Genomic DNA, 72,089 nt, shown 5'->3' with positions numbered 1-72,089 from the left:
TCTAGTGCATGTGCAACCAGCCCCAGGAACTACCAGCATCACAACCTGTGCAACCCGTAGCTAATGTGACGGTGAGTTCCCAGCCTCATGGACTGGATGCAATCTCTGTAGATGGCTGACCCCTGCTTGAAGAGCTTCCTACTTGGCTATTTTGTGAACGGGTGATCTGAGAATCTTATAAAGTATATACAAAAACTAGAACTCTTGGTTCCAAAATAATATCATTTATTAGACCAACTGGGAAATCACAAGAAAATTGTCCTTTTCTGTAAGCTTTCAGGATCAAAGTCCCTTTGTCAGGCTCTGGGAAACGTATAGATGGTACAAGATAGTAAAGCATAAGTTTTTACAAACCACAAATTGCTGTGCACTTCTGATCTGCTCTTATTTCCACTCGGTATGAGAGCAGTAATAATGCCCTCCCCTCCCCTGAAGGGAAGTGAAGCTTTTTCTTTACAGAAAGTGGGGCTGCCAACCCCCTTTGACCATCAAGCAAGGTGCCCTCGTGACTGTCAGCTCACACAGGACCTGCTGTTCCTGATGTTGACAGCACACAATGTGCCCTGAAATCAGCATTTCAGGGATACAGGTTGTAGCCATATTGGTCTATAAGCAAAAGGAATCAGAACTTGTGGCAGAAGTGATATCTTTTATTAGAGCAACTAGATATTTGCAAAAAAAAGCCTATATTTGCAAGCTTTTGGGAATGCTCACACTTCTTCAGGTATACAAAGTTTGTAAAATTTCTCCTAGATGGAAATGAAAAATCATATTTTCAGCATTGCACTCCGTGGTGTCACTACAGCACATGTTGTCATATCCCAGCTAGTTTGAATGTAGCTTGAGTCACCTGCAACAGTACTGGCTTCAACCTTCTGCGTGTGCACTCTGGGTCCCCTTTGGGTTTATATACCCATCCTTGAAGCCTGTGTCCCCACAACTTCGCTGCCATTGATATTCAGGCTAGCTCACGCCTCCCAATCCCTGTGCATGCACACCTGAGCATGTATGTGAGCGTCCTCATTATGGCTGCTCTGCCCTAGGAATTCAAAGAGAGGCCCGCCCTCATGCTATTCATCCGTTCCAGCCTGTTACAGTTTGCCATAGCTCACCTGGGGGCATGCAAGATCTCACAGGGAAGCTGGAAAATGTGCCAGCCTGGTAAGTGATGACATTATCTGCTGCCTAAATCTAGTCATCAGCAGTTTTAAAATCCCAGAGTGCTCCCTGTTTATGTTGCAACTCTTTGGTGGCTCTTGCATGATCCATGTCTCTCCTGTCCCTTTTTCTCAGCCTTGCAGCTTCTCATCTGTTCTGCATGATCACATGAGCTCTGATTTCAAAATGATGTGCAATTTTCAAGGCCCTAGCTGCAGCCTGGAATAAGGTCCAGGGTGCAAACACAAAGCTCCTGGTCTTGTGTGCAAAAGCATAGGAACCAGGTTTTGTGGAAGCTAGCAAAGGCCAGCTGAGGTTTCCTGCACCAGTGAAACATTCTTCCTCCTGCCTAAGACCCAAACTGCTGAGATTTCTCCAGGAATTGGGACTGTGTTCACATTTCAGGTCATACTGGGCCTAGTCATACAATGGAAACCTATGAACACAGGATTGGAAGGGGCTTCCTTGGCCATCAAGTCCAGTTCCCTTTATTCGCAAACCATCGTAAACAAAAGGAAATCCCAAAGTTACTCCTGTAAAGCCTCCATCGCCACCACAAAGAACAATACCCCAGATACCAAGAACCAGAGGTGTAAGAGCCAGAGTCTGTCCCCAGGGCGGCAGGTTCAATAGCAACGGCTGAGCTGGCTGTGGTGGCAGCTACTGTTTTAGGGTACTCAGGGTTTGTGTCCCAGTCATCCACCCCTAGTTATGCCAAGAACACCCTTCCACATGCCACAGATAAAAGCAGGGGAGACAAGGGCATGGCAAATGCCCTGCCATTGCAGCAACTGGGAAATAGGAAAAGTCTCATGACCCACACTGCAGAGGAAGGTACTCCCCCCACCCCATTCATGTCAGTGTGACCTGAAGGAACACCCCTGCCCGACCCCAATTTTGGGGTTTGGTTATGACACTGAATGGAAGACAACTTGTGACTCACAGGTCACAGTTTATCAGGACCTGATAGGCTGCAGTCACCTTTCTGAGATAGCTCATGTCACCTTTTGTTTAAAAAAAACAATTCCAGTTCCTCTCTTGGAAGAAATGGAGGTCTTTGCTTTATGACAAACCAGAGTGCAAAAGAGAGGTCCATCCCAGGGTAGCCAATAGTCCAGCATTTGGGACAGTTGTCTGGAATGCGGGGGGGACCAAATCTCCACTCCCTGCTCTACCAACTGGCTTTTCTAGAGTTTCTTGCTCTCTTTCTTCTACTGTTGACCCAAGAAAATTTTCCTGAAACAAGTTTCATGGAAACCAGAGACAGATGTTGGCTATGGTGAATCAACATTTTCTACAAAAAAATGCTTTTCGTTAAGCATTCTTTAAGTTCCTGGTCAAATCCCTGCAGAGAAACTGAACCTTGCATGAGACAGGAAGGTATCATTGTAGTGTAGGCACAGGGTTGAGAAAGGTAAGAGCATGGAGACTGCCTCTGTACTCAGTGCCAGCTCCTGGCTCTGTTGTGGGAGCGGGAAGCAGACTGACTGAATGTGAAGCAGGGAGGAACCTGGCTGGGGGAGCCTAAGATAAGGAGCTGGGATCTGGAAGGAGGGGAAGGAGAGTAGGGTGGAGATTGGGGGGGTGGAATATATGGCAAGGGCTGTCGAGAGGTCTGAGCTTTGCTGACCATACCTTGACTGGGGCAGAAGCTGGGAATGCGAGTTGAAAAAAACAGCCTTAGGGTCAAACTGAGCTGAACACTGCCATGAGTTTTTGGTACTATGCTGAGTAAGTAGTTTAGGGACAGAGGTGCTGAAGTGGAAGGAAACATGAGTTGCAGTCCCTGCCCCAAGGCCTGTTTTATGTCAAATGTATACTTGATTCTTGGAGTAGGGACTCATACCCAAGACCCCCACCTTCCAAGAGGAAAGCTCTAACCAATAGACTCACATTAGTTTTTTCTCTTGTAGTTCAGTGGGTGCATCTACACGTGCATTTACTGTGCATTAAATTTACTGTGCAGTAGGCAATTTTTAGGCCAGCATCTACATGTGTAGGCATTAAAGAGCACTAATGTTGTGCATGGACTGACTTGGGACTAACTAAAGTTAGTCCACACACAGCATTATTGCACTTTAATGCCTGCATTTGTAGATGCTGCCCTAAAAATTGCTTACTGCACAGTAGATTTAATCCCTAAAGTTAGTCCCAAGTCAGTCCACACACACAGTGTTACTGTGCAGTAAGGCGTCTACACATGCATTACTGCACAGTAACTAATGAGACATAAATTTGATCCCTGCATGATGTGGGGATCAAATTTATGCCCAAATCAGCATACGTCACCATATTTAGTGCACAGTATGGTATGCATGTGTAGATGCACACCCAAACTGCACAGTAATTTTCAGTTACTGCACAGTAATTTTGTTTACTGTGCATTAAATGTGCACGTGTAGACTCACCCAGTGACTCTTTCAGTATTTCATGCAAAGCAGAAAAGACTCAGCAGAAAGGAATGAGCATGGTGGCCTGGTTTCCCTTCCCTGAGACTAACCCAAAGTCTGGTGTTTGGGGCACCCATGTGAAAAATGGAGATTAAGCCTCATAATGTAGAGCAGAGAGCCTTTAGTATGGAGCCACTTCCTGACATGCACAGAAGCCAAAGCTTTAGTAGAAGTTAGACTTGGCATTTGAGGAGTCTTAATTATAAAACCAGAGACACCTATGAAGTGCCACCAGCAGTTGGGGTGTGAGGACTTAGATGAATAAGTTCTTCCAAGTACTACTTTAGGTAGCTAAGTACTACTTTAGGGAGCCTGAGGTGAGCTCCTATTCTGCAGAAAGGCTGAGCACTCATAGCTGCAAGTGAAGTCACCTGAAGTCCATTGCTTAGACTTCTGAAACAATCACAAGAGGAAACTAATAGTTACCACACACCATCAAAATCCTAATCTGAATACAGACTAAGACATGGGGCCACACACTGAGTGACAAGCATAAAGTACTGAATCCATCTGGCTTTTGTAGTGAATAAGGCTGGGGACCTGTTGAAAAAAAGATGATCAGATGAAGCAGTTAAAGACGTAATGTCAGATTGCAGAAGCCAAATTCAGAGTCCGTTCACCTTAGTTCTGGCATTTCCGAAAGCTTGGGTGCCTAAATTCACCCTTAGCATTCTTCTAATACAATTTCTTCTATGTATATGTATAGGAGAAAGTCTTCTAAATGCATTATAAATACTGGAATTATACAAATTCCAGCAATAATCTTTTTACTTCAAAAAGGGGTACATTTATGGAACTGGCACTACCTCTCAACCTGGAATAAACACCAGTGGAATATTTTCTGCCATGCTGGGGGCAGGGCCAGAATACAGAGCAACATTTCTTCTAGGTCTCTCAGCTTTACTTCTTCAGGCAACTTTGCTTATTCTTGACCCTATGTATCTTCCCTCCTGGCTGCCCGGGCCAGCTTCAAGAGGACGGCTGGAGAAGGGTGGGGTCATGCATGGTCTGGGGCCTTATGGTTAGACCACTTTGCTGAGAAGCATGAGCTGTAGGCTCAAACCCTCTCTGCATGACAGAAGCCCAGCATCCAGGTATCCTACCCTTTGCATAAATTTACTAGCTAATAGGCTATTGGGCTAAAAGCTGGGAAAGCCCTACTGCTTTTCCTCTGGGGTCAAACATGGGTTTCTGTGATCACAGTTGGGAACTTACGCAGCATTGTGCAAGAGTCTGAGTGATTCTATTCCACCCCGCCCCCCCATGCCTATAAAGCCAGAGACCAGCCTACTGAGCATGCTTAGAGGAAAAGTGCAAGGTGAGCTGTATAGAATTCAAACTCGAGGTACTAGAAATTGCCTTTTTCACAGCCACACAAGTACCACTAAGACACATAAAGGTGAAACAGGACTTAGCCCACTGAGTCTCACTTCCCAGAAAGTACATTAGATGTGTATCACACTGGTAATTATATAAACATAACTTAAAGAGTACTTTCGCTGTAGCTGGCACATTAGGATGTGTTGCAATAAATTTTTATGATGAGTATTACTATAGTAGATGGTTTTACCTGTGCTGAGATTCGCTGAGCCTCAGGAAGCTTGCGAAGAGTGAGCTTTGTATTACTTAAACTATTGAAATATGTTTTATTTGACACTTCCCATCTCCTGTAATGAGGCAGATGAGCAAATAGCATCCTGCAATAGCTAATGACATAGCTAGAAGCAGCTTATAGCCAGACCATCCTAGTGATGGTAACCCCGGTGGAGGCCCACATGGTTCAGTTTGCCAGTTTTACCCTCTCCTTGCTGTACCACATTACTAGGTGCTTAGCTTTCTCTAAAGTGTTGGATTAATGTATATCCTAACATTATCCTCTCAAGCACGGAGAGATGGTTAGCCATATTAGTCTGAAGTCAGGAAGAAGTCACATGTCTGAGATTAACTAATTCAGAGACCTAAGCTTTCATGAGCAGCAGCTTGCTTTGTCAGATGCAGCTTAAGCAAGCTGTTGTTTATGGAAGTGTATTATTCTCTTGGTGAAAGAGTAGCTCATTTACTGCTCTCTTCACGTACAATGGAGCCCACTCTATGCCATCCCCTTCGGTCCAGTCAGTTTTCATGAGCCTTTGATATGACTGGAGTAGGGACTTCCAAATCTGAGAAAGAGTGGACTTGCCCTAGTCTACAGCTGGGTTGTCCAACCAGCAGCTTATGGGCTGTATGTGTCCCGCAAGGGGTTAATCTGGGGCCCCAAGGCTTCTACCAGGCCACCACTCCCCCAACCCTGAAGCTGCTCAGCAGCTTTGGGCTCCCCTTCCCCTCTTTGGCTCTGGCTTTCTGTCCCCACCCCATGGGAGCAGTGCAGCACACTGTAGAACAGCCCACAGTGCCAGGGGAGCCCATGGCCAGGGAACCGGGTGGTGGGAGAAGGCTGCATCCATGTGAAGTGCAGCTGCTGGTGGGGGGCAGCGGGCAAGGCTGCCCAAGGTACAGTGGGGGGGGGCACAGAAGGGCACCCATATGGCATTGTAGGCCATATGTGCATAGTACCATAGTACTTAGGGTCAGAATGGACCTAAACAGATCATCAGGTCCAGCCCCCTGCCCCAGGCAGGAATGGGTGCCGGGGTCAAATCACCCCAGCCAAATATCTGTCCAGCCTCCTCCTGAAGGTAGGAGAGAGCACCATCTCCCTTGGGAGCCCGTTCCACAGCCTGGCAGCCCTAACCGGAAAGTAAACCTGCATCATAGACTGTATACTGTATGCAGCATGGTGCATGGGTAACAGGCCATGTCATGACCTGACCTGAGCTTGACCTATACAGTAATGATCTAAATGAGCATACATTGTAGACTGCAATAAAGTGCACTAACATTATACAAGGAAATGGAAAAGGAATGGTGTAGCGCCAAAGGATAACCAGATATGGAAAGCTCTGTATTAAGTACATAATTGTGGTTAAAGTGTGCAACTTCAGGCATCTCTGAAGCTCAGCGAAAAAGAGAAACCAAATCAGTTAAAGTCCCCAAGGAAACAGAAAAGCCTGACCAGTAGACCTGTTTTTTCCCTTGAATCCAAGGCTACATAAATACTGTCTTTATTAATACAAATGAGTCTATTGCTATTGTGCATCCTAATAAAGTTTTTGAGTTGTGACCAGAACCATCTCACTGGTCATGAGTCTCATGCTCAGTCCCAGTTAACATTTAAAGTAACAGCTCATGGCCTGGGGAGGTGCCATGGACTATGGTAGTGCATGCAACCACTGCTGGTGTGGCCCCCTGGCTGCTTAGAAGTTAGAAGTTGGATGACCCTGGTCTACAGGCTGGTACTAACTAACAATGCAAGGCACGGCACAGTGTAATGGCCTTTCCCAGTGGTAAATGTTTCATGTTCACCTGGAGTCTGAAGTGTTCTGACAATATTAATTAGAAGAGTTAAGATCTGATGTCTGCATTTCAGTTGTACAAAGAAGCAAACTGGGAAAGGAGATCACAGTGAGCGAGGGAGGTGTGTTCTCTGTGCTGCATGCAAGCACGTACAGGCCTGCGGCTGTGTCATCGTTGCATTGTGTTGCAGAAGACATGTAGCTGCAGGTTCCCAAGATGTGGTGGCGTCAGCTCAATTACCCTTCTGCTCTCCGAAGAGAAGCCAGATGCAATCAGCTCTGCCAGCTGAAATGGAGGCCTTTTCAGCTCTTACCTCATGCTTTTGCTCATGTACATGCATTTCAGATGGTCATGTCTCCACAAGCAAGTGGGTATCAGAAAGCCAGGGTAGCTAGGAAAAGCTGTTTCCAAAATGTGTCAATGCTTACAGTTTCTTATCACAGTAAATTGGTCCCTTTACCCACTCCCTGCTTGACTCGCTGACAGACTAGTCAGCAGGCTTTATTTCCAAAAGGGATTGTTGCTTTCTCTAGCAGCTGCAGCCGAGATATTCAAAATCCATCTGTCATTGGACATGACAGAGAAGGCAGAGATTTAGAGACTCTTCACTTTACTAATCCCCAATATAATCTGTGTTCAGAAGCATCAATAAGGAAATAGTATTCTTTAGATTCATTGCTACTGAATCAATCTTTATATTACTGGTAGGCATCCATCATTTCCTCTGGCTACTTTGGCATCTGAATTAGTAGGAGATTTCTCATTCGTTGTCTCCTTGCAGCCAGTCATAGGTTTTTCATATATAACATAATATGTACGATAGGTGTAATATGATGTATATAATGCATGTGACAAGTAATATAAAAGAGGCACTTATTATCTGTTCACACAGGAAATACAGAAATGAAAAATGTTTCCAAGTTATTGCATTCGTGTCACATGCTGCATATGGATGTTTCCATCACTTATGACACCCCCAGGCCTTTCTTGTATCCAAACCCCACAGCTTAATTATGTCTGTGGTTTCAAATAAAAACTACCCCCCAATGTCCTGTACAAGTGGACTTGTACCTACATAGACTGAGGCATAGCATGGGGCCTGATGCTGCATCCACTAATCCTGTTCCAGTCAAAAGGTTAGGGTGCACTGTACAGACGTAAGGTATTTAAGACTGTTGAAGAGTGTTTGACTTGGTGCCCCTCTGTACAGTATCAGTAGAGAACACATTAAATAGACTTAGATGTGACTAATTGCCAGACTCTAAGTAGCAGCTTGCAGTAAGTCACCACTGAATGAAAATGCCTTATGGGATTCTGCACTGATTGTGCCCAAGCCAGACACTACTCAGCATCTTTGTCTGTATTTGGAAAGTCTGTGTAGTCATTGCTTGAACATTTGTGGATCACACAAAGATTGAGGGAGTGGTATGATGTGGGTAGGGCAGGGTGATTGGAATTGCTTGGCAATCTGGGCCCGCTCAAACCAGCTACATTACATACAGACTAATACAACTGTTTATATACATAGGAGGAAAGCATGCAGGCCACACCTACAGAAGTGGGAAGCAGTGAGCAAAAAGAACATAATGGTAACAATGGACAAGCAGCCCAACAAGAGCTCCCAGCGCAATGCTGAAATAAAGAAGGCCTCTTACAACCTTTGGTATTACATGCAAAAAAAGTCTGGAGATGATGCAGAAAAGAGGCATAAAAGTGACATGAGGACTGGAGAAAAATGCTTTAGTGAGAGATTTAAAGAGCTGAAGCTGTTTAATTTATCAGAAAGAAAATAGGGAAGCGACTTGATTACAGCAAGCAAGTAGATTGAATTATTAGCATTGCCGATTTATGGATAAATTGTGTATTTGAAAGATTGCCTGGACATGGACTGTACACAAAGAGTTTAGGAGCTGACTGCTTGTATTTGTGCCCAATCTCCTAACATCTCCCTATCATTTGGACCTACCCAAACCAACCAAAAACAAGGAGAATAAAGGGTATCACTGAAAATGACCCACGACTAGAGTCAAATCCCAGGGAAGGGATCCCATCCCTGAACAATTCCATAAGCAAACTTTGTCTATGATATCCAAAAATGCCTTCCAAATCTAATCAGAGATGTCCATCTGTTTGTGTAAACTATAAAGTGTCTGTTTGCAAGATACCACGCAAGTAGCAAAGAACATTGGTAAGCTCTGCTGTGTAGGGCAAATTTATCTTGGCCATGACCCAATGCCAAGGAAGAACTAGGTTTGTAATCATTTGACTCTCAGAAATGGGGAACTGGCTAAGCCAGCCAGTAAGAAACACTGAGAACAAAGGTGCATCTAAACCCCCTTGGGACTTAGTTGCCTAATTCTTGGGTGTAGGGAGGAGCTTATCATTTCTCAGGCTTCACAACCCTGTACTCTCTCTCCTTGATTTAGACGTTTCTTTAAAAACCAAGGTGGAGTCAGGCCTTTCAACAAGGCAGGAGGAAGCAGAGCTACCAGCCGCTCCATGCATCAAGTTAGAACGTACTCCCAAATGTGGGGGACCAAGCTGCGTCTGTCTGAGAGGGTTTGAACTGACCGCTCATATAGCCAGGTAGCATTTCAATTCTTGTTACCTGGGCACAGGGAGAGGGGAGCCACAGGGCCTCCAAAATCCCATAGTGCTCACCCCTACCTCTTCCACAAGGAAGGGAAGAAGAATGGCATGGGTAGTCTGTTGGGCTGACTCCCACTGGGTCCCAGTCCTGACAACTGTTGAGTCCCATTCCCTGGTCCCAGCCATTCTGGCATTTGAGGGCCTGGCACTAGCATTGGTGCCAGACTCCCCAGTCCCAATCTCCCGGGTGATGCAGAGAGGAGAGGGAGAGGGGATGGCAAGTCTGAATCCCAGGGTCAGAGAGGTACGCACTGGCAGTCCTCACTGCCCTGCCGACAGACACCTTCTGGCTGGAGAGATTAGACGTGTTTCAGCTGGGCAGGTGGTTCGGGGCTCTACATATGTCCTCCAGCTGAAATGCTGATTTAAAAAAAATTTTTGAAGCCTGTTGCATTGGGAATCTTTCAAATGTTGCTTTTGTCTGCACCTGTAGGCAACTAAGTCCCTATTGTGAATGAAGTCCTTAGCAGCAGAGCCCGCTAAAAGAAGAAACCACTAACTATTTATGTTAGCTAAGGACCTCTTAGCTGAAGGGTGGAAATGTGTGTTAAGAAATGTGACTTAATCTGGGCTTCCCAAGTGTGTGCAAGTTATTAGTGTGGAGTTGGCAGAACGTGATTTCATCACAAGCATCTGTTGCAATTATTTCAGGTTGAGATGTGCTTCCTTTGGGCCTCATCTGCTCCCCGTGAAACCAATGATTTGTAGACAGAGTACGACCGACCATTTAACAATATGGGTATAAAGATGAAGAAGCTGCATGACTAACTCCAGACAGGAACAGTTTGGAAGCTGGGCCACACTGGGTTTATTCTGACAACAGTGATTAGACCAGACAGTTTTTCAAAAGCATTTTCAAAGCATTTCTCCAAACTAAGATTAAACTTTCTTACAAGAAATTCCACCGGACAAAGGAATTATTTGCTGGAGCTGAACATACTGCACATTCCAGCTGTAGCACTAACCTAAAACAGGTATAAAACTAGATCAAACAGGATTTCTGACTGCAGGATGAATGAGATAGATCACTCCACTGACTCTGGCCCAGGTCCTAGAGTAGACATCGCTGGAGAGCAATTGGCTTTGTATTATTTCTCAATACTGCTACTTTTCAAAAGTTTCCATGGCAGGAGAAACCAAGCAACAACAATCCAAAGGACAAAGATCAAGAAATACCATGACTTTTATTGATTTCAAAATTTCCAGTGAAGCAAATACATACAGTATAGAAAAACAACTCTGGCATATTATTCTCACTCATCTATACCTTACAGAATATATTCTATAGCTATGGGCTGTTTGGTTACAGAGATGGTGATAAAACGGTGGTAAGGTAACAGAGAAATAAAGCAGCCTAGATGGCTTTTAAATTGTCCACAAAGCATTTGAAATTCTAGGGCTGGAAGTTAATGGCTGACTCTTCCCTGTGTTAGGATTTTACAGTACACAAAAGAAAGCACTTGTCAGAAAACAGAAGCAAATCTTGAGCTAAGCGTAGGACACAATCAGGTGTGGTACATCTATATATGACTCATATTCTATGCTAGCAGGGCAAGGGGTGGAGGGGGGGGCAACCTTTTTGGCATCTGTACCACAAATTAGCCCCACACCCTGCCTGAGTGCCACTCTGATCCCCTTCCCTTGCCTGATCAGCTCCTCTGGTTTTTGCTCCTTGCCTTACATTCCCTACCTGATCTATTGTTCTGCTTTCTGCTCCCTGCCTGATCTCCTGCTCTGCCTTCTGCTCCTTGTCCAGTCTGCCACTTTGCTGTCCCCTCCATGATCTGCCGCATGCCACACAGAAACTTCTTATGCCACTTGTGGGAAGCATGCTGCAGGTTGGCCATCCCCGTTCTAGGCAGACACTAAATTCTTACTTCCCCATGTGATAGAGTTCAAGGTGGTGATGAGCAACAGCCCAGTAACTCTCCGTTCCTTTACCACCAATACAACACAAACAGGAGCACAGGCTGTGTACGGCAGGACTGCTCTCATCGGTATTATTTGAGGATATGATAAAAACCCTTTTTAGCATTCAAACAAACAAACAAAATCCTAGGCTCAAAATACACTTATACTGTTGTTGAAGACGTTGTCACACTTAAATATTTTTAGGCAGACACAGTCCTTTGGGTGAATCTGATATCTTTTATTAGACCAACTTAAATAGTTGGAAATACTTGAAAAAATATCAGTTGAAAAATAGTTGAAAAAATTTTTTCCAACTATTTAAGTTGGTCTAATAAAAGATATCAGATTCACCCAAAGAACCTTGCCTGCCTGTGTCCTTAGACCAACACGGCTACAACCTACACCCCCTTAAGTATTTTAAAATATTCTTTTAAGAAACAGTGTCACTTTAAGCAGTGCAGGGTTTTGATCTGAGAGTAGACATGTCTTTTCACACGGCAAAGTAAATCACTGAACTCCTCTTTCACTAAACAACTTCTTCCAACAGGTCTGATTCTCTTTTCACCTACACATTTAACACCAGGGCTACTCCACTGATTTCTAGAGTGAATCCAGGGTTACCCTAAGGTGGGTGAGAGGAGAATGCCATCTATTATCACTGAATTTTACAGGCAAATTGTAGTTGTGCAACAGCTTTGAGGTAATTGTGTGGTTCCTGATTGTACAACATGATATGCTTGTTGCTATAAAGCACACTAATCTCCTGATTTGGCTATCTTCTAAATTGTGTGATGTAATAATGAACCACACCTTATACGGTTATCTCTTCTGAAGTTATTTGTTGACCTTGGCTTAAAACTCTCCAGTAAAATTAACAGAATTTATGCCAGTGATGTAAATGTTCCTTTGACTTTAACAATGAACCATAAAGCACTTGAAAAGAATATAATTAGCAGGCCATTTTCATTTAGTTACCACTATTTATGCCTTACCCTCTAAAGAAATACACAACATGTAGTTGTTCTATAAAGTAATGATGTTTTCAGATAAAGGCACTGCATGTGATTAACTGCAAAATTATAATGAACTCCCCTTGGCATTACATCATTAGGCTTTCTCCATTAATTTTAAAGCAAAGGTGTTATTCTCAAGTGCATAAATTGTAAGTGCACAGTTGCTCAGATTGCCCGTGCAAGTGAAACAATTGTACAAACAAACTAGGAAAGGGACAGGATGAAAAATTACTCAACACACCCTTATTCCAAAAGTACAGTATCTTGTAAATAAGCATTGGAACAGACATTTGGCTAGTTAGAGAGACCAGGATGGTTTAGTCAGGGATGAGCCTGCCTTGAGCAGGGGTTGGACTAGATGACCTCATTAGGTACCTTCCAGCCCTACTTTCCTATATTCCTAAAACAAAATTCAGCAGGCAAACTCTTGTGTTCTGTTAAGATCATCTCGAACCACATATATCAGTAGTTCAATATCTGAGAGGTATAGCAAGGTCAAGACCCCAGGCCAAAATTCCCCAGCTGCAGCTAGGCTTAAATGCTCCTGAGTGAGGGACCATATGCATTTGTTAAGTTTCAGCAGTCCAATTCAGGAAGGCTTATTTCTTCCTCTACCTCTCTTACCAAATATCCTTGCCTAGAAATTAGTGAGGAAGCAGACAAACCGACTTTGCCCCTCAACATGCAAATTGTTAAAAGACCTTCTGCTTCTCCAGTGAAAATTAACTGAATAACCCTCTCCATTATACCACATGGGGCCACCCTTTTTGGCAGGCATCCTACTCCCTGCTTCCTGCCCTGTGCTTTCTGCCTGATCTGCTGCTCTCCCTTCTGCTCCCTGGCCTATCTGCCACCAGGCTGCCAGCTCCCTCTTTGATCTGCTGCGTGCCACTAACAGAGGCTGCCATTAGGGCTGTGTTAAGCTTCAGTTGGTGATTTGATTCGGAAGAGATTCAGCCCAATTCAGCAGCCGAATCTCCGAATCGAATCAGGGGACTGATTTAAAGGTCCGAATCGATTCACAGCTCTCCGAATCTTCGGAAAAGATTCAGAGGGCTTTGATGATTCGGGCAGTCCCCAGTGGCTGTAGCAGGGAGCTTCAGCCACTCTGAGCTGGTAAGTACTAGGGGGGTTAGAAGAGGGGACCATGGGGGGACCCCTGCCAGCCCGCCTGACCCCACCCACTCCCCCAGCCCCACTGACCCCTGCCCACTCCACCAGCCCCCCCACGGCTGCCCTGCCCACCCCAGCTCCCCGTACTTTAAAGAAAAGCCCTGGTGCTCACTGGGTGCTGCCAGGTGGGGGGTGATTTGCCAGCAGCTGACTCTCCAAATCAGATTCCACCGAATTGAATCGGGACAGTGATTCGAATCACCGAATCGAATCACTGTTCCCCAAATCAGCCGAATCTGAATCCAAAGAGAATACTAGCCGCTTTGCACAGGCCTAGCTGCCATGCCACTTGTGGCACCCGTGCTGCAGGTTGGCCACCCCTGCCTTATACCATTCCTTTCTTGCATTTGTGCCTTGGCTGAATAGTCATACTCCATACCAATACAAGAAGGTGCAATTTCTAAATTTTCTCTCTCTCTGCTCAGACCTAGAGAACAGCCAGACCAGGGCAAATTTAAACTCTTTGAGGAAGATCATCAGTTCATGCAAATTTACTACGCTAATTTAAGCTGATGGAGTCAGTCTGATTTCCACCAACTGAAGAGCTGGCTCTGTCCTTTTACCTCCAAACTGCAACCGCCCCCCCCACCCTACCCCAAAAAATCCAAAAAACAACAAAACACCACCCAACAAACCCTTGCATTGTTTCCCTTTCTGGGCTCATTTCCACAGTACTTGTTTTCAGCAAGTCCCACTCAACCCCAGAATTTATAAAATGCCTGTGCCTGTGCTCCATCAGAGTTGCACCATACAATGGTATTGCATGTAAGACAATTAGCACATTGCTTCTGAATATGTACTCAATAAGTTCATCAATCTTTTCCCTTTCCCCAAGGGAGACATGCTTCCAAAAAAGCCTGGGGAGAGATCTTTTTGAAAAAGAGCAAGACAGAACAATCTGTTTCATCTGTTCAATGACTTAAGTATAAATCAAATGATTGATATGGAATTTCGGTTTCCTCTGCCACTTCAGCCAGCCTTTGTAGAATAGGATGAGTTGAAGATGCTCTTGGGAATAAAAAATACTTCATAATATATTTCCTAATGTAGCTTTTTCCAATTTTTAAAACCATTTTAATAACAATATGCTATGTTGGTTTCTAATCAGTCACAGTCATAAAAATGCTACCTTTCTCTCCTTTCAAGCCACACTCAGACTTCACAGCAGCTGTGGGAAATAATTGCATTTATCTGTGTGCATCTGAGCTTATCAAATGCCATGCTTGGCCTGCTACAGGGATGAGATGGCAGCTGACTATAATAACATTTTTAGAGCTGGGTATAATCAATGTGAAGTTCAACACGGTTTGTGTCCCCAATGTCTTCCATGAATTATTTATATTGTTCTGTAGCACACAGTTGATGAGACTATTTAATGACTGTGCTTTAAGGGATACTTTTCAGATATGAATCTGCTTCTTGAGATTTAGAAATCACATGACCTATGACAGCCAATACCTAATAAATCTGACTAATGAAAGCTGATTTGAGAAAGAGTCAAAAGCAGAGAGAGAAGCCCATGTCCACAAAGGTTAGAAATAACCAGCCATCTAAAATAGGAGCATTGTGTTGTGAATCTGTCTACAGTGGCCATCTACAATGGAATAAATGCATAGCATGGTAGTTTTGCATATTTGGGTAAAAATGGGTTGTGACAAGGGTTTGATAAAGCAGTGGTTAGTACATATATAGCATGGGGTTTTCAGAAACTCCTGAGAGGGTTAAGTACACACCTTCCAATGATTTACAATAGAATTTGTGGGGACTAACCCCCTAGGAAACCCACTGGAAAAGTCTGCTTGTGTGTGTCTGGGTGTGGGCGGATGGGTATGGAGATATGTAAATGTGTGCTCATACATGAACACAAACACACACACAAGCTTTGACATCAAGACATTTTAAACTGAAAACTCCCCTCCCCACCCTACCCCCTCTAAGAAATGAAGAAAATGCTTTAAAATATCAGTATCGTCCACATAAAATTGTTGTACTTAGTTATCTTTACAGGTGAGCTTAACTCTAGAAACACTGTATGTCTTCAATGTCCCGCCTAATCCCTCGTGGATTGGATCTTCCCAGACATGAACCAATGATAAACCCTGAAAATGAAAGAAAACATTAATCCTTTCAAACTGACTCCTTCACATTCAGAAATCTTAACATCATTTGTCTGTGTTAAAACCGTAAGTTCATTTAATTGCTGCTACACTCCCCTGCCTACCTGTACATTATGACTGTGAGCAGAGGTGATGATGTTAGTCAATATGGGTGCAATTCCCCAATGTGCAACCGCAGCTCGTTGACTCTTGCATCTTTTTGGCCCTATAGTAGGGCTGGGCTGGCAGCCAACAAGATGTTTATCCACAAAGGGCATCCACGGACTGGGACTGATTACTAATTTACTTATTTTTTTAGCTACACACACCCCAGATAGCCCAGTATTTACGAGGTGGTGCTGATCACCCCACAGTTCCCTTCACTTCAGTTACAGATACAGACAATTAGCACATCTGAAATACAGTTTAGTGAACATCTAAAAACATTAACTTTAACCTCTCTATCTGTGTTATGCAGATGACATGATTTCTTAGTTTTTACCTATCAAACCAGGTTTTTCAGAGATTTGCTTAAAGATTCATAAGGCTTTTCAAAGATTTGCTTAGAGGTTCAGAAAGTCATTAGACCTGCTAAGAGCCATAGCAAGTATTGGAAATATTGTAATATTCACAAGGTCTAACTGATATGACTCATGGTCCAAGAATGAACATGTTTCTGGATGGATATCTTTGCATCTGGAACAGAAGATGTCTTTGTCTAGTAACTTCATTTTGTAAACTGAGATTTAAGAATTCATTTTCTAGTTGGCAAAAAAGATTGAAACCACAGATGTGCTGTCCTGTTTGAAGAGATGAGGCTTCATTGGTCTATCACATTTGGCACTGTACAAACACAGGAGGCAAAATGTGTTTGGCACTGTACAAACACAGGAGGCAAAATTCCTGCCCCATAGAGTTTATCTCTGAATATATTGCTAGACCCCTGGGAACAGCCTCTAGTGCTCATCATCTGCAGAGCAGCAGATGTATAGATATGACATTGCTGATGAGGTCAAGGCACCATCTTGCCGGTCCTTGAATACTGCAGATACTCCAACATTGACAATCCCATTCTCTCACCTGCAGCTTCATCTTCTGCTGGAGGTCTCTAAAATCTGGAGGACAGGGTCCTGAAAGTGGTCGAAGCTAAGGATCCCATCATGTTCTTATCAAATCCTTGCTGTAGGTATGAAAAATATGCCAAATGCAGTTAGTGCAGGTAGAGTCCAAATCAGTATCTACTGTCATCAGTCATAAGTCATTTTTCTGTTCTGCCTCAAAACCCTGCCTGCACTCCACAAGACAGCTCCATATGTCCGTCACAGAAACATTTGGTCATGCTGCATGGCCCCTGTACAACCTTGGGCCTGCACAGAGTTGTGTGATACTAATGTCATGTAAATAAATCGTATGTATTGGTAGAATGAGTCTTTCCTACATTGCCTTCCCACTTCTCATAGCAGGACCTTACCATTCCTTGAGGAGAAAGCATTCCTCCCTATGCTAGAAAAAGGGAAATGAGCATGCATGTTTGTTGCATATACATACAATGACCACGTATGGAATATGCAAAAGGAGCTCAGTCTTGCCCAAATGGAGGTGGATTAACTTGCCATCCTAAAATGGCTGAAGTAAGGTCATGTGCAGCGATATAAAAGAAAATTACTTTTATTCTAAAAATTATGTTCATTTACAATCCACAGGCATCTGCTGTCTGGAAGTTGCTTTTCTACTTAGTCACTCCATTTATTCTCGTGTTGCTGCCAGCTTTCCTTAGTATGGGCAAGGAGAAGCTTGGTTTGGTCAAAGAGGACTGCTTAGAGGCTAGTCTATTCTACATGGGCTTCCAGAAACTGCAGGTTTGGGGATTCTGCTAAGGAAGCTGGGAACAAGACAATTCCTGGGTATATTTCTTGCTGCTCTGAAGATTAGTCTAAGTCTGACATGGAAAGGTGGTTGCAGAGCAAGTCTCTGGACAAGCAGAAGAAAGGGAGAAGGGAGAAAAAAAAGCCTTGATGTTGTATCTATCAGTCAGCTTCCATGAACTCATGTGAGATAGAGTCCCCATGACCAGCTTCTGCCACTTACACTTGCTTTGGGCAAGACGTTGGAGTTGCTCCTAACGTGTGCCAGCGTACACAGAAGGAGGGCCAGGTCTGGATGTCTAAGGACAATAAGGGTGACATTCTACGCTTTCCTAGTTGTCTGAGTGGCCATTTTTTGGCACTTGTGCACCCAGAGTTATTCTATTCCCTAACTCATAGGGAACTGCACATGGACAACTACAGGCTGCTACTAAGTTGCACAGACAGAGCATACGCCATAGTGGCTATAGCATGTACACATGTGGCCCTTGTGGAAGGACAGCAGCCTTAAACACTTAAAAATGGAGTTAACCCAAACCTGTGATAGCCAGATTTAGACTGAAGAACGGTAAAGGAGTTTCCATCTGTCCCCTTCCTCCCAGCTCACTGGCACTCATTTGGAAAACTGGAGGTCTCGAGTTCTTGCTATCAGGATCCTGAGGGGGTTTGCGCTAGGGAATCTCAGACTTTCCAGTAAAGTACTCTAACCATCACACCACAGCTCAGCCTTTATCTAGCCCCTTCTTTGGTACTCTTTTTGAAGCTGAGCCACTAATATAGTCATTAGAAAAAATGGATGGAGGGCTGTGCAGGGGGGGAAGCTTCTACCATATTGCAGGCAAGGGAGCCAAGCCCCTTCCTCCTCCCCTTCCTTTCCAGTCCAGTAGCTACCTCACCTCTGCCTTCCCAAGTGTGTGTCCTAGTCATGTAGCTATTTGGGGTAAAAGATGAGCAGCATCTCTGTCTCCGTCAGTTTTGGTGGTGTGAGCCTGAATAATTACTTAGTTATCCATAGATGCCCAAGAATGGAATTTCCCTGGACATGTAAATGCCAAAATACCCTGGGCAAGTCCAGCTCTATGAGTCTATTAGCTGTAAAATAGAAAAAAAACCCACATTTTTCTTACCTGTTTGAGCACACTCTGAAGCTCCCTATTTGACCAAAGGTCACTCAGTAGGAGACGAGCAGCCTCAGCGGCTTTTGGGCAGGAGCTGGAAGGATGAAAGGAACCCACTGAATTTTGGCTGGCCAGAGACCAGCGACTCTCACAACCCAAGTGCCATCCACAAAGAAGGACACGTGTGATGTCTGCACGGGGATGAGCTAGCCATGCTGAAAGTTATTCAACCACGACCTTGTGCACTGCCTTGAAGAGATCATTTGGCACCCAGCTGTTGGTATGCAAAGGGGGTAAGCACAAAGGAAGGAGGGGAGTTGGGTTGTGGCCCAAATGATTGGGACTGCACTAAGCTAAAGAGACATTCCTGAGGTGTGGAATTGAAGGGATGGAAAAACACGAAGGAAATTGGACAGTCTCATTGCTGGATTTATGCAGACGTGGGCTGACTGGATTACTCAGTAGTGCACTTACAGGAATAACCCTGTAAACCACAGCATCAGCCCTTCTTTCTGCCAGGAGAGCCATTTCTCTGATTCAAAGAAAACTGCTGCTGCTATCTAACAGAAGATGTGTGGGGTCATCTAGGCCTCCAGCTGGCTGCTGCAGTCCCCTGAACTGTCCAGTGGAAATGCAGGAGCTATGACTTGAATAAAAATAGCAACAAAAATACGTGGTAATCATGGAATCATTACTCAGCAAATGGTAATGGGGGTTTGCCCAGCTAAAAACTGAATTGCATCTTCCTATGACTTTGGGTCATAACTGGATCAGAGCTTCACTGCCTGTTCTTATCACTATGACTGGCCAAATATAAATGCTGGCATTGGTGACAGGTAGGGGGTGCATGCAGGTGCACAAGCACCCCCTGAGATCGGCCGTGCACCCCTGGGAAGCACCAGCTGCAAACCGGCGATTGGCCACTGAGGGACTCGCTCCTCCCCTCCATCGGCAATCTGTGTCCCCCCAGACTCAGGATGCACCAGACGCTCATGAATGCTGGACACCCTATACACTGGGTAAGCTCTAACTTGGTTCAGACTCTGTAGCTTGGACACTTTCCTATCCCAACCCTGGATCATGAGGTTCTGCAAAACAAAACCAGACAGGGAGCTGCCCAGCTCTAAAAATAATGCAGCTGGACAAAGCTACACTTAAGCTGCTGGTTGGACTACAGCCTGTTTTACGTTACAGTGTGTCTACACTCCCAGCTGCCCTACCACAACAGCAGCCTTTGTTTCTGCCAAGAGAGCAATATCATTTCTCTGACTGAAAGAAAGCTGCTGCTGCTACCTAACAGGAGATGCATGGGGTCAACTAGGCCTCCAGCTGGCTGCTATAGTCCCCTGAACTGCCAGTGCCTCCAATGGTATACCACGTGCCTTGCTGGCATAACTGCTGTGCTGAAGCCATGCAGCACTGCCAGCAGCCGTGAGGATGTGCAGGCTCCCTGTTGGCTTCCATAGAGTGGCTGCTGTCTGGCAGCAAAGCCTCTACTGGCAGAATCCTTGTAATACAGACAAGGCCCATGTGAAATGAACTCAACTGACGACTAATTCCACCAAACAGCTTAAAAAATGTGCAGTGCCAGGCAATACACGCTCATGCAGCTTATACTAGAGCTATACAAAGCCCATGGATATTTGATCCTGAAAATCTTGTGGTCTGTGAGGAGCTCAGGCCTCCACTCAGTCGATCATGGCAGAGGTTCTATAAAAAGGAGCAGATTAAGGTCCTGATCCAATTCCCACCGTTGTCTTTAATGGGAAGCTCAACAATGTGCTGTGTGGGGACTGCATCAGGTATAACACAATAAATCCTCCTGTAGGCCTAGGCAAACTTCTTGGAGTCTGACTGTTCAGTAACTTCTAAAGCTCCATTTTGGTTTTGGAAAATTAGATTTAGTTTGCAGACCTCTTCTACTCTCATTTAAACCGAAATTTTCCCCATGGTCGATTTAGTTTTTGGCCAAGATGCAGCCTGTCATCTTTTTTCATAACAGAGGGTCAATCCGAAAGACAGACCAGTACAAGAGCCTGCCCTATATTTCTTCATTTGAATATTCCTTTCCTCCTTTCCACTGTTTTGTTTGTAGCTTCTCAATATTGGTCTTTTTCTTGCTGCCCCAATCTCTGCATTTTTCCCACGGTGTCTCCAGAACACAGCACAAACTTGGAACCATTTCTTGTCTGGGGTAAATTTTCCAACTTATGATGGTTGAGTTGGTTCATGCTCAAGGGAAAGGAGACTGTCCAACCTAACTGTTTAGACACCCATCATTAATTACACTAATTGATAACAACAAGGTACCAGTAGAATCTAGTGGGCAAAGCATCATACTGGGACTTGAGAGGCCTGGGGTCTGTTTCCATTGTTGCCTCTGGCTTGCTGGGTGAACTTGGGCAAATCACTTCCACTGTCTGGGCCTTAGTTCTAGTCTGCTCCTCACCAAGACTCACCCATTTCGGCAGAGGCTTAATACATTATTTATCACGTTGCTTGTCAAGCAGGATTTGCCCAGGTGTGGGTTGGACATGATGAGGTTCCTCAGAGTGTAGCAAGCTGATGACATGATCTCTCCATAGGTGTTGGTGTTTGCACTCTGGGAGGACAGGAGATGCGACACATCTGGAAGCACCTGGTGAGCTAAAGATGGAATGCTCCAATCAGCACTTAAATCAATCAGATCAATGGGACCCCTTGGTTGAATACTACTTGTTATAAAGCCTGGAAGTCCTAATGGTGGTATTCTTAATGCCAGGTGGTAGTAGCACAATAAATGCTACTTTCTTTAAACATCTGAGATTGAAATGGCTCATTGCCATAAGCAGCGACCCTCAAAAAAGCCAGGAGACCATATATACTGTTACCTCCAAAACCCAGACCAATTCAACCAAGGAAATACTCCAATATATAAACTAAAAGTCCAGAAAGACCAGCTGATCTGTTTTATCTATAAAGCACACCACAGACATGTCTTAGAAGTAGTCTATTTAACCAGACTACACACTAGTCCAAAGGATGGCATCTTAAGAGTTCCTTCTAAGGCCTATGGCCAAATAGCATCACTTGGCCACTATCCCAGCTCTGCTGAACATCCGTCTTGGAGAGGAGAAGTGGTATACGAATATATTTGCTTGGGGAAGTAATGCCAAGAGGGATGCTTGTCAGAATTCAACTAGAAGGTCCTCAAACGAAGGCGAGTTTGTGATGGAAGGGGAGAAACTAAAAAAACCTTAGAAACCTCTTTGGCTGAAGCTTCTTACCCATGGTTTTATGGAGAACAGGATGTCGGGACATGTTGCTCAGCAAAGAAGTCCCAGATCGAACAACTTCAGAGCTGTTGGACCGGAGAAGCCGTGCTATACGAGGCAATCCCTTTTCCTTCAAACCAATCACCTGGCTCATTGCATTAGACATCTGAGAAACAAAATAGAGTTTATTAGTTACCTCTAAGCCTTGCATGATACAGCTGTAATACGCACAGTATTCTGGGGCACGCTCACAGTGGACTGCAAGGTAAATATAGCTACATCATAAGCAAAACTGCAGAAAATGCTTTGTTCTTCTGCAGCCACTTTCCTCACAAGCCATTTTTTATTCATTTCTGTCGATGAACAGTTTGTTAGGGGATGGGTGTTCTGTCCCCTTGTGAGCCCGGGGGGGGCAGTTGTGCCTGAGCTTGTTAACAGTTGAAGATCTTTACATTTCATGCACAAAATACACCTATGCTACCTCTCTTCTGACCTGAGAGAAATGCATCATTTATTGGACACAGACACTCGCACAGGGATCTGACCTCATTTACGTTAGTGTAACAGTGTGGCTCAGCAACTCTGAAAATCAGGCTGTCATTTAGGTGCTTACATACAGGAATAGAAGCCTAATTTTATATCTTCATTTTTTTTCAAATTCTTGGCTTATCACCAAACAAGCTGTTGAACAATACTGCACTGCCAGACAGCTGCATGCTTTCTTCCAAGAGAGGCACGTGTTACTGATAGACATTGTTCCCCCTTGCAAGCAATGAATATGTGGAATGTGCTGCCAACAGCACGTTCCATTGGGTTGAAGTGAGTGACAACAAAATAATTTGATTACTTCACCTGACTATAAGAGATACGTTTGGTGTTATCTATTACCAGGGAGCTGAGCAAAGTACAGAACCTCTAGTCCAGCAGCGGGCAAAATGCGGCCCGCGGGCTGGGTGCAGCCTGCCAAGCCATTCCATCAGACCCATAGGGCCCCTAAAAATTTAGAAAATTAATATCGATCTGCCCCTGGCTGCCTGTCATGTGGCCCTCGATGGCTTGCCAAACTCAGTAAGCAGCCCTCCGCCCAAAATAATTGTTCGCCCCTGCTCTAGTCTGTAACCTAAAGGGTTAATGATCCCATTCAGCCAATTCCCTGCACACAGATTTCCTCAATAAAAGCTGGTACCAAGAAGGCTTGTGAAATCAGGCTGTATATTTGCAGTGTGGACTTAATTTAGCCCCTGCACATTTCAACATACCAAAATCCACATCTACACCTGAAAAAGTACTGCCTTAAAAATCATGATATTGTTCCACATCGTTGATGTGCTGCTTTGCATCTGTGACATGCAGGTCACCTCACCTCAGTACCATGAGCAATGTCATAGGGAAAAATGATCATTATCCAGAAAACAGCCAGAAATCCCATATGAAAGGAATCTGGATTTAACGTCCAACAAGGCATAATTTATCTTTGTACTTTTTGCTAAGAACCAGCACAGACACCAAGGTAGGCACAATAATGGATTTTTAGGGATTTGAACCAGATGTAACAGAATTACATGTAGGTGCCTAAGTCTAATAGCTGGAATAGAATCTGGCCCCCAGTGAATCATTAGGGGCAGCATATTATTTCACTTTATGTGCTCAAGTGGTAGATTTTCAGTTGCATAAGTAGCATTTTTGGCAGGGCTATTGTGCATGTACAGGATGTTACGCTATGGCAGAGAAGGTAGGATGTACTTCCCCAAAAAGCGTGGATGAGGAAGAGGGTCATCCCGCATTTTAGTCCAATAGCTAAGTGACTAGGGAACTCACTCTGGCACAGGGAAACCCCGGTTCTAAACCACTTTCACTCTGAGGGGGTCTGAACTTGTTTTCTCCGACTTCCTAGCAATGTTCTTAGCACCAGGCCAGAGACTGGTTATTGCCCAGTCTTCTCTTCAGCCCAACCCTCTTCTTCAGCCTAAATCACTGAACCTTGCATTTGATATTTATTGGGTAAAATGGATGGCAAGCCATTTCATGAGAAAGTTTCTGCTTCATAGGGAGCAAGGGTCTGAGCTACTTCTCCTTTCCAGAGCAACACCCTTCTCACTGAGCTACATACCCCCCAGCTTGCTCTCTGCCTCCTGGCCCACATATCTTCCTCTCTTGGCTGCCAGAGGACCTTCCTCAAAAGAAAGGGTGGAGACACCCCCAGGAAGAGGCCTAACCTGGAGCCTGGTGGTTCGAGCACTGTGCAACGATGTCAGAAAGATGCAAGTTCAACCCCTGCACCTGGTGAAGGGAGCCAGAACCTGGGTCCAAGACAGGGCAGGGTCTAAAACCCACTGGTTCTGAAGTTTGGCAAGCAAAACCTTGTTACTTATTCATGTGGTCCCAGCACACGCACAGCGTTGTGTGCCTGACTGGCCAATGTGTTGCCTACTGCTCATGCTCAATGTGAACATTTATGCACCACTTTACATGAGAGAGAGAGAGTTCTCACCAGTCCTCTGCTTGCAGTGAGGTTCTGCAGAGCTCCTGCACAAGCTTCCAGGGTGGAGTCTTTCTTGCTCTTGTCCATCAGGGACAGGTATGTGCGGATGGCATCAGAATGGTAAAGCCAGCTGGCTCCTCTGGGTTTGTAATCCTCCTCAGGCAGAGGGACATTATACCCATCTTCCTAAGGGTAAATAAGGGGTTGATATTTAAGAGACTGGCACTTGTCACAGGACTCACGCTTCATTATCCCTTGTTTCTTTAGAGGTAGCATGCAACTATCTGCATGCATCTTGCCCTTGGCATGCACAACTGACCCCCCTACCTGTTGTTAACTGGTCTGGAACAGACTGACCCTCTCACCTCCCCCCATGATGCTAAGCACAGGACATGTGATGCCTCTATAATCCCTGCCCCAATTATTCTGAACCCTCTTCCTGACACTGGGCATGTGGGAGTGCAGTTGCTCTTTGCCTGAACCTAGTGAGGCCCTCATATCCAGGCACTGAGCAACGTGTCTTACCTCCAGTTTTCCTCCTCTGCTGTTGAAGCAGCCTGTGAGAGTTCGGTCCATGGAGGCATTCCGGGCCATGTGGTTGAGTTGGGTGTATTTATTGGGCACCTCAGCATCCAGGCGGTAGGAGAGATTGTGCAGGATGCAGAGGCAGTTCTCCACAGACTAAAATCACCCCCAGAATAAACACAACAGTTTAATATTTGGATGGGCACACGAGACAGTGCATGTATTTACAGACAGATTTACTGACAGCGCTGCTGTATATGGCATGTAGGATGCCACTGCCAGGACATAAATACGATATGCCAAATCTTGAGTGTGACTGTCTTTGCTGTCTTGAGTCAGGCACAAAGCCTGCTGAGATTATCTGAGGAATGACTGAATAAGAACTAAACAGAAAAGTGAATGATCTTCACTAGGTTGGGCCTTTAAAATATTTTCCATCCAGTACACACTAACTTAGTGAGTCAGTGACAAAGTGGGGACCAGAACAAAAGTGTTGGATGGGTTCAGCAGTTTCCAGGATGACACTAATAAGCAGAATTTTCAAAAGAGCCCAGCACCCACTTGGGCAACAAAATCATTCACTGGATTTTCAAACGAGCTCTCCAGTTTGGGAGCACATAAGAAGCTGAGCTCTTCTGAAAACCTTGCTACAGATGACACAATGGGAGCATCCGTGTTCCAGACACTTTTGACAATCTTTGGTACTTTAATGGAGATGACAACTGTGAATACGGGTGCCAAATTTTTAAAAGCCGGGCCTAAAAGCTCCTTCTTCCCATGTGTTATAAATATATATAGACAGCAAAGAAAATGGATACAGCCCATGCCCCTTTCTACCCTATAGAAACTCAGAAAGTCAGTTCTGCTATTATGTACAGTCTCTGTTATCCTTGCAAGATGAAGAGAAGTTCATTGGCAGTCCCAAACTTTGTTCTCCTATAATACCAGACACAACTTTGCAGGACAAGAGAAGCTGCAGCGTTCTCATCTGGGCCTGGAATGGAGCTCCTGAGAGATTTACAAAGCCTCATTTGTGTTTTTACTACAAGCTTTGAAAATATTTCTTTAAAAAAGAAACAATAGTTCATGTCGCTAGTCCAGGGCTTAGTTTGGACACTAGCTGATGATCTGTGAGTAAATGAGAGGGATGTATGGTACCTTATCATCAGGTCGGTTAGCAGCCACACAGTTCTGGGCATAAGTCATGACTGAATCAACCAGGCCAGGGTAGTTTCTCATGGTCTGGCGTCCCATGTCTGCAGAACTCAGGTTCCTGAAAGAAGTCAGTTTATAAAATGTAGGGACATAAGTCAAAGTGTATAAGTAGGGACATATGTATAAGTGTATAAGCTCACTTCACTTGCTGTTTCCTATCTGTCACAGACTCCCACACATAGCTATTTGAATTCGACCCTCTTGTAAGGATGGCCTCTGACAAGGTGAAATCACCCATTCAGAGAGGTCCACAACAAAACCAATGCATCCTTTAAGTCTCATTTACACCTTCAATGCTGCAAAGGTCTCGTGGTGTTCTTGTGTGCAGGGCAAAACTCCTCTTATATCACTACCATGGGTAAAACATCCTCTTGGAAAGAACATCTAATTACTGGTAGGAATTTTCCTTAGAGGCTTGGGATGTACAGTTAGAGCACAAAAGAAGTCAAGATACCTGTTCAGAGTTATTTCCAGAGAGAATATTAAGTAAATATCAGGGGAGATCATGAGAGAGACATCCTCAAGGTCTGTAAATCTGTGTAGCCACACTGACTTCAACTGAACTATGCCAGTTTACACAAGTAGACGATTTGACTCTGCATGATCAAGGTAGCATAAGCTGGATCACCAATGTCAGGACCTAACCCCAGGTGCTATAGCAATGTTAGTGCAGAACATGGATCATCAGGTATTAAGAAAAGGGGCAATAAGGGGTGATGGTTACTCTGTGCTATACTCTTGGCCCGCTTTGCCAGGTCTCTGCTAACGCAACGGAGTTGTTACAGTCCCTGGGGTTTTAATGCACTTTAACTTAAAAGAAGTTTGCAAAAGCCCAAAGAGGCTTAGGACAAAATTCTGTTTCACTGCTAAGATGCAGAAGTGATACGATTTTTTATGAAGACAAATCATCTAACAACATCTGCTTTGCCTTGTGTAATTGCCAGAATTTAATGCAAGTGCTCAGAAGTGACTGAATACTGTCCCAGAGTCATCTAGTCCATTTATGCTTTGTTAAGGTTAAGTTCTGCCATGCATACCCAGGGATGCAGTGAACACCCCCAAAAGTGGGCTCAACACAAAGTGCAACCAGTAGCTGTTTGACACTGTTTGGTGCATGTCTGTCTCACCTTTTCCCATCACCCAGTTGGCAAGGGCACCTACCCAGTTTCTAGGCTCATCTCTTCCTGAAGGGATCTGAATTCTTAGTTTCACAGCAACAGATACAACCTAGTCATCAGGCCTCAGGCCACGCAGGGCTGAGAGTACCTTCCTGTTGAGGTTAGGCTACGTAGCCAAGAGGGAAGATGTCTTGGCAACAGAAAGAGAACAAATTTGATGGAGCTAGACTCAGGCTCTGTAAAGTACCTGAGCATCTCAGTGGCAGGGAATGAACTCCTACTTTCACTGTTGTCTGTATAGGATGATTTGGATAGGAATCACTCTGCCTCAGGGAGAGGGTTAGACTAGATGACCTATAGAAGTTAGACTAGATGACCCATGGTGGTCCCTCCCAGCCCCGCTTCTATATGATTCAATGAACAGCACAGAAATCATAGAGGAATAAGGCAAAAAGAGACAGGACATCTAATCCAAACTCCTGTCTGAGGCAGGAAGGGTCTTCGGGTCATTCCAGGGATAAAATATTCAACCGTGGCATTATTAGCACTATGCTCTAACCAACTGAGCTAATTGGCCACTAAATACTAGTCACTTCAATAGTGGGAAGGGGGAAAAGAGAGAACAAGAAGATCAATCTATAACCAACTGGGCGCATCTACATGAGATATTTACTGCAGAGCTGACTAATTAGCTCTATAGTAAATGTCTCAGCATCTACACATGTGCCCCTATTAGGGCACAGGAAACTAATTAACTCTGCAGCAGGATAGTACTTGGAAATACAAGTAATACCCTGCTGCCAAGTCTTTTTCTGCACAGCAGCACGCATGTGGACACCAACCCAGCTGGCTAGGGCACAAGGGTGCTTCAGCATGGGTTACTCTTTCCTTGTGATTATTGAGGTAATTACGAATCCACCTTGTGATTATTTTATTTAGCCTGTATTTCTCCAGTTTTCTCATGGAGCAAGTTGCTCCATTTTGTTCTTGGAGCAATGCATTGGCTGTTCCAACAAAATCAAATGTTGCTCCCTTTAGCAGAAGATGTCTGGTAAGGGTGTAGCCTGTTGCTACATCCCCTAAGGCAGAGCTTCAGTTCGTTAAAGTACCTATTTATAAATCATTTTTGGTTGTTTCCAATGTAAAGGTGCTGGCACCCAGGTTGCTAGAAGAAATTGCAAGTCAGAACTAAGATCTCCAAGCAAAAGCGTTCTTTAGCTTTTCCAAGAAGAAATAAATCACTCCATGCCCATATATGAGCTTCTCACTTGGAAACTGATGAGCAAGAGGCCTGTGCGAGTCGGCAGCGATACGATCCGGCTTCGGATCCAGCCGCTTCGGATGGCCACGATCCGACCCGGAGATCCAGACCGGGTTTCCGCCTCGATCCGGCCAAAGTGGCTCCAAAGCTTGGGAGCCGCCTTGGAGATCCGGCCACAGGGTATAATGGTGAATCAATGAAATATTTATAACTTAGTTGTTTTTTGCCCAATCTGGATGAAATCTTCAGGGATGGTAGCCTCTGCAGAGAGCATGAAACCTGCCAAGTTTCAAGAATATCAGTGCAGGGGTTTGGGGGGAACTGTACCCCAAATTCTTGAAAGCCAAACTCAAGTCATGGCTGTGTGTTACAACACGGGGGGATCAAAACCACAGGGCTGGTAGCTCTTACTGAGGCCACAAAGCCTGCCAAGTTTCAAGGAGATCGGTGAAGGGACTTGGGGGAACTGCACCCCAAGCTGCAGACAAGCAAAAAGTGTGCGGGGGTGACACTGTGTGTTAAGGCGCAGAGGAGTGACAGCTGCAGGGGTGGTGGCCCCTGCTGTGACGCCTGCCAGCTGTGGAGGAGATCGGTGCAGGGGGGTCCTGGGGCCCTGCACCCCTAGCTGCTGACAGACAAAACTCGTGCCAAGGCTGTGTCTGTCTTGGGGCAGCTGAATGTCTGCATTGATTCTTTCCTCTCCTTAGCCGGGTGTTGTAGGTGCTAACTGATGTTCATTAAGTCGTTATGTAGCAGGTAGGTCCTGTGTATTGAGCTGGTCCCTCAGTCCCTGGGTGAATCACGATTGATTGGTAACTGGGAACACAGCAGCTCAGCAGCCAGGCCTGCAGCCGTGTCTCCCCTCCCTGCCCCAAGACAGACAACGTCAGTCCCACAGCACCCTTGGCACCAGTTTTGCTTGTCTGCAGCTTGCGAGGCAGTTCCCCCCAAACTCCTGCACCGATCTTCTTGAATCTTGGCAGGCTTTGTGGCCTCAGTAACAGCTACCAGCCCTGCAGTTTTGACCCTCCAGTGTTGTAGCACATAGACGTGACAGGAGTTTTGCTCTCAAGAATTTGGGGTACAGTTGCCCAAAATCCCTGCACCGATCTTCTTGAAACTTGGCAGGCTTCATCCTCTAATTTCACCCAAATCAGACAAAAAAAACCAAAGTTATAGATATTTTATTGTTTCCCCATTATACCCTATGGCTGGATCTCGGAGGTAGCTCCAAGGCAGCCAGCGCCTCCACCCAGACGTGCTGCTTCAGACCCCAAAATGTCCGAAGCTTCTCCAGATGCAAAGTTCTATCCGAAGCTTCTTACAGCCCTAATGAGCAACACCCAGCAATTGTAACTAGTTAGAAGACCCAATGGATGGATCCAGAACATAGCAAGAATAAAAATCAAGTCAAATGTATGAATTAGAAACAGGCACTAGAGATGACTGGAACATGCTTATTTATGGTAAAGTTTGACGTTTCATCAAATAACAGAAACCAAATTATTTTTCATTTCTGATGGCCAAAAATTGCAAGTTTACAACTGAAGACTGAAAATCTAGGGGTAAAATCTTCCATCAGCAAACTCTACTTTCCCACCCAAATGTTTTATTTCAGTTTTTCAGTTGCCCAATGAAAAGTAATTTTTAAGGAAAGCAAATTACTTGCCAAAAAAAAAAAAATGCTTTGCCAAATTTCAAATTTTCAGATTGAATAGAAACATTTCCACTTGCTCAAACTGCCCTGAAAACTTTATGAAGGAACATCAGGCAGTCTGCAATATGTTGAATTGCCAGATGCACCAATTCAGCACCTACTTCCCTTATTAACTTAAAAATACCAGCCAATGGTCAAACTTCCCAAGCAGACATGAGGGGAGTTAGACAATTTTGGTCGACAGACTTGCTTGTTGACACTGACAACATATAGAGGGGCATGTGCCCCCCGTCCCCAGATTTCTGTGCCAACAGCAGGGCACAGGGCATGGGGCTGCAGCCTGGCCAGAGCCAGGGCCTGGCAGGCATGGGGGTGGTGTTGGCAGCGTGATTTTTGCACCAATGGCAGGCTGTAGGGCTGCAGCCCAGCCAGATCCAGTGCCCAGCAGCAGCAGGGGCAGTAGCGCAGAGTTGTGCCCCTCCCCACTGTCAGCACTTACACATCTCCTATGCTTGCTGATGTAGCTACTTGTCTGCTGGCCTACCTCAAACAGCCTGTGGCATTGAAGAATACCTCTGGGTCAACAATTTCTCTTGTCCTATTACTGGTGCCATCAGACCAGCCAGAGAAAGGAACAATAACACAATCTGTCAAGACAGGGAGGGCTTCCTGTATCAACTCTTCTTTCAGTTCATCCGTGGAGGACAAGTTCCATAGCAGCCCTAAAATGAAAATGCAAGACTCACTTTAGCTCACTGTCTCCATGCATAAGAGGCCTCGATTACACTGGTGTACAAAAAGGGGCACAACTAGGCCAATGCTACCCTAGCATAAAATTGGAGTAAGTGACAAATGAATCAAGTCCTTGGCCCAGGCCTGAAAAATTCAAGACACTCTCCAGATTTCTGTCATTTTGTGAGAGAGGATTTACTCTGATCTCAGTTCATGAACAGAAGAGCTGAAGCGCAGTCATTTAATCTGAAACCCCCGACTCCACCTCTACTGTCACACCATGTGGTACTGTTTATATAGTTCAAACATCAGCTTTTCTGTACAAGTCCAGCAAATCACCTCTCTTATTTTGAAAAATTCTTGACGCTAGTTCTCCCATAACGTGCACTAATAAGGTAGTCTTCTTGCCTATCTTTTCCAAACAACAAAAGCATCATGCTTTCCAGTATCCCCTACCTCCCATTTAACCATACACCCTTTTACCAAAGGAATAAAGTACTCTTAACAGTAGATTCAGGCAAGGCAGAGCATGTTCAGTTAAATGGGAGATGGGCAGAAACAGCCTACTGAGACCTTGGACAGGGGACCTTTATTATGACACAGAAGGAAATCTGAAGCACCCTGCCCCAACAAGCATACATATTTATGGATTTCAATTTAGCATGGACAGGTGTAGGGAGAATCCTTCTAATACAGGTTCACATACAGTACAATCAAATTCAATTCAGGATGACCTACTGCCAACAAACTCATTTGACCCTACTGAAATCCAGCCCTATAGGACACCACCCAGTCTGTGCAGCATAGCCCATACTACTGTTATAAGACCCAACCAGGGAAACTAAATTCCAAAGTGGGGGACTTTGCTTTGATAATGCCCCACATGCAGCTGTCAGATGAATGCAGGTGAGCAGTGAAAGCTCAAAAACCTTAAATGAGTACAGCTGTGGAGGTAAAATGTGTGGAAAGAGGCAAGCTCTGAGTCTGGTCCTGGTTTGTGAGCCAGTAGCTGAAAAGCCCTACAGCAGCGTAAAAACAGTCACAACAGCTGAAAATTGGGCCTGGTTCCAGCAACCTACACTTTACATCCTCATTTACATCTGGGCAGAGCAGTGATATTGTGTTAATCCTTATCACTGCGATCTGACTAGGATGGCCATCATAGAGGACAGTCCGGTTGTCCTCTGTCCTCTACTGATATGAAAGTGGATGCCTTTATGTCCTCTATTTTTCTCTTCAAGAGAAAAATAGAGGACTTAAAGGCATCAGGTTTCGCATCAATTGAGGACAGAGTAGCAGAAAACAGGAATGTCCTCTGTGATGGCCATTCGAGATCTGAGAGTGCTGCATGCTCAGTGTGCACAGGTGTCAAGGGCAATGCCTTGAAAGGGCAGGACCAGGCTCCTGTGCTAGAGAAGGAGAGCCTTAGGTGTAGGAAAAGATGTCAATGGAGGCAACCTAATTTACAAAGACCAAGGGTCTCTCATTTGCAGTGTACCTGTCAGCTGCTTCTGTGTTTCAGTGTTCCCAGTTCTCCTCAGAAGGCTCACACTCTCCCTGATTCCACTCTGCCGTCGGGTTTCTATCTTGTTGATGGGATTTCTGAAGACTATGTTTCTAAGAGCCCCGGCTGCGGCCTGCTGGACATTCTGGTTTGTGCTGCGGAGGAGTTCGACCAGCTTGGCAATGCCACCCAGCCGGTAGACCTGGGGAGAAGATAATCTGTGATGAAAATCATATGCAAACCATCACTGATTTTTTTTTTTTTTGATCATTAAAGGACCAAAGTGACTGAAATTAACACAAGAAGCTGGTCTGGTATATTCTCCCAGGCATGTAAAAGATATCCCGCATCCTTCCACTTCCAATACACTATGTTCCAGCCATCGTCAACTGAGACCATGCTGATTGCCTTGCTGAGTCAGAGTCTAACAATTAAAGCTTGCAAATAACAACCCTGAGCCAAATCCTTGACTGATGTATATAAGAGTTTCTCCCAACATCTTCAGCAGGACTACAGCAGTTTACCTCAGCTGAGGTTATGACCTAAAACAGTACCCAGATACTACCATATAGTATTACAATAACATCCCATCTACCATATAGTATTACAATAACATCCCAACTTCATTTACTGTTATCCAAAAGCCACAGATTAAATTCAGAGGGGGGTTGTAGATGACATAGTTTCAACTCTCTTATACATGGTTAAGAACAGGTTAGGGACTGTTTAGAAAAGCTGGTTGTGTACAAGTCCACGGGACTAGATGCAATGCATCCAAGGGTGCTGAGGGAGTTGGCTGACGTGATTGCAGAGCCACTGGCCATTATCTTTGAAAACTTGTGGTGATTGTGGGAGGTTCCAGACAATTGGAAAAGGGCAAATATAGTGCCCATCTTTAAGAAAGGGAAGGAGGATCCAGGGAACTACAGACCAGCCAGTCTCACCTCAGTTCAGAAACATCATGGAGCAGGTCCTCAAATAATCCATTTCTAAGCACTTGGAGGAGAAGAAGATGATTAGGAACAGTCATCGTGGACTCATCAAGGGCAAGTCATGCCTGACCAACCTGATTGCCTTCTATGATGACATAACTGGCTCTGTGGATGCAGGGAAAGCAGTGGACATGCTATACCTTGACTTTAGCTAGGCTTTTGATACTGTTTCCCACAGCATTCTTGCAAACAAGCTGAGGAAGTATGGGTTGGATGAATGGACGTTAAGCTGAATAGAAAGCTGGCTGGATTGTTGGGCTCAGTGGGTAGTAATCAATGGCTCGATGTCTAGCTGGCATCTGGTACCAACTGGAGTGCCTGGGGCCGGTTTTGTTCAATATCTTCATTAATGATCTGGAAGATGGGATGGTGTGCACCCTCAGCAAGTTTGCGGATGACACCAAGATGGGGGTGTAGTAGATACACTGGAGGGTAGGGCTCAGATTCAGAGTGACCTAGACATATTGTCAAATTGGGCCAAAAGAAATCTCATGAGGTTCAACAAGGACAAGTGCAAAGTCCTGCATTTAGGAAAGAAGAATCCCATGGGGGCTGACTGGCTGGGCAGCAGCTCTGCAGAAAAGGACCTGGGGGTTACAGTGGCAAATAAGCTGAATATGAGCCAGCAGTGTGCCCTTGCTGCCAAGAAAGGCTAACAGCATACTGGGCTGCATTAGTAGGATTGTTGCCAGCATTTCAAGGGAAGTAATTATTTTGCTCTATTCTGTACTGGTAAGGCCACATCTGAAGTACTGTGTCCAGTTTGGGCCACCCACTATAGAAAGGATGTGGACAAGCTGGAGAGAGTCCAGTGGAGAGCAATGAAAATGGTTTGTGGCTGGGGTACATGACTTATAAGAAGAGGCTGAGGGAACTGGGTTTATTTAGTTTGGAGAAGAGAAGACTGAGAGGGGAATTGATAGCAACCTTCAACTACCTGACGGGCGGATGGAGCTGGGCTGTTCTCAGTGGTGGCAGATGAGAGAACAAGGATCAATGGTCTCAAGTTGCAGCAAGGGAGATCTAGGGTGGATATAAGGAAAACTCTCTCACAAGGGAGGTGGTGAAGTACTGGAATGAGTTACCCAGAGAGGTGGTGGAATCTCCATCCTTGGAGGTTTTTCAGAGCCAGCTGGACAAAGCCCTGACTGGGATGATCTAGTTGGGGCTGGTCCTGCTTTGAGCAGGGGGCTGGACTAGATGTGACCTCCTGAGGTCCCTTCAACCCTAATTTTCTTTGATTCTATGATTCTAAGACCAAGGGCTCCTAGTAGAAGGTTATGTGTAGTGAGGATGTCAACAATAACTACAAATCTAATTCTAAGGAAATGTAGAAGGAGCCTAGATTAATGTATGGTAATACCCATACTGATAAAGCTGGAAAAAGGTGAAAGTTACATGAACTTAGATTCTTGGTAGTTTCACCTAGACTTAGACTCAGCTCTGAATCTGTTAGGTAATCAGAGATCTTGCCTGCCCCATTATAGGATCACTGTGTGGGTAGGTACTAGCATAACCAACTACTGGCTGGGGAAAAAGGCTCAAAACTTGCTGACAAAAGAAAATGAATCAGAGGTCTTTGGGAGAGGCAGATTCTATGGAAGTGTCTACTCAGCAGCTGCGGAGATTGTGTCTGCCCTGCAGACAGAGGTGTACCTGCAGCCAAGGATGGCCTGCCCACCCTAACTTTATTCTAGCTAATTTGAGTGTAATCACACTGAAGTCACAACAATACAGACTTCAGGGTAGACTGCCCACCCATTACCCAACTAAGCACTCATGGCTTCAGGCAGGGTTGTCCACCCTGTGCTGATGTGGCTGCTGCATCTTCACTGGGTTCATCTTCAATGCCTTCCTATCTAATTGGGCTGAAACTAGGAAGGGTGTGGATTTCCCATGCTATAAACACCCAGACATACCTCACCTGAAGAAATAATGGCCACAGTTCTGTGGAGAGTAGCAGATCTCCTGTAAGATGCTCATGGAGGACACCTTCATAGAGCTGCGACATTTTCATCGCACATTTTTCATTAAACCTTATGTGAGCCTTTGAAAATATAAGATTTAACTCAATGCATTCTTGTATTTTCAAAGGGTCACATAAGGTTTAATGAAAAATGTGCGATGAAAATGTTGCAGCTCTATGAAGGTGTAAAGGGTAACATCCCAACCATGTTGTCCTCATTTTTATGGCCAAACTCTTTTAAATGGCCACTAATTTTTACTCCCTTGTTATTTGCAAGCTTCACATAATGAACCGTTTCAGAACTGCGGAGTACATACGCCTCCTGTTCAAACCAAAGGGAATGAAAGTAATGGTGAATAGCAACCCCAAGGTAGCTCAGGCAGACCTTCTAAAAATGAAGGCTCCCCAGAATCACAGCCAGCTGATGACTAAGTGGCAGCAAATTAAACCATTTTACCTCTTGCTTGGCAGATTCATCCTGGAAGCAGGTGTGCTGGAGGTAGTAAGCACCCATGGCTTGATGTTTCTCATCCGAGGAGCACAGGAACTGTATGGCTTTCTGGATGGTCATGGTACCATAGTCTGGCTCATCACTGCATATTCTGAAAGAAAGAAGGGACAGGAACTTATCAGTCAGTGGCAAATGCAATGTATTTCAGAGGCTACTTAATTCTTTGCACAATGCCATCAAACTCATGCATGCAACATCACCTCTGGTGACCAATATTTGCCAAGGCAAAGTTCTTACTTGGATTTGACTGTTTAAACAGAGCTAAAAGTTTAGCAAGAAAAGTTATAAAGTAGCTACCATGAATTCATGAACATGGAACCAGAAGTAGGATTTCAAGTCCTTCTCTGGACCTGAGCCAAAGCCTGATTCCAGTTGACCCTGCTGTAAATGAATACCGGGTCATTTGGTCTGGGAGGCAAAGGCAGCTAGCCACATCACTATCCTGTGTACTGCTGACTATGGAAATTGGGCATCCCAGTGGGCTGCTAAATTTGGAAATGTCTCTTGGCCCTGTCATCCCTAGCTGGACATGGGCAATAGCACATTAGTGAAATGAAGGAGGGAAAAAGAAACTCTGAAATGGTCTTGTAGCAGGCTGGTTGAGAAAGGATTGCAACAGACTACACACAATTGGCTGTAGCACTATGCAGACTTGCAAAGGCTACAGTCCAGCAACAGGCTGATTGTACGCTGCCTAGGAGGCCCGGACCAGCTGAGAATCATAATCATCTGGCCACAGGAAGTTAAAGGTTCCTAGAGAGGAAGATAGTGGGAGAGAGAGTTGGCTGAGAAACTGGGAAAGAGAAGGAGGAGAGAAAGGAGCCGGGCTTTTTCTCCGGGTCTGGAAAGAGACTCAAGGCTGTGTGGCTGGAAGCAGCTGCACCGCCACAGGACTGGAGTCAGAGCCAGACTGAGAAGGAATACTGCAGTGAAGAGGGAGCAGCAGTAAGCCAGAGGCACTTTCTCAGGGCCAGAAGAGACTCAGGACTATGAGTGCACACTGTATGGACTATGTCAAGTTTGTGTTATGGAGTGCTAATTAACGTTGGTGGTGGTTCCTGAGAGGCAAGCGTGCCCAGGAAGTAAGAACTGCGTGAAGTTTAAGGGCTTTTGAGTGATGCAAAACTCTGACCCTGCTACAGATGTAAAGACTTCTTAAAAATGGTACAGGTATGGATACTGGATATCTAGAGTGACTTGAGAATAAACAGGAAGCGTTAAATCCTAATGATAAGCTATTGTGGAACATTCATGTACAACTTTATATCAATAAATCCTAAAATACTTTGCAAAGGTGGGTCAGTGTCATTATCTCCATTTTACAGGTAGGGAAACTGAAGCATGGTGCAGGGAGTAAACTTTCCCGGAGACTAGGGCAGAACTCCTTAGTCCCAGTCTCATGCTCTGACCATTTGATAAGGTTGCTTAGGATTCTTCTTAAGCAAAATAGCCCATTCAGACTTTTTATACCAGAATCCTCAAGGGGTTGCAACTTCTCAACTTTTAATGTTTTTTCAGAAGTTTAAGTATCTGTCTTACTAAGCCCAAAGTAGTGCTGCTTACTTACAGGGCCAAGAAGATTTTTGTAGAAGCCCAGAAAACTTCTGAAAAATTCAGAATCAAAATGCAGCCCAGAAACGTGCCTTGGCTTCTGAACACCTGCTTTTTAATTCATGATGCTAAACTGCAGCTGTTTCAGCATGGTTCATAGCTACAGCATGGTCAGACAAAGATCCTACGTACTAAGTCAAGTTGTGAATGGACAACAATATCATAATGAGAATTTCTTCCTCTAAAAATAAGACATCTAACTGTCCGTTATCTTTTGCCTAGGCAGAGTGGGTGTAGACTTCTCGCAGCTCAAAATAATAGTGCTTCAAGCTCACGTTGGACAGGAGAAAATGATAATATAGTGTGTGGGCAGGGAAGAAACAAACATTAGCAGCTCAATTGTCTATTTATTTTTATTTAAAACATGAAGGGTGTGCAAGGTAAAACTGCTGAGCTGCAGGATGCTTGAGATTTAAAACTCAGCATGTTTGGTAGAACAAACTACCCACGAGTTTAGTTTCTAACCTGGCATTTTTCCTTGGACAGGCTCTTCTTAAGTCAGTGGAGGTTTTACCACTAACCTTGGTGAGTTCATTATCTGGGACTGCCTGTATGTCTTTGCTTTGGAAACTGGGTATTACTTGGTTTTGGCATAATAATTAATCACAATATGGAAACGCTAGCCCTGACAGGGAAAGTATCAGAATCACATCTTTTTCTATAGAATTAAATTAAACTGTAAAACGTTATATAACGATACAATACTCTATCACTACTAACTGTTCCATAGAAATGGGTCATTCTCTATTGAACTGCATAACATGCTCAAAAAGAATTGCTATTGTGCCCCATTAGCTTAATCTCTCTCAAATGCTCAAGGATTTTCCATACAGGGTAACCTCTCAGGCATTTTTTTTCCTATGAAGCCATAAACTAGACTGTACAGAATCATATACAATTTGGGAAGGGAAAAGTTGATCTGAAGACTTTGGAACCAGAGAAAAGGTTTTTGGGGGCCATTGTCTGAAGATTCAGGACAATGTAACTTCATCTCATCCATTCTGACAGCCTCTACCAGATGCATTATGAAGACAAACTCCTCTCCCTATGCACAGGACAGGAACAGCCTGAGGACTATCAAAAGAAGCTTGCCGGTGTTAACCAACCTTCAACAACCAGCCAATCTTTGGTCACTCTACCAAGAATAATAGGCTGGGGTTAGCCAGAGAGTGGCAGTTGTGAGGGGGGTCTATGTGATACCACCCACCTTTAAAACGCCTCCAATCAAGCACAGTTTATTTATTTATTTTTTAGGAGACCATTACCCAGCAGAGACGGTTTCTCAAGGAGGACAACTCCCCATGTATTCATTAGGCCTGTGCAAAGCTTTAGGTGGCAATTCGGAGGAGATTGGGTGGCCAAATCTCTGAATCCAAATCGAATTGGGGGACCGATTTAAAGGGCCGAATTGATTCAAAGCTCTCCAAATCTTCAGAAAAGATTTGGAGAGCTTTGATTCGGGTAGTCCCCCGGAAGCTGCAGCCAACTCTGAGATGGTAAATACAAGGGGGGGGGAGAACATGGGGGGACCCCTGACAGCCCCCCCAACCTCCCCCAACCCCCCCAGGCTGCCCCTACCCATCCCAGCCCAGTACTTTAAAAAAATGCCCCAGTGCTCACTGGGTGCTGCCAGGCAGAGGGAGGGTAAGTCCAGGATTTCTTCAGGTTTTTTCCCTTAAAAAAGCTGGCCTGGGTGGTGCACCCATGGGGGGGCTGGGGGAGCAACGGGCTCATCCAGAGCCCCCCATGCAGCATGGGCCAGTGGGGGACAGCAGGGATCACCCCCACCCAGCAACACCCACTGAGTCAGGGCCTTTTTTTTTTTTAACAAGTGCTGGGAGCTGGGGCAGCCATTGCCGAGCTGGGACAGGGGCAGGGGATGGGCCTGGCCTGGCTGATGTGGAGACTCAGCACCAGCCGAATCTCTGAATCAGATTCAGCCGAATCAAATTGGGCCAGTGATTCAAATCACTGAATCGAATCACTGTCCCCCGGATTGGCTGAATCCGAATCTGAAGCGAATACTAGCCACTTGGCGCAGGCCTAGTATTCACGTGCGTAAGGGAAGGAAACTGCCATGAGGACCAGCCAGCATAGGAAAAGATTGCCAGACAGAATCAATTTCCTTTAAAGGGGACAAATTCTACATCTGGGGCAACTCTTCGAGGGTGAACAACTCATTTGGGTTCAGTTCTACAACAAGAACAACTCCAGCACTGTGACAGATTCTGAGAGAGGAATCAGCCACCCAACCAGGGGTCGTGTAGTAGGGAGACTACATACTAGCCACTCATAGCTCTAAGGAGGGATATTTCTGGACAAGAACCAGAACTATGAAAGCAAAAATCAACCCAGTCCATGACCACTTCTAGGGCTAAGACCATCCTCAACCAAGGCTTCCAGTAAGGATAATTCCACAAAAAGGTCTAGCACCGCAAAAGGAACAACTCTTCAGCAAGGATGAAGGAAAGTTATGCCAGATCCTCAACCAGAACTCAACACAGATCAATACTGCAAAAGGGACAATTCTTTTGTTGTACTAGTCTCTTCATGTAGGAAATCTGTTTTGGTTGTCTTTATAAGCAAATGAGGTTGTGTTGATCTACTCAAAATGTCTACAGCCTTTTACTGGAAGGCTAAAATGCTGAGGATGAAAGAGTGAGGAAGTGCTAAGAAAGCTATTGTCCTTCACTTATTAAAGGGATTAGAGGAAAGATAATATCCATAGACACTGTACATGCCCAGGGATTCCTCAACCTCTTCAACCCTGAATAGTACTCCCCAACCAGTGGGCAGAGGGCTACTTGTACATGCCAGGGGGGTTTACTTCGGTTTAATCCTCCCTAGATTGAAGCAGTGGTTTTTTAAAAACACTGCTCCAAATTAAACTGAAGTAAACCCCTGTGGCCTGTACATGAGGGTCAGACCAGATCCTTTCCTGTGTCTCCAGTGGCGGGGGGCAAGCTGCCAGCAGGTTGAGCGGGTCCTGAGCTGCGGTGGGGAGGGCTGGTGCTTCCCACTGTGGTGGTGGCAGCACCCCGCAGGCAGCCCCCACCAGCAGGCACCCGGCCTGGACAGTCCCGAGGAGCACCACAGCCATGGAGAGAAGCGCTGGGCCCCTGCGCAGCTCAGACAGGCAGGCAGGCTCCAGGGAGGGGGGAAAAAAAGATCAGGCTCACTGCTTTTTTGCTTTTTTTCATTCAGTGGAGCCTGCCTGCACAGGCTGCTGCTGGGCTGCCTGCACGAGCTGCCTGCACAGCCCCTGAGCTGCACGGGATCCAGTGCTTTCCCTTCACAGCTGTAAGGTAGCAAACGAAAACAACCTCGGGCATGTTTTATTTTGCTACGTCCCAAAGTCATTTAACGCGCAATACGCTGCCGACAGTAAACAGCAGCACCATTAACATGCAATACGCTGCTGACTGTATAAACAGCAACATCATTAAAGCAGTACAAAAGGGCATTTAAGCCACTTTAAAGGCCAATTCTGTGGCGTGTACAAGCCCCTTCAGAGTACTATAGCGTTTGGGTAGCTCAGTAATGAGCTACCCAAATGATTCCTGAAGCTTTGGCACTACAATTAGCTAAACCATGACAATGCCCTAATGTTTCCACGTCGATAGCTAAAGACATGGAAGAAAAATACCTGAGGGATGTTCACTAGGAATCGGAATTGAGACAACTTTTTTTTCTAATCCTGTCCATCTCTGCAACACAAATCTCCCAGACCAGTGGCAGTAGGTGTCATAACAATCAATAATATATCTATTCTTTACCATGCACATACACACTTCAAATAGGTCCTGCCACCACCCCATTAGGCCACAGCTACTTGAGAACATCGCACTGAGCTTATCTTTTGAACCAGTATAATTTTCAAATGCAATTTACTCAGTGTGAGACCGACCAGCTCCACACTAAAACTGCTTGGTGACCCTTTCAGCGTGGAGAGGGAAGATAGATTTCCTGGTACTGACTTCCCTTCAATCCACCAGGTACCTGGATATCTTTGTTAGCGAGTAGTTCTCCCAGGCATTTTTATTTGGCCTCCACCAGTGACTCTTCATCATTGCCTGTGTGTAGCTGATCAGCTAAGTGCTGATTTCCAACTTTCATTTAAAGAATTAATTGCACCACTGGAGAAACGGCTACCGTGCGGGCTGTCACTGTCCTAGCATTCCCGACAGTTTACAAGAGCCACGCCAGCATTGCTCCAGCCTGCCGGGGTTCCCAGGAGGCCTTATGGTAGCTCAGTATGGACAATAAAACCTCACAAATTTCTGAAGTACGCTCACACAGATCAACAAGACCAGGGGATCCCTCCCCTTCTACTTAACAGCCTCGCTACCCATTTCAGAGCATCCAGTGCAATACCCATGGGCCTTTACTTTGCAGACCTGTCCCTTACTGGCTTACAGTGCTCCTTGCTGGGTGGAGGGGGACACACCACATGCCAGTGTCACTGACAGGAGCTCAATAGATCATGTGTTCAGGTAAGCTCAGTAGATATGTCACAGGACCCTTCTCTCGCCCCAGGGGGAATGGTAGCAGTGAAAACATTTCAGCCACATATTGGAAGGGGAACACAGGGCACATCTGGCATTATGGAAGACGTTGTTCTCTTGTATAACTCCAGTGCCTAATGCTGTTCAGTACCACCAGCCAGCATGCTGGCATGGATCTGCAGACATCAAAGTTCACCTCTTCTTCCTCAAAAGAAAGTACTTGAAGCTTTTCACAGGCTGTCAAGAAAGATTGAGATACAGACATATGGTCGACACAGTTTGAGCTATCAGTGTGGTTTGAATCTGGTAAGTGAGATGCTAAAATCAAAAGCCCCTAAGCCTGAGTTCAAAGACTAATTTACCTGGCTGGTGGTGACAGTAGTCCCCTATCTTTATTTCAGTAGCAGCTAAAAGATATCCATGTGTATTCTATGGCACGGCCTTCACTAATATCTCTTGGTTGTTCAGACTACATCTGGTGGTCCTGAATTGGTACAAGATTTCTCCTGACTGGACAGTCTCAACAAACCATTTAGCCAGCCAGAAATATCAGTTTCTAGCTTCAGATAGCACTCTATATGATGGAGAGAAGAATTCACTCAAAAGCTCTCTGCTTTGGGGATATGCGATTGTGGATGACTACATGGGAACTGACTGCCTGTTTTGGCCACTAGAATAACCAAAGTCTTCTGAGCCAAGGGCAGGGACTGGGCTGGAGTGTGTGTCCCTAGATGAGACCTACCATGCTCCAAGACTTGCTAGAGGGCTATCACAGAACAAAAGAAATGCAGGGCTGCAAGGCATTTCAAGAGATCATCTTGTCCATACCTATGTAATAAGGGAGGATCCTAATTCCTGTGTGGGGCTTAGCTCACAAGCCAGGACCCAATCTCCACAGTGAGTTGAGAGGCAACTACAGGGCCTGGGGGGGAACGGGACCGTGAAATCAAGCCCAGTTTTACCAGCAGAACAATCTCACAATGTGAGTAAGTTCTGAAAAGAGGCAATTTTCTCAAGCAAGGCAAGTTCTATACAGTGGGGACAGCCTGCACCTAAGGTCTGGTTTACAAACACAACTCCACAAATAAAATCTACAGGTATAAAGCAGTCTTCAGTCACAGAGGGCTGCAGAACCATTACACGTTCAGAACCAGTTCGACCTGAGAAAACACCTCCCTCGAGAGATGTTATTGCCCGAGAGAGACCCCTGAAGGGAAACAATGCTTTCATCTGGATCTTGCTCGAGAAGGGCAGCGACCACAGAGCCACGAGCAGTTGTAGAGCCACAGCAGCCCCCTGCCCAGATCCATTTCTGTCCAAGAGACTACTTTATACAACTAGCTTTACAATGCTAATGCAGCCAGCATCCTCTACCCAAGTACAACTAGCGCCATATCACAATTCCAAGGAATTCTTTGACAGTACTTTCTGTCTCTGCATACTAAGATCCACTGTCATACGTACTTAAATATCTGGTCTGGTCAGATCTGGTTTTCTCCTCTCTTCATCCTTTGTATAGCCACACCAAGCTAGCTTTGTAATTACTACTGAGGAAAAGCCAGGGTGAAAAGATAAAGTTTGCATCTCCATAGTGTGCCCAGTTCTTTGGGCCTGTCTCTGCAGACCTGAACCAGCTCTACAAGGGGGTGATACAACAGGTAAAACTAGAACCAAACCCACTAAAGACAAAACAAGACCCATGTTTTCCACACAAAGGGTCACTCTCTGTCCAGGAATAGTTTTGCAAAAGTGATAACACCTATCCCAGAACAAGCTTCACAAAATAGATTGGGTTCAGAGGTCTTCAAAAGAGATAACATCCCAGTTCTGCAGGGGTCCACCTGTCAGGGTTGCTTCTACCAAAAAAAAATTAAAAAATAAAAAAACCTCAAACAAGACTGGATCTGCAGCTTGGGCAGCAAGAGAGCCAGGACTACCTCTAAAATAAATCCATCTGTCCCGAGCCATTATTAGTATCAGTGGTGTTTTTGAGCCACAGCCAAGTTCTGCAAGGAGATGACTGCATGGTCACTCCAAACCGGTTCAACCCAAAAGACCGTATCATTATTCAGTGAGGAATGAAGGGGTCCTATCGGAACAGCTTCTGCAACAGAGAAAACTACCTCCTGTTACCACCATTTCTGCATGCAAGAAAGCTGCATATAATGATCACACAATTTGACAAAAAAGTCCAGATTTTCAGCTCAGGCATCTTAATCACCCACACACACTTTTTCTAGTATAAGGCCAACATGCCAAGCAGCCCCTCTTTTACAAAGTGAAAGATCTCTGTTAAAAACTTCAGTACACTGCCCCAACCATGGTAAGTTCTTATTAGTAACTATTACTCAGCCAATCCCAATTCCTCAAGAGTGACATAATAACTCTCAATTATAGGGACAAAGCAGATCTGCAAATGCAGGTCTCCCTAGAGCTCCCCAACTAGAACTAGGTCTACACAGCAAACTGCATCCAGACTAGAAGTAGCTTTATACAGAAAACATCTCCCTGGGAAGCATATAGTGACAGGGCCCCTCCCTGACCTAGATTATTAATAACTAGCGTGTCAGAACTAGTTCGCAGAGGAAGACTGGCATACAAACAGGAGTGATTTTTTTTTTCAGAGAGGATAATTCACTAATAGGTTTCAGATCTACTGGGAGGAATTTTCTACAAAATCAATATGCTCTAGAGGGGAACAGGACCATTTCTACAAGGCAGTTGAACCCACACATTAAAGCAGTCCTTCCACAGAGAACACCCCTGCAGCTACCTTCCGATCTATGAAAGAGACAACTCCCAGCAAAAACCAGTTCTGTTAGGAGAACACCTCACCCACCAGGCCTAGCGCTCCACAATAGAAAACTTCCAAATCAGAACCAGTTCTGCAGGGTGAGCCACGCTCCAAGCAGGAGGGTTTCACCAAGGGGGCCACTCCCTAAGCAGAGGAAGTTCAGAACATTTCTTACACAAGAGACGTTCTTCTTGCGGTGACTCCAGAAAATCAGAGCTATTCTTCAAAGACCAATTCCAGAGCTGTGACAAATGATTCGTATATGAATCCTCCCTGGGTGGACCAGCTCTGTCACTAGGGAAACAGCTAGGTAGTTGGGAGCAATTACTTAAGGACAACATTTACTCTATGAAGAAAACACCTTCATTGTTGCCGAGTGTATTTCCTGCCCCTTCAGTCTCTCACCCTACAGCCTTTAATTCTTTGGGTAGAAATTTCCTGGAATGAATTGTTCTAGGTATGCAAATGAATCTATCTTCCATGTGAAAGTAATGACAGGGTTTATGAAATGATCGGATGGACAACACTCTGCCCAAAGCGGTGTCCCCACCCAGAAGATGAGCCAGGACTAAGGTGTACAAGTACTCAAGGCCATGCCTATACAAAGTCAGGTTTTCAAGGACAAATGTCAAGAAGACATCACAGTGAGCAGGGGGAGGCCTGTGAATGAGACAATTTCAGCTAGCCTGCTCTGCCTTCCTCCAGCACATTTTGCGTATAGACAACCGAACACTTACTTGGAGCTGGACTGAGACCGTGTGTATGCCACCTCCTGCTTGCCGCTCATCCTAGGCTCAGCATATACCACCTCCTGCTTACTGCTTGAAGGACAGGAGAGAGCACGTGCTGCCATTTTTTTATTTGTCCTAGTAGTCCCTTGCTGAGTGCTATAGCTGCTGTAGATGCTTTGGCGATTCAGGGTCGCTTTGTACCCTGCCTGGTTTCCCTGATTTCTCTTAAGGGTGCCCCGGGATGGCTCACAGCAGAGGTCAGGCTCGCTCCGGCTGGTCTTCATGTTCTGAACAAAACAGTAGTCACTGCCGGCCCTGGGGGTGTTGCAGATTTTGTTGTAGTTCCTGCTGCCCCAGCCTTCCATTTGGCTGTAAGAGCTGTAGCGTTTATTCTCTGTGTCCCTCTTAAGGGTCCCATTGTACAACTGCTGGGTAAAAAACAGGAAACAAGACAGTTAAAAAAGGGTTACACTGCCCAAAGACTAAATCTTGATGGGTGATGAGCCCTGGCTTTAATGGGATTGGTGGGCACTCAGTCCATTAATTGAGTGTTTTGGTCGTTCTGTACCTACCTAGTGTAGATATTTTACGGTCCCTATTCCCACAGTGTCAGTACACTTTATAATTTTCACTGTATATAGCCTCACACACCTCTTGGGAATCAGGATTATGTGATTAACCCCATTTTACAGATGGAGAACTGAGGTTAGAGCAACTAAGGTACTCACTCAAATCACACAGAGAATTATGGTAGAACAAAATTCATAACCGACTCTATACACTCCTGAACTTTGTTTTTGCCTGCTAACAAATTGCAGCTACCACATGGAAGCCTTTGATCAGAGCATAGAAATACTACACAAGTGTTAAAATAGGAAGGCCTGTGACATTCATTTCAACCTGCAGCCGAACTGTAGGTGTGGAACATAGTCACTCAGCTCACAAATTGACCATTTCTCACAGCAGGGATCTTCTCTTATTGAACTCGAGCAGTCAGGAGCATAGTTTTATGTGTCACATCAAAGACCACCCCCCTGCCATCACAGAAGCTGACCTTAACTTCATTCTACCCTTCTCATTACTTATTTTATCTTCATTTTTCATTCCTTTTATCCATCTTTTATAGTGACAAACACACTGGCCCACATTTAAAGATTCCCCAAAGAGAGAAAAATGTAGTCAACATGAAAAGGACCTGGGGGTTACTCTTCACAATATGGATTTGAGTCAGCAGTGTGCGAAGAAAGCTAATAACATACTGGGCTGCATTAGTAGGAGTGTTGCCAGCAAGTCACAAGAAGTGATTATTCCCCTCTATTTTGTACAGGTGTAGCCACATCTGGAGCAGTGTGTCCAGTTTTTGGCCCCCCACTACAGAAAAGATGTGGACAAGTTGGAGAGAGTCCAGCAGAGAGCAGTAAAAATGGTGCAGGGGCTGGGGGGCATGACTTACAAGAAGAAGCTGAGGGAATTGGGCTTATTTAGTCTGGAGAAGAGAAGACCGAGATGGGTTTGATAACAGCTTTTAACTACCTGCAGGGGGGATCCAAAGCGGATGGAGCTGGACTGTTCTCAGTAGTGACAGATGACAGAACAAGGAGCAATGGGCTCAAGTTGCAGCAAGGGAAGGTTTAAGTTGGATATTAGGAAAAGCTTACTCACTAGGAGGGCGGTGAAACACTGGAACAAGTTACCCAGAGAGGTGGTGGAAGCTCTATCCTTGGAGGTTTTTAAGACCCAGCTTGACAAAGCCTTGGCTGGGATGATCGAGTTGGGGCTGGTCCTGCTTTGAGTGGGGGTTGGACTAGATGTGACCTCCTGAGGTCCCTTCCAACCCTCATTTCCTACAATTCTATGATGTCCTGATGCTCTGTGTAGGGAGCAGAAAGTGTCTTCATGAATTAATTAGTGATTTATTATCTTGTATGGAAGATCTGAGAACAATGAGACAAAATTCCTTAAGAAATCCTAAGGTTATCCCAGGAAAAAAAGCCATTGCAATTGGTCAAAAGAAATAAGCCAGGTCCTGGTGTCAGTTAAATTGGTGTAAATTCGTAGCATCTTCAGCAGAATTACTCCAGCTTTACACAAGTGTAACTGAGATCAGAATCTGGCCCAATATTCTGTTGCAATAAACCTTTTGGATGCCAGATCTGGCATCTGCCTTGGGGTATGACTGGAGGACTGCCTCCTTGGCAGAGTTATTGAAGCCTTGCTGGCTAGAAAAACTGACATTAAGGTGTTTACTCCTGCAGTAAATAGGTGGCTATGCCAGGCAGCGAGCAACACAGGAGAGCATGATCTGTTCCTTTTACAGAATCCTCTTCTCAGGTTACTACAGTGGCCTTTTATATGTTCCTAGTTATGGAGCTCTCCTGATTCACAGAAGGTGCCATTGCACTGAAACGCTACTAAGACAGCTGTTGTGTTAGGAGGATCTCCAGACAGCCCCCCAAAATGAATCCTTTGCTTGCTGCCTGCCCAGTTCTATTCTAGTCCATGGTGTCTAAGTGCTTGGACTGGGAGAACTGCAAGACACTTTGCCCTGATGATCTTGAGCTAGTGCATGGATTTGGCATTCAAGGAGCAGAGAGGCAGTCAGAAAGAAATGAAGGCAAACAAAATAGCACAGTCCCTATATCTCTTCAGCTAATTCCCTTTCTGTGAAGAAGGGCACTTTGTGCTTTAAAGCTTGTTTAACTTCTCCCCCAAATTCTGTTGGTTCAGTAAAAGATATTCCCCTCCCTCCACCCCCCGGAAAAAAAAAACAAGAATTGAATTCAAGTAGGGGAATAGCTGGAGAAACGTAAATGTCCAATGCATTTCCTTCCAAAGAACAAATTGCAAACCTGCCACCATCCAGCAGCCAGGGGCAAACTTGTCTAATGCACAGTAGAAAGCCCCAGAGGACCACTGAGCAGGAACGTACATGCAACAAGGAAAGCACCGTAAAAAATGGGGAGGTAAGTGAATATAAAAGATTAGTCCTGATAACAGCATTAGCAAGGAGCACCTGGCTAGTATCATGACAGAGGGCCTTTTGCAGAGGCATCTCTGTTGCAGCATCCACTGACTAGTAGTGGTAGACAAAAGAGAAACCCTCCACCCAGACTTTGCTCTACAACACCTACAAAGCAGTGGTTAAAAGCCCATCAGAGCAGGCCTTTAGTCAAAACCATTCTAGTGTTACATGTTTAATTCATGCATCGTTCTGAAGGAGAGAAACTTCTTGACCCTGTTAATATCCACGGGCCTGGTTACTGAGAACACCCTAGAATCTCAGGAACCATGGAGGTGCAGCTGGAATGGGGCAAGGCTCTGAGACCTCAGGCGTTGCTGGGGTCATTTTCTTCGGGCTGGCTCTGGTAACCCGGGCTCTGTGCACGCTCCCAAGGCTCCTAGAACTCAGAGGACTGGGTGGAGGAAAGCAGCAGCAGGTTGTTAAACATTAGCCCACCCTTACGGAAGCTTCCCTTTATGAGTCACCATAGGATGAAACTGTTTTGTAGAGTTGTCAGCATTTTGGCAGGAACGTTGGGCCTCCTGGGCATTTACTGCAAACAATTCAACTAACTATTATCTTTCCATTAAAGACTTAGACATACTTTTTTTATGAGTTTCCAGTGTTTATATCAGGTGTCTGCCAGGAAATGAGGGGAAGGAAAGTTTGTGTGTGTTTGCACACAATCGTGCTCAGTTTAGAAGACAAATTACCTGTATCATTCTTCTGGTGTTTTGCAGGGATGGCCTGCCACCATGGCTTGGCTGGTAACATGTTTCTCTTCCCTACCAGCCCTGGGAATGGCAAATTCCAGGTTACTGCCTGGCTGGGAAAGCTCCTTTCTATTAGACAATGAGCCCTCTAAAGCAAGTTAGCGCAGGTCCTCTCTGGGCGGGGTAGAATTATTTGGGAAGCCTTTTGCAAACTCATGGGAAAATATTTATGGTGTGATGTGAAACTCATTACCAAAGCAAGCACATGAGTTTTATTACAGATGCTACTAGCTGCTTGGCTAGTCCTGTTCTAAACTCTTCCAAGAGGCATGGAAAGGGACCTGGTTGTTACCGAAAGGTTACTATATAATATTGGCTTGATCCAAAATCCTTTGAAATCAGTGGGAATACTCCCACTGCAGTAGACTTTAGATGCAGGTTGCCAAAGAATTTGTACAAATCACGTTTCTCTAAAATAAAGCTCAAAGGATCTCTTAATTCACATGGCAATATGCAGTGTTAGTGTCCTAACTACACTGCTCTCAATATAATGTCTGTAATGCACTCTGTCTAATCCAAAATTGGAACGTGAAAGGGAGCCAAGCGGAAGAAATGGAGAACTACAAGATGAGGAGGACTCGCATCAGGATAAAGCTGCTAAGGATGTATGGTCTGGCATCTAGACTAAAGGAAACCATCTCTGGCAGTGGAAATGGAGGTGTTATACCGAACAGTTTATGCCCCAAGACTGTCTTGGCAAGAAGTTTGTTATTCTTCCTATTTTTACTACTGCCCAAGCAAATATCACCCAAGTCAAGTGAGATGGTCTAGCACTTACTATAGAGAATAAAATTAACAAAGGGAAATAAATTATTCATTTCCACCCCACAACTCACATACGTTTGACTCCGTAACATTTGCTCTGAAGCTTCCCTAAAGCTTGTGTGTGTGTGGATCCAACATTTTAGTACAAGTCCATGTCTAGTACTGGATAAAAGCAAGGCCCAGAAATCAAAACTGTCAGTGAGAATTAAGGAAGGAAATCACAACTCAGAAGGAATGCACTTGATATGCAAAGCTCTCTAAAGAGCACAGCCAAGGATCACATACAGAGATCTCCCTGTTGGATACACTGCTACTCTTATGGTGGCTCCCTATGGCCTTTCCCAACCCTTCAGCAGTATAGATTTACTCAGAAAGATCAGGATTTCCTGCAGTCCCACCTAGCAGAGCAAAAGACATACTGCCTTATTGCAGGAACTTATAATGCTGGAGAGCAGACAGCCTAGTCACACTGGGAGCATCTACTCCCAGTGCTATTAATGGACTTTAAGCTTAATGCACAGTAAAATATTATGCAGTAAGCTTTCCCTGGGAGCACATCTACATGTGTGCCCATCAGGAACAAATTTGCTCCTGACAGGAGCAGTTCAGTGCACGGCTACTCCTGTCCTGCTCTACCTCCCTACAGTAGCCATTAGGAGCTCCAGGCTCCCCCAGGTGCCAACCCAGGCTGGCAGGGAGCACCAGGGTCAGTGCTCCAGTTGGCCAATCGGAGCACAGGGCTGGGAAACTGTCCCCTCCCTAGCAGCTGTTTCCCAGCCCTATGCCTGATCCGGTGATTGGGATGCAGGGCTGGGAGGCAGCAGCCCAGGGAGGAGTAATTTCCCCTGCCCCCTGCTGCCTGGGCTGGCCAGGGGCAATTTGGTTCCAGTCAGCTGTCTACACATGCACTACTACGCAGTAGCTAGTACACAGTTAATTTAGTACCTATATTTACAGGTAGTAGAAAACCATGCGTTAGCCTAATTTACTGTGCAATAGCCGCCGCTACGCATGGTTGCATGGTGAAGCCTTACTGGACAGTAGATTAGTGTACTGTACAGTAAAGCTTCTCATGTAGACGCACCCACAGATTCATTAGGAATCACTCACACCCTTCTGCAGGACACAAGGGCTCTGAGTTTTAGTTTGAACTTCTTTCTCCTCATGATTGTAAACTGATCTTGGAAGTTTCAGCCTAATCTTCAGGGGCCATTAATTCATATAAAAACACAATCAGAAAGGAGCAGAGGGCTAGCATCAGGTTTGGGAAGTGGAGAGGAGCACTTATGGCCAGCCTGGAACTTCTCCGAGCCAATCTAAAGTATCAATATCTATTCTACATCAGCCGTTAAACCAGGGTCTGCAGCCCCAGAAACGCGTGCCAGAACATGGCACGTGAGACCATTTTGCTCAGCATGCAACAGCCAGCCTGGGCTCTGGGCAGCTGCCACCGGTCACGGAGCCTGGACTGCTCACAGAAGATGCCCGAGAGGCTGCATGCCATGTTGCAAGCAGCTTGGGCTCTGTAGCGGGTGGCAGCTGCCCAGAGCCCAGACTGGCTGTAGCAGGCTGCAACTGGTGCACCGGAGTCCAGAGCCCTGACCCAGCGCTGTGGCTGGCAGTGGCTGCACGTGCACCTCAGGGCGCAAGATGGGGAAGGGGCCCCTCCCCCACCATCCACCCAGAGGCACGCGTGCACCTGCCCCCAGCAGCAAGCCAGGCTGCAGCTCCACAGACCTCAGTGCAGCTGTTTGCAGTCTCCCTGCCGCCTGCTGCAAGCAGCTCAGGCTCTGTGCCAGGCCACCAGGAGGCTGCAAGCTACTGCTCCAAGGTCTGCAGAGCCCCAGCCCAATCTTCATTGCTGGCAGCAGGTGCACACGCGCCTCGAGGCAGATGGTGCCCCAGCTCCTTCCCAGCCACATGCCTTGAGCTGTGTGCGTAGCCACCACCAGCTATGGAGCCGGGCTGGGGTCCGGAGCCCAGTGCAGCTGTTTGCAGCCTGCCCACTGCCTGCTGTGTGTAACCCAGGCTCCACGGCTGGTGGCAGCTGCACACACACCCCAGGACACAGAGAAGGGGCTGGGGCAGCCTAAGCCCAGCCTCACCCCACAGCAGAGAAGGGGCTGGGGCAGCCTAAGCCCAGCCTCTCCATCACCATCCACCCAGAGATGCACATACACCCACCACCAGCAAGAGGATCGGACCCCTCTGTCTGCCCCGAAACACCCAGTCAATGTGTGGGTCAAGGCTGGGGTGTTTTTGGCACTCCAATCAAAAACGTTGCTGACCCCTGAGTTAAACCCACCCATATCTAAATGAATAAGCCCATCTAGAGCATCTTTCTCTAGCCAGGGATCAAAAGCATTCTGTGACCATTAATTAAGCTACACACCACCCATATAAGGTACATAAATAAAGATCATTATCCTCATTTTTCAGTTGGGAAAACCAAGTCACAGAGAGGTTGCCAGAATAACATTAATTACTTCTATTGTTAAGAAATGAGTGCTTCTATGGTGTGTTTCATCTGCAGATCACAAGCACCTGTACTGAAGGAGGTTATTATCATGCTGCTCACTTCCCAGGTGGAAAAACCACAGTCCCAACCTGAGTGGGGACCTGCCCAAGATTTTGCAGCAGGCCAGTGCAGGAAGCAAGTTGATTTTTGGGTCCATGAACCTTCCAGTATCTGGCTATCTCTGAATTCTGCATCTAGGGGACAAACGTTTTATTAGCCAGTTCAATTTTTTTTCCCCTAGTAATTTTTTTTTTTCAAGAGCTGCAGACAGCGGGAAGGGAAAGCTTGCATACAAACAGGTAAGAGCAAGTCTCTCCCAGGCCGGAGGGAAAAGCAAAAGCAATGAAGCATGATAGCGTCCCACCCCGAGTGATGGGTGGTGAACACCCTTGATCCAGCTTGCGAAATACATTCGCTGTTGCCTGTTACACACACTGAGGGAAAACTGCAAAACCAGCAGAAATAGTGTCCCTCCACTTCTGAAACCCTCCTTCCTGTGCCCTCCTGAACACTGCCTTTATATAAGCTTCTTCCTTTTTTTATTTGCAAGCTGAGAGGCAGCATTGATCTAGTCTGAGAGCAGCTCACCTTACACTGGCCAGGGAGAAAACGTTATTCTAAAAGACACAAAATCTTGCCGTCTGTACAACACACAGATTCGGGTGCCTGTGCTGGTGGCTACGTGAAATGAATCAAACCCCTTATTTTCTTTAATAAAATTGCTCAAAGCATCCTTTTGGTAGCCTCAAATAATGAACTTGACCTTGAAGTCCTGGTTCAGGCCCAGCTCCCACTGAGACCAGAGGGATCCTATTTCCAAGGAGAATGCAGGACTGGTGAAACAGAGGCAGATTCCAGTGTTTGTTCAGGCCATGATGTATGGTAGCCAGAGGTGCAATTAAGGCGGATAGTTCATCCTGCACAGAGGCACTCATGGCTGGGGGGAAACCTGGTACCTTCAACTCGCACATGCTCAAGGATCTCAGTACAGTTTGCAAAAGGGTATGTACAGGGTATGTACCTAACTAATGCCAGAACCAGCACAAACAACTCCCTAATAATCAGCAGCATCACATAGGTCAAATACTAACTGGGCTACGGTGTTGAATCACCCCTTCGAGGACCAGTCACGAGTTCTACTGACAAAGGTTAAATCCAGTGCAGAAGGCTGTTTCCAGCCATTGGTAAGCAAAGCCTTTTGGTCTCCAGAAAAGGCTTTGCTTACAAAAGACAGAGCCGAGTTGCGTGGCAGGGACCAGCAGGCTTGCTCACCGCTCTGCACTGCTTTCCTGCCCCACGACTCAGCCCGACAAGGATCAGAGATCCATGCAGCGGTCCCCTCCCCTGGACGAGACACCCACGGTCCTGTCCTACTCCCCGCTGGGGCCCTGCAGCCCCTGGCCCCAAGACTTGTCTGGCTGGGCAGTAAGGCTGTGCAAAGCTTGCATCCCTTTCGAAACAGATTTGAAGGAGGTTCAGCAGAGCTGAATCTCCAAAACAGATTCAGCCAAAATGAAACAGAACAGTGATCCGAAACACCAAAACGAATCACTGTGCTCCGAAACCAAACTGAAACACAGCCGTTTCACACAGCCCTACAGTCCAGTGCCTTTGCAGGCAAAATTACATTGGCCCAGGATGGAAACCCTGGGCCTCAAAGTACTTTGCTCTCTGCTCATTGCAGGATATTCTGGCTCCACATGGAGCAATCTGTCAGGATACAGCTTGCTGCCTTTGAAGGTATGACTGAAGTCCAATATAGACCTGCCTAAGATAGCTGCCATCTAGCTAGCTCACTCAGTACTGCAAGTACTACAGAGTCACAGCACGCAACACAGAGCTCGATGCTGGTGAGCTGCCCAATGATTTACTCTGGGTCCCAGGAAAATTTGCAGCCTGTGCTGAACCCCAGACTACCTCAACTGTACTGCACCTCTACTGGTATCCAAATCATCAAAATTAAAGCTAGCATATGTGTACAGGAACTGCGGTCACACCTCTGACTACAGCAAGACATACCTTCAGACACTGATGTATTAGCCAGTTGCTACAACTAGAGCATGGACAAGTCCCTTTCAGTCAACAGGCTTCTGAACACCAAGCTGGAGAAGAGGTTGCAACCTATGTTTAAAGACCTGAAATGCAAAGTACCAGCAGGAGTGTAAAATAGTTTTGTAATGGTCTCTCTCAGCTGCAGCATGTGGCTCAGCCCCACTATGTGGTACACGGCCAAGGAGCTGTTGGTGAACTGAGATCACGCTGTCCACTGCACCGGCACATGAAGTGATCATATGCACCTGATCTGGCGTAGAGCTACTATATTGAGGTCTCCAAGCTCATCTGTGGGGATGGAAACTTGGACTTTTACCACCAAAAGCAGAGCCACATGAGCTAAAGAAGAACACCTGTATAGTCATGTTCTGCCAGAGCCCCCCTATCCCTTGTTAGGGGGAACATAATAAAGAACATATGGCTAGTCAGAAAGAGGTAAAATGATTAGAAAAAAAAAAAAGAGTCCAAACCAACAGAAAGAGAATGCAAACTTCAGAACGTACCAGAGCCTCCTGCTACTTCTAACTGGGAGACAAGTGTGCTTAACCATTTGCATGTGAGAGCAACAAGAATCATTCACAGGTGACCTATTACATTATGTTGTTTGTGGTGGTCTGGTGGCAGAACAGCCCCAAGCAAGGGATGTGATCATATCATCTAAGCCAATATCGTATGCCGCAACCAGTTTCTCCGTGGCTGAATAACACTGAAGGCAGAATGTGAAGGGAGGTGGTGGCTGGCACGAAGCAAGCTGACCCTCTAACCCAGAGCAGAAAAGCCATCGCAGACATTTGTCTTGAGGTCACAGCCAGGACAGGAATGGCTCTGTATCCAAATGGAGCATACTGCTTCATTGGGAGGACAATAAGAGAAATTTTTTGACAGAGTATTTGTCTGAGGCTTGGAATGATCATCTCCAGTACGGCCAGCAGAGCCCCTTTTGCTTCCATATATTTCAATCCTAGTATGGGAATTGCTTCTTTGTCCCTTTCCTTATCACCCACTGGCAGATTTCACAGAGGATGGGAAGATCAGTCAGAGGTGAGGAGGAGACGTACGCACAGATCTGAGCAGTCACTGTGACCTTGATTTGGTCTTCAACAGTCAACAGACACAGCATTTATAGCAATCTTGGTGAGCACTAAAGGAGGAACCAAAACCAAGCCAAAAGGGGATCTGTGTAGACTAAGAGTTGGCTACCCTTTTGCCCCCTTTTGCTGGAGCTTGTGACCCAGACCCTGTCGTGGACTGCCAATCTCTGCCCCACTCCTCCCTTCAAAGAGGTGTCCCTGTGTGTACCCATTCTGCAGATACCTCAGCCCTCTGCTGCAAGGGACACAGGCACAAGAAAGGAGCAGGGAGGACTGTAGAGCAGAATGACGTGGAGGGGATAGGTGGCCAGGCACAGCTGCCTGCTGTCCAAAACCCAGTGCCACCCTGGACCGGGTCAGACCTTCCTGGGCTGGATCAGACCCCTTTGAGGGCCAGACCTGTAGGTTGTTGATTCTTGGTTTAGACCTTTGTGTTAGATTTGAATTCTTTCAGCTTGCATGGTAGTAATTTTTGTAGGCCTTAGGCTGTGTTAAGTTTACATTACACCAGGATACCATAAGTGAAGCCAAGGGAAATAGTATAAAAGGAACTGAGTCACAAGCAACAGAACTTTCTAGGAAAGGCTAACTCAGATCTTGAATAGTGAAAGTCAGTGGGTGCATCTACATGTTCATTAATGCACTTCAGGTAATGTGCATTAAATCTAGTACCTCCATTGTGAGGTACTAGAAAAATGTGCATTAGCTTATTTTAATGCGCATTAGCTAAAGAGCGTGGAGTTTTTTGTGATGCTTTAATAGAATACACCAATGTGTATTAAAGCACATATGCAGGCACACCCAGTATGCTCCAGCCTGACCGCAATGTGACATAAGAACATCACCTTTCTGACTATGTTTGTCTCATTTTGACCAAGTAATGTTGTAAGCCTTTCTTTGAGATCCTCTGGCATCCTTTCCTGATGTTCCTGTCCGTAGATGTAATGACTATCCAGAGCCTCTTAGAACAAAGTGCCTGCATCTGGGGGGAGATCTCCCCAGGAGGCTAGCCACCTGTTAGGAATTCTTATGATTTTCACAGTATACATTTAATGTGTGAGACTGCTTATTGCTGTTTGGACTGCATATCTAGATGTGCTGTGTTATTCATTCTTTGCTAGCAACATTCCTATTTGATAATTTTAATAACATTTGATTCTGCATTCACTCCAGTTCACAGTGGACTCCTTTTGCTGAAAAACAGGGCCTGTGAAATGCAGCTCTCAGACCCCTAAACTTCCTCCAAGCATCAACATCTGCTTCCCCAAACCAGCCTTTTACACTATAGCTAAGTCACTGAAAAGGCTCACTGCATACTTTTTAAAGGACAATACCACACACGACTATGCTGGATTCTGTACCATTAGTTTACCATCCACTCCCCCGTCACTGAATCTTTCCCTTATTTCTAGAGGTAGATACAAAGCAAAACACTGGATCCAACTTTTGATATCAGTCTGCAGCTTGCACCTATCTCTGAAATGACTAATACATTTTAAGGTCCTCCAAAGTATTCAAAATCCAAAGATCCAGAAGTATAAGAAAAGCTGATCGGGTTCTGAACTGTTGATATCCAGGGCTGTGGTGTTCCCTATAAATTTCCTGCCTCCATTCTTGAAGAAGACACCTCCATCTCCCAACAAGGCTTTAAAACCTCTGGGAAAGTATGATGTCCACCTCATTCTGGTTTCCGAGGCATCACAGCTTGTTCATGTTGAGCGGGAAGGAATTGGTCCCTGTGGACTCTCAAACTGCGAGTTGCTCTATCTTTGACACAACAGTACAGATAAAACAGTATCTTACCGGATATCCCCAGGTGCCGTTTCCTGTCTGGTTTTTGGCATAATAGCTGCCCCGGCCTGTCCCATAAGCATAGCCATCAGCCAGACCCTCATACATGGAACCTGCAATCAGAAGAATAGTGTTAGGAAGGGAAAGCTGAGCCTGGCCTGGATTACTTGTGGGTTCATTTTAATAGGGCAGGTTGGTATAGTGTGGCTGAGGTGGTGCAGGAGCAAGGCAGGCCTCAAAATGATGGGTTTAACCCACATGGCGTTCCAGGTGACAAGTGTTATCTAGCCAAGCTGGATCTAAGAACAGATGCAAGACCATACCCTTGTCCACTGTTCCCTGGGAGTCATTTGTTAGCTAGCACTCTTCTGCCCTCTGTTAGTATTCAAAAAAGGTCAGTCAGAGGCAGCAAAGCACACCTCTGACTCCTCTGTGGAGTTCAGTAGCTCCTCGACCTACCAGCAAGATGCGATCCTCAGAGTGAGTCATAAGCAATAAAAATGCTTTTCCACCCCTGACAATCCTGTGAATTTGTGCTGAGCTGCAGCAAGGTAGTTTCTCTCCCTGGGTGACAACAAACTGAGTCATTTGTGATTAATTTTGCTCAAAAGACAAAGCACTAAATACCTACTGAAGCATGTCACCAGCCACCTAGACTGTACAGCCACAAGTTCTTTTAGCATAGTTTCAGTTTCATCATGGAGAGTCACGACTACATACCAAATTCTCAAGAGATGTTGCATCTTGCACAGTTTCCCAACCCTTCAGTCATTTAATAATAAGCATTTTTACTAAGAACCATAGAATCACAGAATCATAGAAAATTAGGGCTGGAAGGGACCTCAGGACATCATCTATTCCAACCCCCTGCTCAAAGCAGGACCATCTCCAACCATCCATCATCCAGCCAAAGCTTTGTCTAGTTGGGTCTTAAACACTTCCATGGATGGAGAGTCCACCTCCTCTCTGGGTAACCTGTCCCAGTGTTTTACTACCTTTCTAGTGAGAAAAATCCTATCTAATATCTAAACTAAACTTCCCTTGCTGCAACTTGAGACCATTGCCCCTTGTTCTGTCACCTGCCACCACTGAGAACAGTTCAGCACCATCCTCTGTTGAACCCGCCTTCAGCTAATTGAAGGCTCCTAATAAATCCCCCCTCTCAGTTTTCTCTTCTCCAGACTAAATAAGCCCAGTTCCCTCTCCTCAGAAGTCACATGCCCCAGCCCCCAAACCATTTTCATTGCCCTCCGCTGAACTCTCTCCAATTGGTCCACATCCTTTCTGTAGCCGGGGCCCGAAACCGAACACAGTACTGCAGATGTGGGTTCACCAGAAGAGGATAGTCACTTCCCTTCACCTCCTGGCAACTTTCCTATTAATGCAGCCCAGTATGCCATTAGCCATCTTGGCAACAAGGGCACACTGCTGGCTCATATTCAGCTTATTGCCCACTGTAACCCCCAGGTCCTTTTCTGCAGAACTGCTGCCCAGCCAGTCAGCCCCCAGCCTGTGCTGGTGCATGGGATTGTTCTGTCCTAAATGCAGGACTTTGCACTTGTCCTTGTTGAACCTCATGAGATTTCTTTTGGCCCAATCTTTCACTTTCAATAATTCACTCTGACTCCTAGTCCTACCCTCCAGCATATCCACTACTTTCCCCAGGTTGGTATCATCTGCAAACATGGTAAGGGTGAACCCTATGCCATTTTCCAGGTTGTTGATGAAGATATTGAACAAAACTAGCCCCAGGACCAACCCCTGGGGCACTCCACTGAGACCAGCTGCCAACTAGACATCGAGTCATTGATTACTACCCTCCAAGCTTGATGCTCCAGCCAGTTTTCTATCTACCTTACAGTCCATTCATCCAGCCTGTACCTCCTTAGCTTGCCGGTGAGAATGTTGTGGGAAACCGTATCAAAGCCTTGCTAAAACCAAGGTACACCACATCCACCAGTCTCCTCATGTCCGCAGAGCCAGTCATCTCATCATAGAAGGCAATCAGGTTTGTCAGGCATGACTTGCCCTTGGTGAATCGATGCTATCTCTAATCACCATTGTTCTCCTCCCAGTGCTTCAAGATGGATTCCTTGAGGATCTGCTCCATGATGTTTCCAGGGACAAAGGTGAGGCTGACTAGTCTGTAGTTTCCTGGATCCTCCTTTTTCTTTTTCTTAAATATGTGCGCTATGTTTGCCCTTTTCCAATCACCCAGGACCTCTCCCAGTCACCATTAGCTTTCAAAGACAATGGCTAGTGGCTCTGTAATCACATCAACCAACTCCCTCAGCACCCTCAGGTGTATCCCCCTCCAGCCCCATGGACATGTATATGTCCGGCTTTTCTAAATAATCCCCAACCTGTTCTTTCACTGCTGTTGGCTGCTCACTTCCTCCCCAAACTGTGCTACCCAGTGCAGCAGTCTGGGAGCTGGCCTTGCCTGTGAAGACTGAAGCAAAAAAGCATTGAGCACTTCAGCCTTTTCTGCATCCTCTGTCACAAGGTTGCCTCCCCCATTCAGTAAAGGACCCACACTTTCCCTGATCCTCCTCTTGCTCCCGACATACTTGTAGAAACCCTTCTTGTTACCCTTCACATCCCTCGCTACCTGCAACTCTAGTTGCACTTTGGCCTTCCTGACTTCATCGCTGCATGCCCGAGCAATATTTTTATACTCCTCCCTAGTTGTTTGTCCAAGTTTCCACTTCTTATAAGCTTTCTTTTTGTGATTTAGCTTACTGAAGAGTTACCTGCTAAGCCAGGTTGGTCTTCTGCCACACTTGCTAGTCTTCCTGTACATCGGGATGGTTTGTTCCTGCACTCTCAGTAAGACTTCTTTAAAGTACAGCCAGGCCTCCTGGACTCCTCTCTCCAAAAACCGGCTTCCCAGGGGATCCTGCCCATGAGTTCCCTGAGTGAGTCAAAGTCTTGCTTTTCTGAAGTCAAGGGTCCTTACTTGGCTGCTCTCCATCCTTCCTTTTGTCGGGATCCGAAACTTAATCATCTTGTAGTTGCTGCTGCCTAAGTTGCCATCCACTTCTACATTTCTCACCAATTCCTCCTGTTTGTGAGCAGCAGGTCAAGATGAGCATGGCCCCTAGTTGGCTGCTCCAGCACTCGCACCGAGAAGTTGCCCCAACACTCTCCAAAAAACTTCCTGGATTGCCTGAGCACTGCTGTAATGCCCTCCCAGCAGATGTCAGGGGGATTGAAGTCCCCCAGGTGAACCAGGGTCTGTGATCAGAAAACTTCCACTAGCTGTTTGAAGAAAGCCTCATCCACCACTTCTTCCTGGTCTCCCCTTGCAGGTATCATTTGTGCCCACATGGATGAGCAGCATGGGGTAACAGTCAGAGGTCCAGATGAGTTTCATTACCCCCCTGTGACATCTCAGATCCTGGCTTTGGGCAAGCAGCAGACTTCCTCAGACATCAGGTCAGGTCAGCAGATGGATCCCTCCGTCCCCTGTAGAAAGAAGTCTCCAACCACCATCATCCATCGCTTCTTCTTGGTGGCGCTGGTCTCGATCCTTCTCACTATCACATGTAGCGCCCAGTGTGTGTGCTTTGCTCCCAAGTGTGTCAATCATGAGATAGGGAAGCTCCATAACCTACTGTCATTACAATACGAATTTGTGCTGGGCCTTAGCTTCTTGCTCTAGATATCCCCAAGACTCCCCAACCAGTTCAGCCTCCATGCATAAGGGAATCATTTCCCATGGGATATCCATGTAAAATATTGATTTGCCTTGTTTGATACGACTTTAGGAGTTAATGCTGTGAGACTGGCAATCTACTGCAAGAGAAGGGATAATGGGAAATCCTTGGGTCTCCCATTAACAGCCTTTCCAAGGGGAGGGGGGCTATTGTGCAGAACAGATCTTGAAGATCTGGAACAAGGCCCGAAGCCTGCTGGGAAATGCAATCACAGGTGGAAACTCTAAGGACAGGGAGGAGTAAACAAAGGCCTTGAAGACATAAATTATATTCCAAAGAAATTCCCAGGAGAGAAGCATTTGTAAAATGCTATTACAGTTGAGAAAGCCATTGGTCTTGCTCAGTGAGATAGGTTTATTTCTAGGAATATGATGTCGTAATGATTCAACATGTCCAATTCGCCACCTACTTCCACCCAACAGATAATTAATTAAGTTGCACCCCGGACTAATCTGGAATGTATGCGAGCCGCTGGGTGCTACTACTGACTAGGAAAGACAAAACTCAAAGGCCAGATCCCCAAAGGGAATAAATCAGCATAGCTCCATCGCAGTCACTGGAGCAAAGATGACATGTACTTCCGGAGCGTCTGGGCCAGTATAAAGCCCGGAGATAATAGTGGCCAGAGAGATGTTGGGGACTGGTTAGGCTGCTGTACTCTGTCACTCTGAAAAATACATCCTAACAAGGTTATGACTGTTGCCTATTCCTGCTAACACTGCAGATGTGGAAGCTCTCCTGACTTCAGTGTAGCTGCTCATGCGAGCTCTTTGTTGAGGTCCAATTCCTGAAAGACAGACAATCTCAGCGTAGGCTTAAGCACTGACGGAGATGTAGGAGAGAGAAGCTGTGGAGATGTCTTTCGTTTGTTTTGCAAATCTGGACGCCTTCTTTAAAATGTATTCAGGCAATACAAATGATCACTTTAAAAATGCAAAGTGACATTAACAGAACAAGCAATACACACATTGTAAAATTAACAATCCAGGAAATGGAGATAGCTACATCTGAAATGCAGCCGACGGAAGCAGAACAGGAACGAGTTACTGGAAACAAGATAAATGCAAATTAGAAATGAGGCACAATTTTTGTCAACGAGGATATTTAACCATTGGAAGCAAGTCCCAAGGGAAATGCTGCTCCATTATTCTCCATCTCTCTGTGCCTTCCAGGCAACACTGGATGCTTTACAGGAAGAGATGCGTTAGTTAAATGCAACTTGCTGGACTCACTACAGGATAACTAGGTGGAATTTAATGGCCTGTGGTGTACAAGTGGCTGGACTGGATGATTTATTGATCTTTTGCCCTCAAAATCTATGTATTTATATGCTGAGTCACTCACTGTCTTGGCTCTCTGCAAAACCATCTCTCACCTCTCTCCAAACAAAGGAACCCCCTTGGGGCTTCCCAGGATTTTCGTTTCTTTTATCAGCAAGCTCAGGATTAGAAACCCACTGAAATATCCTGATAATTTGGTACAATATTCTCAGGTTCTGATTTATTCAGATTTTTGCTGTTTAGTTCTCATCTCTGACCAAACCACAACTTTTTTTGCTCTGTGCTTGCAGCTTTGGGCTGCCCCACAGGGAAAATCAGTGTGTGCTGGGTGGATGAGAAAAGGTGAAGGCATCATTCAAAGAATTTGGTCAAATATGTAACTAAAATTCTCTTTTAACGATTTGACCCTATACACACCAGAAACCTTGGTGCTCTGTAACCACTTTCAGAAGTGCTCAGAAAGAGGCCAGTGGCATAACTGGAAGGTAGTGTTTCTACACAGGAGGCTCAGCACGGGTAGCGTCAGGTTTCATCTCCTCCAGTAGGCAAGAGTTGATCCTCTGGCTCATGGTGTACGTGTAAGAGGTCTAGTCAGGCTCCTGATGAATCCGCTTGTACAGAGTCCTGTAACCACCACACCAAGGCCTTCAATGCATATGCCCAAGCAAGAGTATGGAGGAGTGGAGGCTGCCCAAGATCTGCCACCCCATCCTTTAGACCATTGAGACAGAATCCAAAGGCCAGACCAAGTCTAAATGTTCAATGTCTTGACGGTTGTAGCTTCAGCTGGAAAGCAGCAAATAAGAATGGCTGCTAATTGCCAAATGCCTCAGCGAGGGCACGTTTCTGTCAGGGTGATATCCCTTAGCCTTTCTTCAGCCAAGGAGTATCCACAAAGTACTTCTCTTCTACATGCTGCCATATGCCATTATGGCTCTGTTTTACCCCAGGAAGGATCCTCCGACAGCTCTGAACTGACAATCCATTCTCCAGTCAGCAAGGGGCCAGGTTTTTTATTCGCTCAGTCGATTGAACTGCGACTTACGAGCACATTTTATAAATACTCTAATAATACATCCACTGGGGTGACATCTATTCTCCTTTAATGAAACTCCTATTCCTAGACATGCAGACTGCTACATGCTGTGTATGCCAACACCTATACACAGACACGCACCCACGTATCAACAGAATCCAATATACAACCACTGGAATCAACTGAAGCTTTGTCCCTCGCTTCAGCCGGTACAGGGTCAAACCCATCAAAAGGGTTGGAAATATGGAATTAAACATTATTCCTCGCTAATATTTTGGGCTGTGATTTCAAAGTCCAGTCCTGATCCTCTCCATGACCCCTGCAGCCATGACTTAAGCCAGAGGTCAGCAACATTTTATAGCAGGGAGCCACTTTCATGCCACATTAGGTCCAAGCATGGGCCACTTCTAACCTGGCCCATGCCAGGAGTCCCCTGCTGCAAAGCCCCCCACCATTGAAATACTAGTGAGTTCCCCTACTACTAAAATGTAACAAAACCACCTCAATGCTGCAGGCCAGATAAAATGACTCTGTGGTCCAAATCTGACCCATGAGCCATAGCCTGGCAACCTCAAGCAGTAGAAATAACAGAAAATAGGACACGATTTACAAACAGGCTTCCTGTGTCCTGTTCACTTTCCAAGACTTGCCATCTCAGTCTCTTGCAGGCACTATCACAAGAGCTGGAGAGTCGCACACTAATGTCCTGGCATACCATGGATTATGGCACATGCACGTTCACATCACACTATGTCCATCATATAGCGTGTTAGTAATGCAGATGAAGTCAGGAGGTATTGTACAAACTTTATCTTGATTCCTACCCCAGAATCCATGAGGTAGCCCTACTCTCCTTCAGAGGACAGTTTGCAACAGTGCTTCCCAAACCTTTCCTCTGCATGACCCCATTTATGACCCCATTTCCCCAGCATGGCCCCTCACTTCCAACCCACAGCTCCCCACCTCCCCAGGTGCCCCTTACTCCCCACCCACAGACCCCCACTCCCCAGAAAACCTGTTTGTGACTCTTACCCTGTTGGTGCCCGTCACTTGCAACCTGCAGCCCCCTGCCACCCGAGCCCTGTCGAAGAGGGGCCCAAGCTGCCAGGGCTACTGAACCAGGGCCAGGGCCCCCCGCCCTCCCTAGCAGTGGCTGAGCTCCAGGTGCCACCTGTGGGAGATGCTGGCTGCTGCGGCCAGAGCAGAGTACAGATCCCAGCTCCCCCAACCTGCCCCCTCTCCCTGTGGGTGGCACGGCTGAAGTGGAGCCCATGTGAGGGACGGAGGATGCGGGCTGCCCACTGTGGGCTCAGGGCTCCCTGCCCTGCTGCCTTCTCCCTGGAGCCTCTGCAGCCCAGCGAGCAGGACCTGGTGCGGGAAGGAGGGGAGGCCTGGAGCCCCATCTGGGCCACGCCACCATAGCAAGCAAGTGGCAGCAATGCAGAGTTGTACCCCCTGCTGCTGCCAGGTGGGCAGGGGGCGCCTTGAGATGCAGCACAGCTGGCATAGGGTCCCAGCATTGGCACTAAGCCTCCCCACCCTGCTGTGCTGCAGAGGCCCCAAGGGGAGGATAGCAGGGTGGGGAGCCCTAAGCCCACAGTGCACAACTTGTGTCCCCCCCGAGCCCAAGCACAAATCTGGTGGAGCACATGCCTGCCCCCCCCATGCTTCCCTCCCTGGGAACACACGACCCCATTTTTTATCTTTGCAACCCCAAGATTGGGAACCATTAATTTAAAACACTTCTATGAGCCACAGTGATATTTTCTCCCTCTAACAATGGGTTCTTCTTACAAATGTCACCCTTGAGATTCCCGTAAGAGACAGTTACCGACCATGCAAAGTTAGTTGCAGGCTTTGAGAACCAAGAGGACACAAATCTCTTCCTACATCTCATCCTGCTCACTCATAACTATAACTCCTTTCCAACTATCCTCCTGCCCCAGGCACAACAGAACATTGCTGGAGAGAGCTCATTTTACTGCGCTGCTCTAACAACAGGAGGGAAATGCAGACCATAAAGACACGGGCATTCGTGCTCCCTGAGTGCAACATGGCCTGGACAACTCTGCACAGCTGGAGATGAACAAGGCCCAGCTGATGATAGAGACAGGCAACTCTGCTACTGTGCCCTTCCCTACGGACCATGGCTGCACAACCAGGGAAAGCTAGCATTTGGTTCTGAAGTTTACTACTGCAGAATTGCTGCAGATCCCCCAAGAACAACGCTGAAGGAGGCACTTAGCAACCTCTACTTCACAAAGGAAGAATGAAACTGTAGTTGAGCTCATCGAGCTTAGGCTCCCCATCCCGCTTCTATATCCGCTGCGGAGTCTTGGCATAACCATGGACTCATAGATTTCTCTATGTCCTGGTGTCCAAGTTAAACTCCTAAAGCACTTTTGTCTGAGGTGCCGAGTAACAGCAGGAGATGAACATCCTCTGCACTTTTCAACTATTTAGTAATGCAGTGCGTGCTGATTCCTCCTTCATCTCCTCTAGGTGCTAACAAATGTGTCTTCTGGGACTCCGCTTAGATGCAATCTATTTATCTATAGAGAACATTTCTTATAACTTACAAAGGGTCTGTTCTGTGCTACTTTAACCTCCTTAGTATTGCTGGCCTGCCAGACTGTGCCCTATATAAAGGCAGAAAATGTCTGTCCTGAGCTTGCTGGGGACTTTATAAGAAGGTGCAGTTAATGGCCAATGTCCCTAATAGAGAATAGAGGTGGGGGAAGGCATAAGCTGCTAGTCACACTAAACAGCAGTTTCTAAGCTATGTCAGCAAATGCTCCAGTCTGCAGGCAGCCATGCAGAGGAAAGACTGGAGAAGATATTACTGGCTGAGAAACCATTCAAAATTTAGAGCCAGAGGATGAACAGCTAACAATGCACTGCGCCGTCTATCTGAAGCCTTCAAAGCACTTGGTGGACGTGCACTCAGTCAGTCCTAGAACATCCCCAGCGGTCCACGTTGTCTCCACTTTCCAGAGTAGGAAACTGAAGTACACAGAGATGACATCCACTTGCTCAGCATCACCCAGCAGCAGAGTCCTAGTGTCCTGAATCCTGCCCTAGACCGTCCAGGGGGGTGCACACATTCCCCAGCAAACTCCTCCTGGACAGAGTTATCCCAGCAGGTAACTCCACAGAAACCAGGCAGCTTATCTCCTGCAAAAAAAACACTACAAAACCAGGTAGCCTCATTACCCAACCCCCTGCCCCCCAGGATGAAATCACAGTAGGCTCCGATTTCGCTCCAAGAGGAGTATGCAAACCCCTTACTGCCTTACTGACCCGGCACAGTGCATGGGATTTTACCTCGGTTGGAGTGGCTCCTGCTTGATGACAAGGACTTTTGCTTCTGACGCTTCACTGTCATCATCACCTGCTCCTGGACCCTCTGTTTTCCAGTGCCCTTAGTTTTCAGCTTGTGATCCGAAGGTAAGGCCAGGGTGGAGCTATCCTGGTCTTGGAAACACTCATAAGCCAGAGCTGTTTTCAGCGGGGAGTGAAGCATGGTGGCAAATAGAATTGGGGGGGCTGAACTTCACTAGACTGCACTTCGGACAAGACAGCAGTAACAACTGGAGCTCTGGGTTTAATCTCAAGAAGTGCCCCTTGCCATGCGTCCCTGTGCCGCTGGCTTCTCAGTGCTCCTTCCCTGGGCTCCGCTCTGGTGTGTGAGCCGACACACCCTCCGTCAGACTGGATATACAGCCCTGGCTGCACACACCCACTCTGCCGCAGCACTCGGAGCACAGCCTTCCCAGCGCAGGTGCTGCAGGGCAGGCAGGTTGAGCGCTGCCCTCGGCATGACTGCGCTCTCCCAAACTCATCACATCAATGCAGCAGGCAATAGAGGAGGGGTGGACAAAGGCTGGGGCATGGGAGGAGAGAGGCAAGCAAGCTCGGGACAGCTTTCTCTTCAGCGATTCTTTCCAAGTCCCCTTTACAGACTCATAGCTGCTGTGATTAAGTAGGAATCCCTACTTGAACTGGCAGATCCCCCCAGCTATGAGCCTTCCTCACCAGCCAGCTCACTCTGCCTTTTGTTTTGATGTTTTTCTTTTCCCACGGCTAAGCTGGATCAAAATCCAGTACCAGTGTCAGGGACTTAGGAGACCAAAAGGAAAAATGTTCTGGGAGTGAAGCGTTAAATTTAGGCCTAAGCTGAGCTCACCTCTGCCACAGACCCCAAGTCATTCTCACTCTGATGGAGCGCTCCTTTGAGGGAATAATAATAACACTGCTTTGTGTCGCTGAGACAGGGAATGCATCCCACTCCATGCATGTGCCACGCGTAGCATAGCATGGCCGGTGGGCACATCGGTAACACTGACATCGCCCCAATAGCGCTCGATATTGAAGCACTCTTGCGAGCTCACTCCGAAGAGACCGTCTGCCAGAGTCTGCTTGTGCTCTTTGATCCGTATACCTGAAGGACAAACTCCCAGAAATCTCTCCCAAAGGGGTAACACTATAGTTCCTTACTAAGAAAATCTAAAACAGGTGTGAAACACAGGCATGGTTGCAGCATAAATAGCAAAGCTTGTCGGAAAGCGAGGGGTTGAGTGAAAAAATGTTGCCGTCTTAACTGAAACACCAAAACTGAAAATATTTAAACCAAAACTTCCAAACACTCAGAAATGTGCCAATTTTAGCCCAAAACTTTCAGCATTAAGGTTGATTTTCCTATAAATATGCATACTTTAGAAGATAACGTATACGTTCTACACAGGTACCTGTTTTTTGTGAAAACCTAAGTTTCTATCAGGAAAAAAAAAGTTATGGACAAATTTTCAGGGAGCCCTATTACAGCAAAAGGCAGATGTAGGAAAAAGACTACAAAAATAGAGCGGTGGCAATGCAGGAGCAGGAACAAGCCCATAGCTGGGGCATTTGTCAGGATATCTGTAGGCAGAGGTACAGGTGGTAGGTATACAAATACAGGTGTATTTAGATGAACAAGCATCAGAAGGAACAAGCTGCATTTCTGCACAGAGATCATAAATGATGCAGAGGAGTTACAGGCCTTCTTCTGAAGCTTCCCCTTAATGGCCGCGTCCAGACACGCATGAACATTTGGTGTCCCAAGGACAACTAGTGGCGATGCACCTTGTGCCACCGCTAGTTGTCCCTGGGGAATGCCTGTGCCACACGTGCTCTGATGAGTGGCAAGTTACCCCGGATTGGGTAGGGGAAGCTGGGGCCAGCACCGGACTGGCCCCAGCAGCCTTACCTGGGGGCCTGGGGGTCTCCCAGAGCTGCACTAGCAGCAATCCTGCTGCACAGAGCCTGGCCAACAGCTGAGTATGTCTCCAGCTGGCCAGGCTCTGACTTCGGTGGTGCACGCTGCTGCCACACGTGCCACTCCATTTTATTTTCCATGAGTTTTTATGCCCACCCAGGGGTCAGAAAAAGCCTCCGTGCTGCTCCCTTACAGTATGGAGAACAACTGAACGTGCAGTATGTGGCACCATAGACATATCTGTGGCACCGCATACTGCATGGCCATGCTTGTCTGGATGCGGCCAATGAGTCTCAGTGGTGCAAAGGATCAAGTCCCCAGGCCCGAAGTGTTATCTCAAGTCACAAATTAGGGGTCGCTGATGGGTTCATTCATACAGAACTGTGAGGAAACACGGTAACTTTGCTATGATTCATGCTTCTTGTTTTCATATCTCCCTTAAAGCATGCAAACGTTTGCTAAAACAGTTATTTGACTGCAAAGATGGATTTCTTTGCAAGGATGAGAGTAGTGTAAAAGCAACAAGAAAACACAGCAATTTTAATGCTGGCAGCAGTTCTAATGCAGCAATGAACAATTTGCATCGTTCCCTCTTTTCTTGCTGCATAGGAGACACTTGCCCACTGTACCACCAAAGCAGGCAATACAGGTTCTCTGTGCTAAAAAGGAGCCTAGGAGAAAAACAGAAGGAGGTGGCTTCAGGTTGAAAAGTGTTGGATCTGCAGTCACGTGATGGCTCAGGACTGGAAGCAGGAAGAAGGAAAGGGACCGGGGAACACTGCAGAGGATGGGTGGGACATGGGTGGGAACATGGGTGGGACACAGAGGGCTGGACATCAGTTATGGAGAGCATCAGCAGACCTGTTGATGGAAGCCAACAGGAATGCCATGGGGTTCTGTAACACAGGATGGGGGTGAAACCACTTAACTATATGAAAGAAGTTTCTATGCCTACCCTCTGCACCTTTCTACCCAGTGCCGTGGCAGTCTGTGAGCTTCCAAATGCAGCTACAGAATGAAAGAGAAATAAACTGGAGCTGTTCTCTTGTATCAGTTGATGGGTGACAATTACTGCCAAACAATTCTGCACTTAAGATTTCAGTGCCAGGTAGGTTCTGAGCAATGTTGAGAACTGACCTTGAAAACCAAATGTGGTTTTGCATACACCCAAACTCTCTCATAGTACAGTATAGAAAATATTTAATGAACTAACACAGTCCCGATAATTCACCGAACTATAATACCAATATTACATTGAGACATCAACTGCATTTCATTACCAGCACAAAATAGCTGAGCAAGGCTGTTGAACTGTGAGAAGACAAATGAGGGAAGTTTTCGAAAAGACGAAAGGCCAGGGGCTCTAGTGGGGTAATTTATAGCACCTTAGCACCTCACTCAAGAAGTGACATTTCAAGAGTCTTTCTGAAAAGAACCCAGCTCATCCAAGTCCTTCACTTCATGTGAAGGCCTCAACAAAGACATGTTTTTGCATCTTCCCAACAACTGGCAGTTCCGCCCAGGATTAAAGGTACAATTTACACACCCTGGAAAGGAGACATAGCACTTGCTAGACTGTGCTGAAAGTGCAACAATCCAGCCCTGATGTAGTACCAGAATGGCAGGCAGGTCAAAATCCATGCATCTGCAGACACCGTTGTGTCAAATCCCCATCTGCTCTCCTGGGCTAAAGCATGCAGTTCACTAGGGCACCAAGAAGGCAGGAAAAGTAAAGCAGCCCAGAGTTTCGAACACGAGCCGTGGAGGTACAGAGGGTGGATGCAGCTAGTTAGATTTGGACAGGGTGCAAAGCGGAGGTGCTGGTAGCTGCTTTCACACAGGCTGAGCATTACATGATAATGCCATGAGTCACTGCTCCACTCCCCGCAGACTCAGGGACACACCTCATGCATCTGGCCTGTTCAAAGCATTTTTGTTCTGAGTTTCCAGGACCCTTGCCAACAAACTGATTGCAATCAAAGAGTTTGCTGGCCCTATACCATTTCCATAATGGTGCAGATCTCTCGTTGGAACTTGTCAAGTACTTCACGCTGACATTGTCTGCGACTCGACCTCTACCACAGTCAGAAAGTTGGGGTAGATTTGCATCTTATAGACAAACTAAATCAGAGATGTCTAGCACAGGCTTTTGTGAGCCCAAACTCATCTTATCACAGTATCTGATGAAGTGAGCTCAGGCTCACAAAAGTTTATGCTATATATCTCCGATTTAGTCAAGTTGTAAGGTGCAAATCTACCATCGTATCTTCTGCCTAACCTCTCTCGCTACCTGCAGTATTATCCAGAAGAACAACTGTGTGCACCAAGGTAAATATCCAAATGCCTGAAATTGTGTTTATTCAGAAGGAGTCTTGCTGGGCTTCAGTGATAACTGGTATTGTGCCCAGGGCAGGATGATGCTTAGGAGAGAGGGATAATAGCTGCTGAAGCTTTCCTTAGTTCCCTGTGGGAATGCCAAGGAAGGGTGTGATCCTGTGAGGTGTGGCACGCCCTGAAACCCAGCTGCACTGAGGACACCCAGAACTTTGCAGTCTGCCTGAAAATGTAGGGTCTAAATGACCGAAAAAGAGTAAAGCCACTGGTGACTCTGTGCAGCCGCAAGACTCAGGTTCAACCGTGTCTAGTGACACTCTCTGACAGCCTATTTGTATGCCATATGTTATGAAAGACCCCCCCACCCATCCCTGCAGTGGAGGAGATGTCCCAGCATCTGGACCAGTAGGAGGAACTTGCTGGGCAGCCTTGTGGTGAAGCACACCAGGTGGGATGGGGTTCTTACTGCCTTGATTCCACAGTTCCTGAACACTTCAACCAGCAGCAGCAGCACCAATCCCTTGCAGTCAAGGACGATTGTCTTCCATGATTGCCTATCTGTGAGTCCAAAGATGGGTGACGAGGCCGATCTGGTATCTACTGCAACTCAGGCATGTGTTTCTGTGTGGTGTGGGCGGCATTGGGTCCTTGGTTTGATCTGCAACATGCTGCTCCTGCTGTTCCCACTTTTCTGTCTCCCACTGTCATCACGAGGTTTCCAAGTATTGAGATCCTTACAGCAGATCTTCCTCCATTTGGGGCAGTCCTGGGTGATAGTCTCCCATGAGTTC

The 72,089-nt window shown here is 46.1% G+C and overlaps 1 protein-coding gene across 2 annotated transcripts; it reads right to left on the bottom strand.

Moving 5' to 3' along the window:
* Positions 1-13,807: 13,807 nt before the first annotated feature.
* Positions 13,808-67,509, bottom strand: PKP1 (plakophilin 1). Of its 2 annotated transcripts, none has more exons than XM_090025584.1 (14): positions 67,035-67,509; positions 57,688-57,788; positions 45,691-46,112; positions 35,990-36,134; positions 32,569-32,776; positions 30,883-31,060; positions 26,246-26,360; positions 25,088-25,243; positions 24,572-24,748; positions 22,093-22,246; positions 21,286-21,472; positions 18,836-18,920; positions 16,924-17,023; positions 13,808-15,846 (listed from the first exon to the last, which is right to left on the bottom strand). In XM_090025584.1, the coding sequence occupies exons 1-13, from the start codon at positions 67,231-67,233 to the stop codon at positions 16,952-16,954; spliced, it is 2,199 nt and encodes a 732-aa protein (XP_089881710.1). In that variant the 5' UTR covers positions 67,234-67,509; the 3' UTR covers positions 13,808-15,846; positions 16,924-16,951. The 2 variants fall into 2 exon arrangements, with proteins under 2 accessions (XP_089881710.1, XP_089881711.1); XM_090025585.1 differs by having other exon boundaries at positions 45,691-46,109.
* Between the last annotated feature and the right edge of the window lie 4,580 nt (positions 67,510-72,089).

Source organism: Crocodylus siamensis, chromosome 13 (genome assembly GCF_052110815.1).
Source record: "Crocodylus siamensis isolate JL-2025a chromosome 13, ASM5211081v1, whole genome shotgun sequence".
NCBI lineage: Eukaryota > Metazoa > Chordata > Crocodylia > Crocodylidae > Crocodylus > Crocodylus siamensis.
Note: the sequence above shows the minus strand (reverse complement) of the source record. Positions and strands in the feature narration are given on the sequence as shown.

What these genes read in the sequence shown, in the direction of transcription:
- PKP1 (XM_090025584.1), bottom strand. Translation starts at nt 67,233, where the DNA reads ATGCTTCACTCCCCGCTGAAAACAGCTCTGGCTTATGAGTGTTTCCAA. An exon ending in AATGCCACAGGCTGTTTGAG is followed by an intron (nt 26,361 to 30,882) that starts GTAGGCCAGCAG and finishes GACTTCTTTCAG; the next exon opens with GAACCTGAGTTCTGCAGACA. An exon ending in CTAACCGACCTGATGATAAG is followed by an intron (nt 25,244 to 26,245) that starts GTACCATACATC and finishes GGGTGATTTTAG; the next exon opens with TCTGTGGAGAACTGCCTCTG.